This window comes from Manis javanica, chromosome 17, assembly GCF_040802235.1.
Source record: "Manis javanica isolate MJ-LG chromosome 17, MJ_LKY, whole genome shotgun sequence".
Taxonomy (NCBI): domain Eukaryota; kingdom Metazoa; phylum Chordata; class Mammalia; order Pholidota; family Manidae; genus Manis; species Manis javanica.
Window position 1 is genome coordinate 1,623,868 of NC_133172.1, and position 70,819 is coordinate 1,694,686.

Below are 70,819 nucleotides of genomic sequence, written 5' to 3' on the forward strand. Positions count from 1 at the left end.
AACTTTCCAGAATCCTTAATGTCTGCACTTTCTTGATCATAAGCATTTCCAGTGTAACATATCCAAAAGAGAGCTCTTGAGTCTATGCTCTTCACTGCCCAAACCTGTGACCCAAGGACTCACTTAAGATTTCCATTTACCCAGTTGCCCAAAGCAGAAGCATAGGAGTCATTTCTGATACCAGTTTTCTATGCCACACACACACAAACTTCAGCAAGATTTTTCTTTCTGTCTTTAAAACCCTTCTTGTATTGTTTGCTTCTCTCTGTCTCTGTGGCCACCATGCCAGATCAGAGCACTGTGGTCCTCTGTCTGGACAGCTGCCTCCTAACGGGACTTCCTGCCTCCTCTCTTACCCAGCTCTGTTCCCTGGTCCCCACACAGCAGCATGAGTCATCTTGCAGTGACTATGCCGTGCCAGACCTTATGTGACAGTCTTTCATGACCCCCCACCCCATTTGGGATTAGATTGAAGATCGTTACCTTGGCCCGTAGCTCCTACAGAGCTGGCTCTTGCATACTTGTAGAGCCTCATTTTATGCCCATTGATTCTGTTCTTGCTAACCTCCAGCCATTCTGGTGTCTTTTCTATTTTTTGTGTATTGATATTCTGTCTGTCTAGAATATTCTTCCCCTTGTTCTTCCGCTGGCTCCTCCTCACAGTTTAGTCTTAGCTTCTCTTTTTCAGAAGCCTTCCCTGGCTGCTGTAACCACCATACAAACACACCCCTTCTCATTTTGGCATCCTTGTTTTTTTTTTTTCTTCAAAACCCTCACTATAGTTTTTAAAGGTTTATTTTTTCAAAATATGTATTTTCCCAGGTAGACTGAAGCTCAAAGACATATTTATCAAATAAATGCATTAAGGCAGGGCTATTTTAATTTCTTTCACAACAAACCGTGAACCTGGCCTAGCATTGGGCCTTACATATAGTAGGCACTCAGATATTTGTTGGGTGAACAAGCATTTATTGAGAGACCTCCATGTGTAAAAGCTCTTTGCTAACGCATGTGGTCATAAGCCCCAGGTAGCCCAGTTTATTGCAGATCGATTGTTGGCCAGAGGTTCTCAGACTTTGCAGTCTCAGGACCCACGTACGTTCTTGAAAATGAGGGCTCCAAAGGACTTTTGTTTATGGGGTTATATCTATCAATATATATAGTTTTGGAAATTAAAATGAAATTTAAAAAATTTTTAATTTTAATTCACTTGAAAATAACAGTAGTAAATCCACAACATGTTAATATAAGCATTTTAATGAAAAATGACTTAATACCCAAAACAAAAGATTACTGAGAATCTTTGGCAATCTCTTTAACATCTGGCTAAAATGAAAACAGCTTCAGTGTTAAATCTGTCATAATTTCACATGTCACACAGCCTTGGGAAAACTCCATTGTACCCTTGGGAAATAAGTGAGAACTGCTGTAGGAAGTTTAGGAGATGACATTTTTAATTGAGATGGTGCTGTGAGTTTTTGTGTTCATACTTCAAACCAACCCCTTTTTAATATAAACTTGCAATGACATCTGTATGGATCAAAAACTGAACAGAAAAATACAAGGATATGTGGGGGTGAAGACATAAACCTGCTGAACTTCTGATTTTGAAATAGGCAGATGGTTAATAATTTGCTGTGGAGTAATAAGGCGCAGAACCACACCATGCATATTGAGGTCACAGGCCCTTAAACGGGCCGGGGTCAGATTCCCCTGACACGAATGAACCCATGGTGGTTACCCAGGGCTCCAGGCTCCAGGTTATATTATAAGCAGTGGCAGGAGGTAAAAACACAGCCATGCAGAGAGGACTCAGCCTAAACTTAAATCCTGCTGAGTGACTAATATATCCCTTTATAACATGGCTCAGAGCCTCCAGTTGATTTGACTCAGGACTAAGTTTCTCAGGGCCAAGATAGAGATAAAAAACAAACAAAAAACGTTAGATGTGGAGGAAGAGGCATTGGCAGGGGGAGATACTAACAGGACATTAATTTCCCTGCTGAAAAATGCAGTTCAGGTCAAACAGTTTTAGTGTGACTACGTTTCTTGAAAAATAAAGAATAGCGTTCATAAAATGCTCATCCATTTGACAAAGGTGGAGATAAGAAAGGATCGGCTCAGTATTTCAGACATGAAAAAAATACAGCCTTTGTGAAGCACATCAAGGGAAACACTATATTGGATGCAGTTAGAAAGAGTCATTACTCAGAAAGCAGCCCAGAAAAGAATGTGAAAAATAGAGAAGATAAATGGATGATGGATTACGAAGGGCCAGTGTACTGTAATTGGTTGAGAAAATAGAGTTGGAATAGCAGAAAAGCTATACTGGCCAAGACTTCTCCAAAATGGAAGAAAAACTTTAATCAGTCATAAGTCCTGAGCAGGATAAACAAAAATAGATCCTTACATAATACCTATTTTGAAAGCTACAGTGGGGAAAAAAACCAGAGTTACTGGGAACATTTGAACTGACAGCAGACCTTCCCATCAGCAACATTAGACATTAGAAGATGGAGGAGTAATATCTTCAGACTAAAGAGAGAAGAGTCACCTGAGAATTCCATCTCCAGATAAACTGTCATTCAAAATATCTTGTATAAAGCCATTTTTAGAAATACAAATAGACTTCTTTATATACTAAGAGACTTATTTAGAGATTTTACTACAATGAGAAAAAAATGAACCTAGAAGGAATGAGTGAAATTCAAAAAACAACAATGAATGAATAAATTCTCAAAATATCAATGAGTATAATTAATCATTGACTGTAAAAATGGTTTGTTTTTTGGGGGGTTTGTTTAAAAAGATACAGCTAAAATTCTAGGCCTTGGCCAGCTATGTGGGAATAAAACATTCAGTGAATTGCTTAGGTATGCCAGAATCCTTTTTTATTCTATACTCTGTTTAAAAAACATGTACATGTATATAAGTTAGTAATTTAAATATAGATAACAAAGAATCTGAAAAAGACCTGAAACGTAACTGAGATCTTCCAAATTAGGAAAATGAGGAGTAAAAAGAACTTGAGCAAGTGAGTAGAAGGCAAGAAAAGAGAAAAATAATTTAGAGCTGATAAACAGACGACTAGGAAGAATAATGAAAATGTAAACACAATAAGCTTGATTCTATAAACATAAATAGAAATTGGTACCTAACAGAGAATACTCATTTTTTCCCCTCACATTGAAAATTAAAAATTGATTGTATCTTAAGATCACAAAGAAAGTTTTAACTTACAAATAATAACATATAGGCCATATCATTTCATTATAATTGCATTTAAGTTAGAAACCTAAAATCAAAAGAATCTGGAAACTTAAACATGTTCTGTAATGTTGCTGAGAGAAAATATAGTGGAAACAATCTAATATAGTACTGAACAATAGTGAGCTATATGGAATGTGGTTCAAGTGATACTTGGAGGGAAAGTTATAGCATTAAGTGTATCTGTTAAAAATTAAGAAAGGTTGAAAATAAATGAGTTAAAAATGTAACTCAAGACACACTAGGAAAGGAAACCCAAGTAAATAAAAAGAAATAATAACAAATTAAATGGAAAAGAAGAATATGGTAAAAAACCCAAGTGACTTTAAAAGACATAAAATTGTTAACTCTTTAGCAAAACTGATGAGGTAAATAAGAGTAGATTAAATGATATTAGTAATAGAAAAGGGACAAGATTACCAATAAATTAAATATCAGAAGAATGTGAGTAATTCTATGCTAATAAATTTGAATGAAATAATTTTCTTGGAAAACATAAATGATCAAAGTGACTCATGACAAAGCAGAAATGTAAGTTCACAACTAAGGAAATGAAGTCTAATATATTCCATGCAAAAGGACCTCAGATTTAGATAATTTTACTAATAAACTTTAGAATAGAGAATCTCTAGTTTTAATTTACTGCTGTGGTGAATATAAGTAGCAAGATAACAATCCAAGTCATTTTATAAGGCTGGTATAACTTGACACTCAAACCAGGCAAGGGTGGTAAAACAAGTAAATAGATGCAAGAAACAAAAGTACAGTGGACCCAGGAGTATCCAGCCGCATGTGTGTATATTAACAGACCCTCTTAATCATGATCGAGTAGGGTTTCAGGAATGCAAACAGGTTTCAGCATCAGAAAATTTGCCTTAGACATCAACTGGAGCATATAAAATAATAGAGTGTAATCTTCCTAATAGAAGGATTATATCTAAAACTAAACTTATTCATGTTAAAATTTTTAGAAAACTAGAAATTAAGGGAATTTCCTTAACCTCCCAAAAAGAGGCTCTATAAAAAAACATGTGAACATTTTTACTTGATGGTGAAAGATAAGCAGCATCTCCTGTCTCCTCTGGAACATTACTTGTTCCTTATCACCCCACAGGTCCTAGCCAAGCACGATCACAGCGGGAGGCGTGATGGCCAGGGTAAATGACTGTCATTGATAAAGATGTTAACATTTTAGAGAAACCAGAAAAATCTATAGATAAACTATTAGAACCAGCAAGAGAGCTCAGCAGGTTCACTGGATACAAAATCAACAGATAGAAAGCAATAGCAGAAAATTCTTCTCAAAAACTCAAAACCCAAGACAAATCATGAGGAAACAGTAGGCAAACTCAAGTTGAGAGGCGTTCTACAAAATACCTGACTAGCTGACTAGTAATCCTCAAAGCTGCTAAAGATGTGAAAAACAAGGAAATACTGAGAAGTTGTCACAGCCCAGAGTTGTCCATGGAGATGTAACCTAATGTAATGTGGTGTCCTGAATGGGATCCTGGAACAGAAGGAAAACATATATAGAAAAATGTGTGAAATCCAAATAAAGTCTGTAGTTTAATAGTTTTGTACTAATGTTAATTTCTTCATTTTGACAATGTATCAAGATTATGTTAATTACCATCAGGGGAAACTAAGAGATTATTATGATATCTTTACAACTTGGTAAACTATTAATCTGCAGTTATTCCCCCCCCCAAAAAAGCTATGCCACTGTTATAACCCTAAAATAATCAATTAAATAATAGAAAAAAAGACCTCCTAAAGTCAAATAGGACCTTTATAGAAAAAAATTACAATATACTGTTAATGGCAGTAGAAGACATGAGTAAGTGGGTGACATAGACCATAGTCAAAGGTGGGAGGTCTTGACTAACATTTTCAGTTTTCTCTAAATTGCTCTATGGATTTAGTAAAATGTCAGTCATAATTGCAATAGGATATTTCATCAGACTTAACAAGTTAATTCTAAAAGTCATTTGAAGATAGAAGACTATGAAATAGCCAAAGACACTTTGAAAAACTAAGTGGAGCATTTGCCATTTCATAAATTAAGATATTATACAGCTATAATAATTAATGTAATGCTTGAACACACAGAGATAGACAAATGGGTTAATGGGAAAGATCAGAGAGTTTAGAAACAGACCCACTGATACACAGAAACATAATATATATCAGGAAAAAAATTAGATTCTTACTACAACATACAGAAAAGTAAACATTAAAAACCTAAAACTTAAGATTATATGAATATCTTGGTGACTTCAGTGTGGGGAGGGATTTCTTAAGGTATAAAAAGCAGAAATCTGAAGGAAAAGATTGTTAAATTTTACAGCACCAAGGCATCCTACAGTATGGGAGAATATATTTGTAAATGACATATCCAACAAGGGGTTAACATCCAAAATATATAAAGAACTCACATGCCTCAACACCCAAAAAGCAAATAACCCTATTAAAAAATGGGCAGAGGATATGAACAGACACTTCTCCAAAGAAGAAATTCAAATGGCCAACAGGCACATGAAAAGATGCTCCACATCGCTAATTATCAGGGAAATGCAATTAAAACCACAATGAGCTATCACCTCATACCAGTTAGGATGGCCAACACAGAAAAGACTAGAAACAACAAATTCTGGCAAGGATGTGGAGAAAGGGGAAAGGAACCCTCCAACACTGCTGGTGGGAATGTAAGCTAGTTCAGCCATTGTGGAAAGCAGTATGGAGGTTCCTCAAAATAAAAGTAGAAATTTCACTCCTAGGAATTTACCCAAAGAAAACAACTTCTCAGATTCAAAAAGACATATGCACCCCTATGTTTATTGCAGCACTATTTACAATAGCCAAGATATGGAAGCAACCTAAGTGTCCATCAGTAGATGAATGGATAAAGAAGAGGTGGTACATATACAAAACGGAATATTATTCAGCCATGAGAAGGAAACAAATCCTACCATTTGCAACAACATGGATGGAGCTGGAGGGTATTATGCTCAGTGAAATAAGTCAGGCAGAGAAAGACAAATACCAAATGATTTCACTCATATGTGGAGCATAACAACAAAGCAAAACTGAAGGAACAAAACAGCAGCAGACTCACAGACTCCAAGAAGGGACTAGCAGTTACCAAAGAGGAGGGGACGGAGAGGGCGGGTGGGGAGGGAGGGAGAAGGGGATTGCCGGGTATCATGATTGGTGCACATGGTGTGTGTGGGGTCATGGGGAAGACAGTGTAGCTCAAAGAAGAGAAATAGGGACTCTGGCATCTTACCTCACTGATGGACAGTGACTGCAATGGGGTATGTGGGGGACTCAGTAATAAGGGCGAATGTAATAACCACATTGTTTTTCTTGTGTAACCTTCATAAGAGTGTGTATCGGTTATACCATTAAAAAAAAATTTCACAGCACCAATATTTATCACTCTTCCTTGACAAAAGATACTGATGGCTTTTCTTTTACTCTTGTTTATGGTACAGTTTCATATTTATATTTACATGTTATTGGGGGTAGGGAGGAGGAGGTAATTCAAGCTGGAACATGACGTCTTACCCTTTAAAAGAGTACCTTGTATACTGTGTAGAGAATACTTTGGAGGGAAGGGTTTGGAGTGGAAGCAGGTGGTTATCCAAGGGGGCTAAGATGTAGGGAAATCATGGTGACTATCAGGCAGAGGGAAAACGGGACAAATTTGGCATGTGTCTTAAATATAGAGTCAGCAGACTTGCTTGGTGAATTGCATATTGGTGGTAAGGAAAAAGGGAATCACAATTGTGAGAGCTTTGGGTACCACAACTGGTACCATTTATAGAAAAGAGGGAAAAGGGAACTAAGTTTATTTTAAATGCTTTGAATTGCCTATTAGACATCTAGGTGGAGCAGTCAGCTATTAAGCAGACATATATGATGAGCCTGGGCTTCTGTGGAGAGTTCAGCAGAGGATTTAAATTTGGAAGCTGGTGGCATGTGGGTTGTATTTAAATCATGCCACTTCCTAAGAGTGGATGTTGATGGAGAAATCTAGTGACTGAGTTCTGAGGACTTAGAGGTTGAACAGACCAGAAGCCAGTTACAATGACCTTGAAGAGTCCATTGAGAACCAGGGAAAAACCAATGCAGTGTAGTGTCACCGAAAAGTAGGTAGTTTGGGTTTTTGTTTGTCATCACCATTTGTTTGTTTTAACGAGGATGTTGAATGTTAGTGAAAGCAAGTGAGATTCTGAACAAGTATCCTAGTGGCATGAAACTGCTGAGATTTCAAGGGTGTGGAACGGACAGGATGCCGAATGGCATAGTGGGAGAGAATGTGCGGTAAGGCTGTGGAGTCAGTGCTGGAAAGCCACTCTATCGGGAGTTTTTTTGGTGGGGAAGGAGATTGCTGAGAAAAGGGATGGTAGCTGGAGAGCCCTGAGAGCATGTGGTATCTGATGAGAATCAATGATCCAGGATCCAGAGAGAAACTTGTTTTGAAGATAGAGCCCTTTGAGGAGACAGGGATGACGGGATCCATAGTATGTGTTAAAGTCACCTCCCAAACCATAATCAGACATTAGGATCACTTGAGGAGTTCTAAAATGAACAACTCTGTGGGACCCTGGGCATCTGTGGCATTTAACACTCCCCAGGTGATCCTAACGTTTAGCCAGATTTGAAACCCTCTGACCTAGGTAGTACCACATTTACTTTTTGGTGGTGCCTCTAGAATGTTTGTAGAGGCTGCTGGGGGATATGTTTTGAAGGCACATACCAAACAATGTTTTCATTAGGTTTTATGTTTATGTGGCCGTGCTGGGTGAGAAGAGACAAAGACTTGGGAAGTTAACACATCCCCCACCCCAAGCCAGGAGCTTCTTAATGCAGCAAGCAACTCCTGATTTATATTTATACTAATTTACAGTTACATTCTTTGGGCTCTTAGGTTACCTGCTCTTTGTAATTAACTATCTAATGAATTTTTTCCTTTAAAATTAAAGTCATACATTTTAATTTGCCATATAAATTTGCACTCTATGGCTTTACTAGAATAGAATTTAATTCTGCAGGATACATTTTTCTGATAAAAATGATGTTCCACGAATATGCTCACATGTAGCCTTTGTACATCTCTGCTTATTTCGTTGAGAGTGGAATAGTTGGATCAAAGCGTATATTAATGAGCTTTTTACAACTCATGGATTTTACTACTAGAGAAGAAATGTGGTTCGAGCAGGGAGATTCAGACCGTATTTGCTGGAGAAGGAAAAATCCCTTCATCCTTCCCGTCGCTTTTCCCTAAAAGTAGCCAGCCAGCAGTCTCCTGCGTCCCTTCCCAGAAGCCTTCCCTGCAGATGTGTTCGTGCTTAGCCAGCAGTGAGAACACTCACCGGTCCGCCCCGTGGACGCGAGCCCCGCACGCCCCGCGCTGCGCGCTCCGGGTCCCCACGCCTCGTGGTGTCGCTCCACGCGGGCCCTCCGCCATTTGCGTTTCCTGTGAACTGCGGGTTCCTCCCCTGGCGCCGGATGTTCTGGCTTGGGCTGGTCTTCATTGGTCTCCGAGAGGTCTTCCTTTACTAAGCAGCCCTTCGTCCTTCTTGTCTCCCTCTTGTTGGTCTTTATACTTGGACGTACATGATTTTCATTTTTTTAGACAAATGTATACTTTTTTTCCTTTGGTTTTGCATTTGAGATTCGTTAGTGGCCCTTCTCCATGTCACCCCCTTCTTTGTTCGGGGGCCGCACCCACGCACCCCATTTTTTAGACCCCTTTGGGCCTCTCGTATTGTCTTCAATTGACGTCAACCTCCTACCTTCGTGGCAAGCGGTTGCCAAGACAACCGCGGCCTGATCGCCAGGGCTCAGGGGCGTGGCGAGGGCTCCCCGCCCCCCCCGAGAGGCAGCGTGGCTTCTGATTGGCCTGCGCCGGAGCCCCGCCTCTGCGGGGAGCCTGACAAGTAGTCGCGTAGCGAGGCTCGGTGCAGACGCCTGGGAGCCGCAGCGGACGGCGTCGTGAGCGGACAGCTGCAGAGCGGATATGTCCACCCTCGGCTGGTGGCGCCGCCGGTCCCCGTAGGTGGTGCACACGGGCTGTGCTTGGCCGAGCCGTCGGCCCGAGGCACGGTGGTGTGCTGTGGTGAGGTGAGGTGAGGAGTCCGCTCAGGGCTGGGCGGCCGTCATCCCGCAGCCCGGGACCCTGGTTGTCGGGGCGGACGGTGGGGCGGGTACACGCCACAGCCGGGACCCTGGTCAGCGGGGCGGACGGCGGGCACACACCGCGGCCGGGACCCTGGTCTTTGGGGTGGACGGCGGGCACATGCTGCAGCCGGGACCCTGGTCAATGGGGCGGACGGCAGGCACATGCCACGGCTGGGACCCTGGTCAGCGGGTTCGGGGCAGCAAGCGACCTCAGCGGCTCTGGGGTGGGGGCTGCCGCGCTTGCCGCAGCTGCTGGAGCCTTGGGCGGGCTGCCTCAGTGAGGTGGCCCTGGAGCCTGGGAGGGCTCCGTGCCGTCTTGCTTGACTGGTTCTTGTCACGCCAGCTTGCTAGGGTGGGCACCGGTGAAGTGGCGGGCTGTCCCTAAGGAGTGCAGGCGGGCGTAATCTCGGGGAGCCCCCCGCTTTTCTCGGCTGGGTCTGGAGGCTGTGGAGCACTGTCCCGATTCCTTGGTGGTCCCTGATGGTCTGGGTCCCCTTTGGCCACCCCTGTGTTCAAGCCAGAGTTTGGGGCGGGACTTGTTTTGCCGCAGTGGCTGCGGGAGGGGCTAAGGGCCGCAAGAGGTGGGGCCAAGGCCTTGTCGTGCCTATGGGGCACTTCTTCTGGGCGGTGGCAGGCAGGGGAGCCCCGCCCAGCCCCGCCCGCCCCACTCCATCTCGGCTGAGGTTTGCTGCGCAGGCACTGTCCTGATTGGTTGACTATGGAGTGGGGCGGTGCCGAGGGCTGTAGTGACTGCCCGTCTCCTGCTAGGAAGATCTCGTCGAGCCCCGCCCACCTCGGCACCATCTTGGATGGGGCGGCTGAGGTTTGCCGCGCAGGCGCGATCTAGACTAGCAGGCTGCAGCGCGGCAGGACCAAGTGATGCGGAGGCCGCAGTGGCTGAGTTGGTCCTGTGTTCTTTGCAGTGATTGAAGGCTGCAGGATCCTTTCTACCTCGCACCTTTGCTGGTTGACAGTCTGGCTGTAAGAGTCTTACCGTGTCAGTGCCACCCTGACTGGCATGGAATGGGGTCTGAAGTCTGACTTCTGAGACTGAGCCGCGGCTAGTGACTGGGGCGTTGTTTTAAGGGCTATGTCCGTGTACCTGAAGAATCCAGCTCTGTGTTCGAAGTTTGCCACAGCAACTGCCGCTGCCGCTGTGGAACTGTTAGTCTTGAGGCACAGGGCCTACCTGCTGTTTCTCCTTGGCTAGCTCTGGGGGCTGCAGAGGTTCACCCGTTCCCAGTTGTCCAGAGACATTTTTCACCCTGGGATGTGTCTGGCTCCATCTTTTGGTTTGTGGGGGGGTAGCAGCCCAAGTGTGTTGTGCAAGCACCCCATCAACTGGGCTGAGGGGGTGGGGCCATGGGCGGTCTTGGGAGACTGACTGCTCCACATAGCCCCGCCTACTCGCCCTATGCGTGTTGGCCAATAGGTGGCAGCCGATAATCAGTGTTCATGCGTCATCTTGAATGACGTAGGGTGGCTGCAGCGCGCGGCCCACCGATGGCCTTTGCGCCCTGATGGGTGCTCCAGACTCCAGCCCCACTCCAGCACTATATTGGTCGGTAGGTGGCTGCGGAAGCTTACTTCGCAGAAGCCCTCGTGAATGCTAATGAGTTGGAGGGGCGGGCTTGAGGGAGGGGCTGTCGCGTCCTGAGTGACTGATGGGGGCTGCAGAGCTCTGCGCACTCAAGCACTGTTGGCCTAGGGGTGGCAGTTTACTCTACAGGCACCACCACAAATGACAGCGGAATACCAGGGACTATGTCCTGAGTGACTGGTAGGATAGGAGGTGGGCTGCAGAGTCCCACCATCTCTGTCACTTAGTTGACCAGTGGTGGTACCTGAACCTTATTGCGCAGAAACCATCTGTAATAATCCGGAGCTGGCTGCCGAGGGCGGACCCACAGGAGGGGTTGCGAAGCCCTGCCCACTGGCGTTTTGCTGGCTGACCGGTGGCATCTGAGGCTTCCTACGCAGGTACCATCTCGAATGACGGTGGAGCTGTGTGTTCGGTGTGACTGGCGGGGGCTACGAGTCCTGCCCACTTTTGCTCGCCAAGGGGACTGAGGTTTGTTGCGCAGGTGCCATCTTGAGTGACAACGGGGCTGTGGTGGGCTGGCCAAGGGTCTTTGGCATCCTGGAAGGCTGTCTGCTGTCTCCACTGCCTACTGCGCAAGTGCCAATTCAGCCCGCCCCGTGGGCTTGCTCCCGAGCCGGAGGGGCACCACAGCCATCTCCAGGAATACGGGGGCAAGGTTCAACAGCCTGGTGTCAGTTAGAAAAATTGGGATTCATAATTCAGGAATTTTAATAGGGTTGGGTAAGGGCAGGATCTTAAGTGAAAAAATAGAGGTAGGCTGTGGGTATAAGATTCGGGGGTTTGGGAGCTCTGAGAGCAGTAGGGAGTTTAGGCAAAGAAAAAAGGCCTGAAGGTGTGAACTAGAGAATTCTGTTCTGCAGATGGTTAGAGGGGGTGTGGCGTGGGAAACGCCGGAGAGGGGAGGCTCTCTGGGCGGTAAGGGGCGTGGTCCGGCGTGGACCCAGGGGAGGGGCGGGGACAGCGGGCTCCTGCTCTGACGGGGAGCCGGTGCCTGCGCCCAGCTGCTTGTGGCGCTGTTGCAGCGTCCTCTAGAGGACGGCCATCGCTGACTTTTATTCTCTGCTGAATGCACTCTAGACTCCAGTAAGGGCCACTTCTAGTTAGTCCTAGCTCCACCCTAGGAGGTTTAAAACCCCTACCTCTTTTTTTTAAGTTAGAAAATCACACACTGGATTCTTCGTTTCCAACTAGGTGATGGAAGAGCCCTAATTAAATATGCCCTCGCCAGTGACTGGTACCTAACAGAAACCACAGCTGTGATCTTGAAGGTACCTCCTCTAGGGGAGTCTAATTGATGAAACACATGTTCTGACGCACAGTGGGACTTGAAATGATAGCGCTAATTCACTAGGAATATGTTGATGATCTCTAAAGTATCACATGAGACTAAATAATGATATCATTGCCTAATGATAATGGTGGTATTAGCATTAAGGTCTCTTCTTATTACTTAAGCTTTATAGCATTTAGATTTGTGACCCTGCGTCACTGGCTATTAAATGACAAAACTAGAGTTTTGACTCCGTTTTTTAAGGGGTCCATATATTGTTGCTCCTTAAGGTCTCCTTGGAAAATATCAGTGAAGTACTGTTTTTCAAAATGATATTATGTTGATTATAATAGTTTTCTGTGAGTTCTAAGGTTGAGTTTTCTCAATCTCTACTTCTTTTCTGTGAAATGAGAATTAGAAAATTAAATAGCGTTGTGGTGTGGATTGAGCTGGTAAGATGCCAGCAATTACGTATGGCATGTAATTAGCAGCAGTGAATAATAGTACTTTCTTGGCCATTATTTTCCTCCAGTTTTTACGTGCAACATGTGTCTCTTGCCTTTAGAAGGATGGCCAGTGCTACATAGCTAATAAGTGGCAAATTGGGTTCTTGAATTGATTTCTTAATCCAAAGCCTGCGGCTTTAGTATTTCGCTCTACTTGTTAAAGAAGGTTCTGAGACACCCAGAGGTTGACTTGCACACCCACTGACACAACCTCATGGGGAAAAGACTGTGATCACAGCCCAGGGCATCCCATGCACCTCAGGGAGCAGTGCCCACGGCCTGCTGTCCTCGGGGGGAAGGCTGTTCTTCCTGGTCTCATTTGACCTCTGCCACTGCAGGAGATGATGATGACCTGCTGTGAGGCCGTCTCATCCTGAGGATTCCAAAGTAAATTTGTGTCTCATGTTTTTCTCTCCTTCCCCAGCTCTTCCTTCTTGAGCTTCTACCCTTCTCAGAGACGACTGGCAAGAGGAAGAGGGACTAGATCTAGATGCTAGGTGGCTGGGTCCAGGTGAGCTGAATTCCCTTCTCACAGTGCCACCCGTGTTGGACTGAGCATGGTATTCCTCACCCTGACACTTTCCTGCTGCACGTGCTCCGTGTAGCCACACCAGGACCACCCGTGCTCTCTGAGAACAGGACTCTGGTGGGACATGGTCTATTTACCAAAAATTCTCCTTAGCCTTATGCTATCCTTTTAACTGTCCTACATCTTTTCTCAACACTCAGATACTCTTTCAGGCCTGCTCCTTCTCTCTTGTTGGATGATTAAGAAAGCATGAGAGATTTATGCATTTATCTCTCAGACGTGTCCCTAAGTGGAAAAGGAAGTGTTTCTCTGGAGCTCATAGTTTATTGGGTAATGAAAGACATTGAAAAAATAATTGTGTGATTCTGGCTTTGAAAGAGAACATTCACTATGGCCCATTTGGGGCCTCCCTGAGATGGGCAGGGACATTAAGGCTGATCCCTGCAAGACAGTGGACAGTAGTGTTTGTAGGAAAAGGAGTCTTAAACAGAGGGGAGGGATCCCAGGAGGAGCTAAAAGTCCAGGATGCCTCCAGCAAAGGAAAGCCTAGGGCGGTGCTGTACTGAGGTGAGGAAAATGTGACTGTGGGCTGGGTCACGTGAGGCCTTGCACTCAGTGGGAAGCACCTGGGAGTGATCACAGCGGGAAGCCATTGAAATATTTTAACACAGAAGTGATGTGATTATTAGATTTGTGTTTTAAAAATATCTGGTTGCAGAGTTCAGAAAGGGAGGGTGGAAGCATCGGGGGGAGAGACCACTAGGGGCCTGGGTGAGAGATGGTGGCTTGGATTAGGGTCATAGCAGGGGATAAGTGAGGCGGGATTATTTAAGAGAAGTACTTTGGAGAGAGACTCAGTAGGGCTTGTATGGTGCTTATGGCTTGCTAACTGACTCAGACCAGATGCAGTGATCATGTTCTGTGGGGAGCTGGGCAAGGGAGCCAGAGGTTGTTCATTCCGTCAGTAGGCACCAACACTGCCTAGTCTGGGGCAGTATCGTGCTGGACTTGCAGTTTCCCTGGGCGTGAGTGACATACCACCACCCTTTTCTGCCAAGTGAGAACTCCAGTTAAATGGCCAGTAGGAAAGCATGCTCCCCAAAAGAGGTGACTGTCCAGTGGTGTATCACCCCCGTGGAAAGTGGGCCCCTGGGCTGGCTTGGCCTCTCGCGGCCCCAGTGGGTGCACCAGGTGCCTGTGTCTGGAGACTCAGAGGCCTTACTGCACCTGACCTGGACTCACACTGGTAGGTCTGCATTAATGAAGCGCAGCAAACTTACGGAAGCCTTACAGACACTAGTTTATGTTGAAAGACAGTGTGACTGAAGTATGTTCCTGTTCTGTCATTTCTGATTTACTGGGTAGGAAAGCATCAGGGACCCAGATACTCAAAAGTGTGTATGATCAGCACATTTTCTCCCTGTAAGCAGACCTGCAAGGGGAACAAAACCAACAAAACCTTGGTTAGTATGGAATTGGAGCAGTGGCCGTGGCCCAGCTTTAACAGCCCTGGCCCGTGAGGTGGGCTGGTGCCTCCGGCTGGGCAGTGGGAAGCTCTCCGCTGGGGTCACCAGGATGCCAGAAGCCCCTCTTGGCGGCGCTGCCTTCCCCAGGCTGCATTCAGGTTAGTCTGCCTAGGGTAGTGTTGTCTCCTGGCCGAGAGATTTATGCATTTAAACGAGCCGTGCTCAGGGCCTGCCTTCCCGTGCCCTCCCCCTTTAAAAGAAACCTTACCAGCCTGTTACTGATTCCAAGTGGTGGCCAGATAAGTCATACTGGCGCAGAAGACGTTTTGTTTCTTTAAATTAGCCTCATTTATCTTGAACCATTAGGGGGCCAATCATAAAACTAAGCTCTTAGATACTGTTCCCTCTCTTTTGAAATTTTTTGGTGAAACCAGGAATGGACAACAATAAGGATATTTTGCTGCAATGTGATAAGTGCTAAGCTCATGTGATAGAGGTAAGCTTGGGGTGATACAGAGATTATCTGAGAGGATCCACTTAACAAACCAGAGGTGGAGGTTGTGGCCATTTACTCCTTGCTCACATTCCCATATTGACTGTTCCCCCAGCAGCCCCTGTTGTCTGTGTGCACCATTCACAGTTGGTTGGACCAGACTGGACCCCTAAGCATGGGGCAGTGGCTCTCAAAGTACAGTTCCTAGAATGCCTGTGGGAATGTCTGTTTCCTAGCGGACCTTAGGCCTCCCAAGTTGTCACTCCCAGAATGGCAGGTGTGTTTTTCACAAGTGCCTCAGGTGACTTGGCACCCCCAAGTTTGAAAACCACTGGCCTCAAAGGACTGGAGCTGCTGTGGTGTACACTTGGAGACAAAGAGAGCTTGGGTGACTAGAGGCCCAGAGCACTTAGTCTGTCGGCACTGGACCTGCCCCAGGGGCTGAGGTGGGACAAGGACTGGGATGCAGTTTCCCCGTGTGCATGCTGAGGTGGAGAATGTCGGTCTGCAGAAAGAGGCAGGAAAACAGAGCAGAGGAGGAGAGGGGAGATGCTGTCCCTGAGAAGGAACCCAAGTAACCTCCTCGGTTCCTGACTTAAAGTTCTCATTCCAGCCCCCTTTGCTAAGGTAGGTAGAACAAGTAAGGGTCTGAATTGAGGTGCATGTGAGGAGGGGCCAAAGTAAGTACGTGGAAATGGGGTTGAAGAGGGCATTGCGGAGCTTTTCTGCAACTGAGGGGGTGTGGGGAGCCGGAGGTCAAGCACCAGGTCATGGGCTTGCTTTCTGTCTCCTCACATGCTGTAGCCACATCACCACCCTCTGACACATGTTCTTTAGTTGAGTGCTTCCCTGTTCAGAGGCCCCCTGCCCTACTAAGCCCCTGATTGAGACCAGAAATCCCCCAGCTTGCAGCAGGGATGCCTGGTGAATTCCATCTTTGCTTCAGTTACATTAGTTGTGAGACCCATGCTTTTGTTTTCTACCCATTCTCATGAAGTAGAAGTGAAGTGCTATAAAATATTCAGAAGCTGATGTAATACTCCTGCAGAGACCACGAAGGCAGCGTCGTTGCCCAGCAGGCCCACCTCTTTTAAAGGGGGAGGGCATGGAAAGGCAGGCCCCAAAGCATGACTTGTTTAACCCTAACCTTTAACTCGCTTAACCTCCTCCAGTCCAGCTCACACAGGCAATGTACCTGCACACACACTTGTAACGTGTCCAGCATTGCATGCTTAGATGCTTTAGTGTATTTAAGAATAGATTTGGGGAGGTCAGAAAGTACCTAGAAACCCATAAGCCCCTATGTACAGTGCAGAGAGTGAGACTATTACTGGTTCCCATCGTTTGTCCCCTTTCCTTCCCTCCTCTTGGAATTGGTGGCCTTCCTTGGCCCCCAGGACCAGAGTCGGCTTGGTCCCCATGTGTTCCCCCTTCAGCCCTTTCTTCTGAATGTGGTCAGACCTTTTAAAATCCTGCCCTTGGCAGAGCAGAGAGAGATGAGGAGCTTCGGTAACCAGGGTGTGTGAGAGCCCACCTCCAAGCCAGGATCTGAGTTACCGTGAGACCAGAATTCTGGGCATTGTGAGACCAGACAGCTGTTGGTGAGGCCAGGGTTCGGGTGTGGCATGCCATCACTGGTGTACCAGCCTGAGAGGGCGTGCAGGTGGTGAGTGGAGGACTCCCAGAAGTGTCCCGGGCGGCGGCAGAGGAGGCTCAGTGGTCAGCAGTGAGTGGGGGCCCTGTCCTGGGGGCTGCTGGGAGGGGGTACCCATGAGCAGTAACAAGTAAAGGAGAAGCAGTTTTCCAGTCTATTTTTTTCAGTCTGTATATTCAATTTTTTTTTCTGATCATGAACTTAACATTCTAAATTGAAATGTAAAAATGGAAGTAACTTTTATTAATTATTTTTTTCTGATTTTCCCCATTTATCATAGTCTATACAAAATATAGATTCCCCCATTTTATGAATACTCTGTACAAGTTTATATGGAAGTTTTCTTCTAGTTTGTACATACTTCTATTTGTTTAAGTGCCTCTTGAGTTTTTTTTTTTAACATAAAGAAAATTATGCCTAATTCATTAACATTTCAAACTTAATCTACTAGATCGAAGTATATAGGGTGTGAGACAGTGGTTGAGGGGAGGGTGTGATGTGCCCTCTGGAAAGTTCATATGATGTGCCTGTCACACTCTCAGTCTCCATTTGTGGGCGTGGTGTGTACAGACTGCAGCTGGTTAACAATATCTACAAGAATTTCCACGTAAATACATCTCCACTGATGGCTTTGCTTTCTGAAAACTACATATTATTCCATCATGTAGACACTCTTGTGGTTTTCAGTGTACTTACAAATGGGTGTGTTTGCAGGTAAGAATGTCACATTTTACACCCAGTATTTTCATTTAATACTTTATAAACACTTTTTTACATTTGCATCAAGTTTTAAATAAACTGGTGTGCCTGCAGAAAGGAATGCTGTGTGGCTTCTAGAAAGAGGGATAGAGAACTGTGTGCACCGGTTTGGGACGGTGTCCATCGTGAATGACTGGGCCTAACAGTACACACATACCGTGAGTGCACAGCTCCCGGTGTGACTTCATCTTGGTAAGAACAAGATGGACAGATGGATGGATGGATTAGGTAGATAGATTGATTTTAAAAGTTTTATAGCAACAGATTGGATCAGTGGGTGTGGCTTTCAGTTTCTATATTAAGTATTATGTAATATTTGAATGTTGTACTATATTTTGTTTGCAATTAGAAAATAAAACTATAAAATTTCTTGAAAATGGCTACTTAACATTCTCTTACATGACTTAGTGCCTACCTAACATTCTATTAAAGATTTTATATTTCCATTCTTTCCTGTTTGATGAAAACTTCGGAGGAGTGCTTTGTTATTTGAGTTCAGTGATTTATTTTAATGAGAATAGAGAACATTTATCATTGGCCTTAGTGGCCTTTCTGGAGATGTGTAGTTGAAATAGAGAATTTGTTTTGGGGAGGCCAGATGCCAGCACTGGGTCTAGGGTCTTTCCTGCTGCACTTATAAGAGCCCTTGCTGAAAATGGTCAGAGATTGGTCATCCTCTCTTGTCACTTGCTCCTAATAAAGTTCGCAGTTTATATTAATTGACGTTCAAGGGAGGATTGACAACAGTTGCCACGTAGCTGTCTTCACTTACTTTAAGACTTGTTTTATGTCCTTCCGTACATTTTAGAAATTTTGTTTGCAGTTGCACGTACTCTGTTGATTTTATTTATGGGAATTTATTTATTTTGCTATCAAAGGGATTTTTTTTTCTTGTATTTACTCACAAGGTTTTCAGTTCAAAATAATGCTTATTCCACCTCTGGCCTTCATTTCTTTTTCTTCAGTTGTGTTAATCAGACTTGCAGAATGGTGCTGAGTGGTGGTCGGGTGGAGGGTGGGAGGGCCTCGATGCCTTGTCCCCACCTTTAGTTGGGGTGCCTTTAGTGTTTTGATGGGCTTGCTTGCGTTTGAGATAGATCTTCATTGTGTTTAGATGGTCTCCTAGTCTTACTCTTTGCTAAGAATGTATAAGGAGAGGCCATTGACGTTTGCAGATGTTTTTTTAACATGTCACAGAGCCTGTGGGGTCCCCTCCCCCCTGTAATCCTTTATATGTAAGTATGCCCTAATTTGGGTATCATCCTTGTGTTCCTGGAATAGCCTTCCATAGTCATAGGCTGTTATTCAGACTTTTCGAGACTGAATTTGTTAAATGTTTTTGTATCTAAGTGCAAAAAAAAATTGATGCCAATCCTGTGAAGATATAAACAGTGATGATAAGGACTTTGCGGTAGGGCCTGAGTACAGGCCCTCATTTTCTCCTGGGCTCGGGCTTCTTCAAGCACATCCCTAGTGCCGAGGGGCTTACTCCTCAGCCTCAGTGTCCCACTGACGTGTCAGGCACACCTTCGCAGGAGGGGACCTTCACAAGACTCCTATTTCTGCTTCCCTACTGGCAGCTGTCTCCAAACCCCTGTCTTGTTCTCTTCAGCTGTAGGCGTGGCTCTTGCCGTGCAGCCAGGGGCTGGCCTGGGGATGGGGGCGGAGTAGGCAGAGCAGTTACGCTTTTGATTGGCTAAAGGTGCTGTCACACTAGAAGCTCCCCATGGGTCTGCATCTTCCCAAGGGTGAGGTGAGTGTGGGGCCCTCGCAGGCCCTGGCTCAGCGTCTGACCCCACTCTTCGTTGCCTTTTGGGCCGCGTGAGTTGGGTGCGGGTTGGGGCCTTGGCTGGGAGGGCACCTCACCTCACAGAGCCCACCTGGTGGCAGGTAACCCCTCAGGAGAATGTTGGCCAGCACTCCCTTCTCCTGAGTTCGGTCCTTGGTTGCTCTGATAGGATGTGCACCCCATGTCCGGACTGTGGCTGTGTGACAACACGTGAGGGGAACGTGCTCCTCTCTGACAGGCTTGGCGCTCCCCGTGGCCCCACGTGTAAAGCGGTGTCACCTGCCCTGTTGACCAGCAGCTTTTCAGTGTTCGTGGTTTTACGTTTTACACATTGGAAATTAGGTGCCCACACAGGATGTTCTCATAGTGGAAACCTGACTTTTAGCTTTTCTCTTTTCTTACTGATATTTTTTCTACTTAACTGTCTTTGTCCTTAAATGGAGACTTGCTGTTCAAAAGGAACAGGTATTTTTAATGTTTTTAAAACCTATGCTGAATGGCCCAGAAATAGTTCCTGCCTATACCAGCCCCACCTCTCACCAACATTGATTTTTTTTTTTGAAGTATTTGCCCATTTGATAGGCCAAAGTGTTCACCATAATGTTTTACGTTTGATTTCTGATGTAAATATTAGCTCTTACCACTAACTTTATGAACTGTGTTCTTTATTTTCATGTTGGGCCATTTATCTTTCTGTTTTCTGAAAGCTTTTCACATTTCAGATGTTAACCATCATCTGTGTTGTAAAATACTCCTCCCGCACCTCCACCCAGCTTTTTTGGTTCGTTTTTGTTTTTCTTGGCTTTAGCAGTGAGGATGGTTTGTGCCTGTCTGCCGCCTGGAGACCTCTCGGTGGTCTCTGCTGGAGCGATCCCCCTCCTGTCCCTGTTCTGGCTGCTGTGAGCAGTGTCTCTGGGATCACTGGGGAACCGTATCTTTGTGCACACGGCAGATGCGTCTGTCACATTTCAGAAATGGAATCACTAGGATGAGGGAATGGTGTTGCATAAACGGACTCAGTTCCTAGAGATCCGAAGGGTATGTTCAACTTGAGTCTTCGATTTCTTAAGTATTTCTTGGGTCACAGAAGTCTCAAAGGCAATTCTTTGGGGTTTTCTGAATTGCCTGTCATGTTTCCTGCAAATGGCCAGTATAGGCTGTGCGCTTCCCGCAGGCGGAGGCAGCAGGGCAAAGGAAGGGAGGGCCCTCAGGGTGTCAGTGCTGCCTGCATCCGCGCAATGGGTGGCACAGTCAGTAAAGGCCTCTGCCAGAGCTTTTGTTTATTGTTTTAACTTTGAATTTATTTCTTTGACTGGGTAGCACATGCTTGTAGTAAAATCAAGTAAGTAAAAACAAAACCAAAAGGAGACTATACAGTGAAAAAGTGAGTCGCCCTTCTTGCCTGGGCCTCAGCTCCCGTCCCCAGCGGCAGCCCCCTTGATCACCATGGGCAGCCTCACACATCCTACCAGAAGTCGCTGAGTAAACATGCATCTGCTTTTATGGTTTCTCAGAAAACGGTACACGTTGTTGACCATTTTGCACTTAGCTTTCCTGGAGGTCATCTCATACCTCTCATTATTTCACAAGGCTTCACAGGCATTAAATGATACACCACATTTCGTGCATTATTAACAGTACTTGAGTGACCATATTCTTGCCTATATGCCGTTAATATCTCGGGTAAACTCACAGACCATAGACTGTAGGGCAGGATATGCATATTTTAAACTTTGGTCAGTGGCCAGATTGCCCTCCACAGAATTTCCATGGCCACAAGCAGTCCATGAACATGCCAGTTTCTTCTTCACATGGAAATGTATGTTGTCTGTCCGTATGGTTATTTTGTTCCCACGGTCCTTTTTCACTCTCAAATGAATTTCCTTTGCCATTATAGGAAGTAAGATCTGAATTTTTTATTTCAAAGTTTTCCTATTTTTTTTATTTTAAGGATTTTTTTCCTAAGGTTTTATTTAAAGATTTCTCAAAATTTTTTCATTTTTCAGTGCTCTTGCTGACATTGGCCTGATTAGAAAATCTTGGGCACATTTAATGAAGATCGTATTTGTTTCCTGTAGTCCTGAATTTCTTAAGAGAAGGAACGAGTGAGTTTTCAGCATAGAGGTTACATCTGCCTTGTGACAGGATATTCGTGGCATTCACATGGTCTCAATGAGGAGGAAGTCCTCCTCTTTTCTGTCCTCTAGAAAGGTTTTTAATAACATGGTAAATACTCTGCTCGTGGAAATTTCATAGGAAGTTGCTCCTTAAATCATTTCATCATTTTAAATTGTTCCTGGATTTTCCTGTTTCCTAAGTAAGGTTTGCCTGTTTCTATTTTCTTAGAAAAATCCTTGGTTTCCTATCAGACTTCGCAAGGCTACAGTTTTTATATATGGCTTTCATCTATGGGTACTTTAAACTTTAGGTGCATGCCTACTAGGAAGAAAAATTAACCTGAGGGAGAAGTTTGTATGAAGTCAAACTTGTCCTTAATATCTCCTGACTTTAGGTTACAAGGGCCCTTCTTTGCTCCAGGATTATAAAAATTAATGTTTTATCCTATTTATCTATTTTATTTTTACTTTAGTTTAACATTTTTATATATGGTGTGACCTTTCCCCCAAGTAAGTGATTGTCTAGTTTCCCTTTTACTGGTCATTGAAACAAGCCATACCCAGCCTGGCGACAGTCACGGTACAGCTCCTCTGCGAGTCAGTCTTTCTGTCTTAAGTCGCAAGTAGGTTGTTTTTGTTGTATTATTTCTTTGGCTTTCATGGTGTAAACAAGACCATCGATTGTCATTTTTTGTCCCCTTTCTGCTTTTAGGCATCATACTATAAAAGAACTTTCTCACCCTCTTATCATATTAAAATATTGCTTAGATTTTGTGAATGGTTTGTTGGCCTTTTGATATATGAGTATTCAGAATACTGCTCCAGATGGAATTCTTCCAGGCCATCTTTGGGACCATTGTCAAGTTCCCCGGCTGTAGCATTCTTTGGGATTCCACTTGCTGGTACAGATGAACACAGGGGAGAATTCAGAGCTTTATGGTGCCAGATCCATGCATCTCCCCTGATGATCCTGTGTCTGGTTACTCTTTTATATTGCAGTCTCATTTATAATTTTATATAGGTGGTATTTTCTTTCATTAAATCATTTATTGTTTTTGTAATGGAGCTCTTCCCATTTTTTGAAATTTGTTATGGTTGATTCATATTTAGGGTGTCTGTTATAAGTGATTTCCGTATTGTAAGGCCTGTTTCCTTATAGAATGTATCTGAGTGGGACAGTCTCATACAAGAGTGTGGTGGTGTTCTTGATGCCTCAGATTGTTCTCGTGTTGTGATTGGCTGGAGCGCTGTCGACTCCTGTTCAGTTGTAACAGCGTCAGCACCGCTGTGTCGGCTTCAGGATGAGTCTGGCCTGCGGTCTGTTAGTGCTGGCTTTCTCTTGGGTTTTTGAAGTACTCCAGTTTCATAAAGAAAATTGGAAAGCTTTCTTTTTCTCGTTTCTGATTTATATGACAGGGGAATTAGCCTTTTCTTGAAGATGAACATTTCCTAAGCCTCACCCCTAATGCTATCTAAGTACACAGCCATTTGGAGAGTTAATTCACTGACACTGTTTTTACATTTCTTCCTTGTTTACTATCTATGTATTTCTTTCTTTAAAATGTCTGCAGGTCCCTGGCATTTTGACTCTGTTCCTGTGGATAGCTGCTTTTTCTGAAGTCCCAGAAAGGATCCTATTCCAAAAAAGGTGATTTACGTACCTGAGGGTGTCCTGTTGCCTCTGAGAGGCTGAACTAGTGTCATCCATGGGACCAGAGTTCTCTCTTGAACCCGGATGTCACGAGGCGGCCTTGGGTGCTCTGCCGCTCCTCTCTCCCCTGCAGGCCCGCTGGCCCCCGACGACTCTGCTCTCATCGGAGGCAGTGCCTCCAAGTCAGGTGCTGGGAAAACCGTATCCACCCACCCAGAGTGTGGCCCCAGTTCTCCAAGGCCTGGGCACGTGCCTTGCTTTGGGATTATTCTGCCTGGCAGAGTAAATTCTAGTGCCCTCCTCTCCGTTGTCCCCCGCCCTTCCAAAGGAGGGCAGGGTGGGCCGGGAGGGATTGGTCACGTCGCCAGTCCTCAGTGACCCTGAGGCTCCAGAGGACGCAGTGGAGGAGGGCACAGGGGACAGTTTGCGCAGGCGCGGCGCAGAGCCCCACCCCTGGAGACAAAGCGCGGGGTTGAGTTTAGTACATTTGTTCCCAAATGATAAAGACTAGTTTGAGCCTCTGAATAATTAAAACACCTTCTGTTCTCTTTTTAGATGTTAAAAAAACACAAAAAATTAATTTTGAACTCATTGGTTTTCCTTTTAAAACAAAAGCAGGGAATTTTTGCTGCATGTGGTTTTGTTTTTTGGAAGTAGAGCCAGAAGTACAAACTGTCAGGTAAGTTGACCTACCGACCAAGCTGAGAGCCCTTCACCAGCTGTGCCGACCAGTGAGAAAAAGGCTGCAGGATCCAACCTACTGGCAACTGGCATAGTTGAGGTGACGGCAGGTGTACAGTCCTAATAGGTTCCATGAGGGGGAGAAAAAATGAAAATCAGCTTTTATAGTCATTCTGAAAACGTTTTATAAAAGGAGGGGGCAGATAATAAAATAAAGACAACTAATAAATAAATGGAAAAATAGAATTGTCAGATTTTTTTAGATAAATAAACTAGATCTTTGGCAAGGTAGATGAAGGCAAAAGATGGTGTAATAGCATGAAGAAGCCTGATGGTCACTTTATCAGATCCTCACTGTTTAGGTGGATAAATTAGGAAATCAGGTATGCGTATGGCCTGTGCAGGGTTTCTATGACCTGCCGGTTTTCATTTGACTCCCCCCAGGGTTCTAGGCGCTGGTGTAGGAAAGCTTCCCATACCCCAGCTGGTGCTTCCCGCACTCAGCTGTCTTGGGGTGCCTGGGAGAAGCCTGGCAGCAGAGCAGGCAGGCGAGGGGGAGCAGCGCCCATTCCTTTGGGAACAGTGGCATATTGATTAATTCAGGACACCCCCTCTCCCCAGAAGCTATGCTCTTTCTGCAGGAATATAGTAAGAACACATGCCTCTGTCTAAAACCAACTTTAAAAGGGTTTATGTCCATGATTTCTATCAGACCATACCAGTATTGATACCCGACTTTTGTGTTGGCAAGGGATACAGTGATGGAAGGGTGAATCTCTGATCCCTTTGTTACTGTGGGGAGGTAGGCAGGTTAACGTGAATATTTGAAAATAAACGTGATGAGTGGTTGGACTACCTGATAGATGGAGTGGGTCTCCGAAAACACACCTGAGGAGGCGGCGTTAGCAGGAGCCTGAGGCTGGGTTTGGGAACAAACAGTGCAGAAGAGCAGGCGCTGCGGAGGAGGGGCCTCAAGCACCCCGGCAAATTCGGCCGCCGCGGTCCCCCACCTGCCCCGGGACTTGGCACAAGGAGGAGGTGTTCTGTGCCGCCGGGCACCTGAAATGTGGCTAGTGTGCCTGAGGAACTGAATTTTAATTTGTAGCCACATGTTACACAGCAGCACAGGTGCAGAGAAATCAACCGGTAAAGAGCAAAAAGAGCGCTTGCCGTCACCCAGAGCTGAGCACTTCCGATGTGCGTGGTCTTCTATCACGTGCATATCGTTTATGGTTCTGACGGTTGTGTTGGGGAAGAAACGCTCAGCAGGGGCAGGGTTGCCCCCGTCCCCTGAGTCCCCTTCCCGTTTTTCCTGAGATGAAGTTGACATCCAGTCTTAATAATGGCTGTGCCTTGCGCCTTTCCTGTGCTCTGGGCATTGGGGAGGGAGGCCTTTGTCGTACATTAGCTTACTCAAAAAACTTGTTACATTAGTTCTAAAAGGGATGTGGGTCTGTTATTCCCATTTGGCAGAGAAGGGGACAGATTCCAGGACATTAAGTCAGTTGCCTGGAGTCCCGAGAACAGCCAGCAGCAGAGCCCACTCCTCAGACAGGTCCGTGGTGCTCAGAGCTCATGCCAGAGACTCCCACGCAGAGGCAGGCTTTGTGTCCCGTGTGCTTGTATGTGGTGAGCGTCTGTGCATCCGTTCCCTGCTTGGCCTGTTTGCAGAACGTTGTTGGTGCCCCTCTCGGGCAACTCCACACTGCACCTGATCCTCAACTTGTGGGACGTGTGTATCTCCCTACAATCTGCAGGTCCCTGAGTACTGACTGTCACAGGCTGCTGCGTCTTTCCCGCTGACTCATGTTTGGTTCCTGCAGTGAACACTGTACTTAACAGAAATGCTGCCTCCAAAGTGCTTGTCTGCCACCAAACCCAGGAAGTCCTGGGGCCCAGATCTGTGTAAGCTAGACAGTGACTTGACTAAGGAGCCGGATGCCATCCTAGGAGGAGCTGCAACTGACTCTGAATTCTTTCATCAGAGGTTTCGAAACTTCCTCTACGTGGAATTTGTTGGGCCTCGGAAGACCCTGATCAAACTCCGAAACCTGTGCCTCGATTGGTTGCAGCCAGATTCTCGCACCAAGGAGGAGATTGTCGAGCTCTTGGTCCTTGAGCAGTACCTGGCCATTCTTCCAGAAAAGATCAAGCCTTGGGTGCGAGCCAGAAAGCCAGAGAACTGTGAGAAGCTGGTCACCCTGCTGGAGAGCTGCAAGGGAACGCACGAGCCGGAAGGTGAGACTGTGCAGGGGCTGCGTGGCCAGGCACTGCTGCTTTTCGGGGCTGCATCGGCCCCCTCGTGAGGGCTGTCCTGGTGTAGGAGGCTCCAGGCACTCCTGCCTCTCCCCAGCTGTGCCATCCACAAGGGTGATACTGCCAAATGTCCCCCTGGGAGAGGACTTGCCTGGCTAAGAACCACCGCCCTGAGGTGTGAGAGGGAAAGATGACCCTGCAGTGCAAGGGGCTCCTGCAGAGCTGGAGACCCTGTGTGCCTTGCACCCTGGATCCAAGATGCCTTTTGTGAAACCTAAGGGTGTGGTGCCCACAAAGTCATGCTTGGCTGCTTCTGCTCCAGGATGGGTAGGGAGCTGAGGCATGAGAGGACCAGGCCTCTCCAGCTGCGGGAGGGGGGATTGAGCAAGGGGGGACGGGGGTGGACTCCCCTGGGGGAAACATGCGAGAATAGAGGTAGCGGTGCTGTGGCATTAAGTCAGTGTCTGGTGTCCTCTCAGACGACGGCAGCAGTGACGCCCCCAGTGAAGACAGCATGAGCCGGAAGGGGACAGAAACCCCACCGCCGCGCTCCGTCTACTCTTTCTGCAGTGAGTAACCTGGTCAGGCTTTGCCAGCCGTCAGGGCGCTTTCCCAAATGTCAGCCTCCTTTCCCCTGGAGGTTTGCCATGTTGCATAGAAACACCCGACGGGCATCAGGACTGCAGTGACGCCAGGTGCTGCCCTCCCCAGGGCGGATGCTGCTCAGCGATCTGAGGGGAAAGCAAGTCCCTGATGCCACAGACGTTCTTATAGCAAGGCACACACCATTATAGGGAGTGAAATGGGATGTCTTTTAAACAGTGTGACAGTATTTACAGTTGTTTGAGATTTGCTGCAAGTAGTTTCCAGACTGTGCCCACAAGCTCCCCAGGAGGGGCAACGCAGGTCGCCCTTTGGCTTCCAAGCTGCTTTACTTGTTTACTGTTCGTGAGTGAACTTTTTAAAGGAGCAGCCCTTAGGGGAGAACACGCGTCTTGTTTCTCTGGAGGAGCAGAGAAACAAGCACATTCAGATCGGCTGGAGCCAGCCAGGCAGTGGGGGGTGCCGCGGAGGGGGAGCGAGCTTCTAGCTCTGAGCCTGCCCTGGAGCTGGCTGCCTGGGCAAAGCCGCAGGAACAGGGCACCAGGTCCGGGGTGAAGGGGAGAGTCCAGGTCACGCCCGGGAGTCTGGGGGCTCGGTTCAGGGTCCAGCCCGTCAGGGGCAGGGCAGCAAGGATGCTGTTCCTCTCTGCAGGGAGGCGTGTGGCACGGGGTGGGTGTGCGCATGTGTACAGCACTGTGTCGACTCCTTGGGTGTCTGGCTTTCTCAGGTGACCAGGACTGGGACCGGGACTGGGACCATGACCAAGACCGGGACCGGGACTGGGAGCAGGACCGCAGGGGCCGAAGCAGAGAGCTGGCGTCCCGAGACTGCTGGCCATCCACCAGGAGCCCCCGAAGCAGTAAGTGGTGGCTCTTACTGCCCAGTGCTGCGTGTCTGTGGAAGTGTCTGGCCCCATTCCTTCACGATGCTGTTCTCTTCCCAGGGCTTCCGCAGAGGAGCCTTGCCCTTCCTCCGATGGAGAAAACAACTTTGGCCATGGAAAGAGAGCACCAACATAGGGCCTCCATGATGGACTATGAGTCGAGATGCCAGGTATGCTTAGGTTTCCTCTTTGTGGAAAGACCAGCTTCATTTCATGGCAGAGATGGCCTTCCTTTCCCAAGAGGTCGCGTTCCTCCACCCCCCGGATCCCACCTGGCTGCACTCCCTGCTAGGAGCCCACGCCTGTCTCCAGTGGTGACAGGTGGCCAGGGTAACTGCTGCCTGTTTTCTGATGCACCCACACAGAGGAACTCTCTCCTACTCAGCATTTGTGTCACCCGGTAGGTGGGTAGCGTTGGCTGTTCACGACTGAGCCGGGGAAGCAGACGGTCCTGGAGATCTTTCTGGTGCTTAGCAGGGATCCAAGAAAGTTGTAAATTGCCAGAGGGCAATGGCTCGAGCAGACAAGCCCCGCCTCCTGCGAGCTGTGCAGCCTCAGACCGTCTCCGTAACCAAACTGAACCTCAGTGTCCTCATCTGTAAAATGGGGGTGGTCATTAGCTCACCAGAGCCCCTGGGAGGAGTAAGATTCCAGCATGTACATGAAGTGTTCATCATGCTGTCTGGCACATAGTGGCACACCCTAAATGCCAGCAGTTCCGGCAGTCATTCTAAGAGGTTGTGTGCTAGGGAAATTGGTGAAGGGAAAACGGATGTGGAGTGTGAGCTGACCCTTGAGAAGGCCGTGTGGAGGAGGACTGCAGCATGGCAGGGCCTGGACAGACAGGAGGGGCCCAAGCACGGAGCCTTCCCTTCAGCCGCGCCTCGGGGAGCACAGAGGTGCATTCAGGGCTGGGATCCCTGCCCTGCAGACTCAGTCTTACGACAGGTGGGCACTCAATGACGGCACAAGTCAGTCTCCATAGACCTGTATACATGACTGCTCACTCTTCAGAGTGCTCTTAAGGAAGAACAGAGGGCTAACAGAGTGTCACAGGGTCCCAGTTTAGATTTGGAAGGAGGGGTCTTGAAGGCAGTAACACTGGATGTCCCAAGGGGAGGTGCAGCTGGCTGGTTGAGTGTCGGGGCTCAGGGATAGCCCAGGCAGAGGCCTGGAAGCAGGAACTGAGCCAAGGCCAGGTGGGCCCACACGGGGCAGGAGGTGGGCCTGGGCCTTAGTGCCTGGGTCCGTGCCCTGTGCCCCAAGACGTATCAGCAGTGGTTCCTGTGATGGGATTTAGAGGCTGGGGTCAGATGATGGAGGGAGTTGAATTCTATCCACAAAACTGCCTTTTGTTCTCTGTCCTGGAGGCAAGCAAGGACCCACCCACAGGTCAGGTGTGTGTGAGAAGGAGGAGAGGTGATACCCCGAGGCTGAAGCTGAAAGCAGAGCTTCTGCAGGGGTAGGGGCAGGTCAATGGCTGATAGGGGAGGGAATGTCGGAGAAGGTGAGCAGGGTCAGAGGTGCCTGAGGCCCTCTAGCCAGCGTGTCCAGGGTCTGTTCCATCCTGTTGTCTCAGGGAAATACCCTAAGTTTGTGACACTAGTTTTTCAGGAATTTTGATTTATTTGTAGAAACCAAATTGACCAAAATATTAGGAATCAAGATAAAAATACTAAATCATAGAAACTCTCTTAAACTTGATTTTGAAAATGAAGCCTCTGAAATGCATTTGCGACCCATGAAGGCAGTCAGTGATGAACATCACTGATTTCCCAGCACTGCTCTGTGAGCCAGAGACTTTTCACAGATCTTTGCGGAAAGTGTTAGTGTCCTTATTTCGGGAGTGTTTTATGAAATGAACATGATAGGAGGTTGGTAGTTGGATTTTGTCTTAGCTTGCTTTCTAGATGCCCTTCCTTGATGCTGTAGAGCTGGCCCCGTGTCTGTGTAGTCCAGAGCTGGGAGCCACTAACCCTCCTAACTTAGTGTGGTGGAAATTATAGCAGCAGACGATGCAGATTACACTTGGGGGTGTGCAAAGCAACATTCCTGATTCCTGTCATCTTTTGGCTTTATGTGTCAGTCTCAGTGACTGTCCACGTGCAGAGGCCATGCTGTGAGGAGGAAGTGCCCGGCTGTCCCCCCCCCCCCGTACCTTCTCAAGTAGAGCTTGGCTATGGTTTGTGCAAACCATTGCTGATTACATATACAAAGTGAAAACTAACTGCTTTAGGGCTACCCACTTGCATAGATTAACTTAATTTTACATCAAAGTATCATTTTTCTTTCATAGGAACAACATAGTTCAGAATTTAATGTACCTCAGATTAGGCAAATGGAAAGAAAGATAGGAGATACCCCTTCTCTTTTGCCGTTGCCCTTGGGGTCTGTCAGCACCAAGGATGGTGACCCTTGTGACGCCCTCCACCCCAAGTTCTTGACCTTCTTTGCCCTCTGCCGGCCCTGACAGCAGGAGCTCTGTCGCTTCCGCCTCACCACACACGCCTCTGTGCTGCCACGGTTCTTCCCTCTGTGTTAGAATAAACCTGTGCTCAGAACACTGGAGGTGCTGTCACAGCCCTGAGCACAGCTGGCCAGTGCTCCCGAGGGACTTGCTGTCTAACCAGAGGGGATCAGCCCCAGCAGAGAGGGTGTGACTGGCGTTCGCGGCAGTAGGTGCACTGGTTTTGTGGCGCCTCTTGAGCTTTTGTGGCTTGTTTGCTGTCCTAGATGTTCTCAGCCCCCCTCAAGGAGGGGTGTCATCTTTGGAGCTGGGCTTAGTTTTGGTCATTGTTTTAACCACTGGACGCCAGCAGGTGCATGAACGAGGCTTTCCTCCTCGGTCGCGGTGCCTGTGCCTGATCACCTAGGCTCAGCAGGGGGTGCGCCCAGTTGTGCCAGCACCGCTCTTTCGGCTGCCCTGCTGTGTGGCTACAATGTCCACGCCAGTTTCCAGCAGTGGCACTGTGGTAAACGTAACATCAAAATATCTTTACCTGATAGTTAAGCAATAGTTATTTACATTTCCTTTATCTAGTCTTCCTTTCTATTTTAACAACACATCACGTTGCAGACACAACATTCCACGTCAGGCCATGCTGCCGTTCCTCCATTTTACAGATGAAGGACCTGAGGTTCGGAAAGATTTCTGTAGCCAAGGTTGCATGGCTCATGAACGGTGTGGTCCTCCTCGGCCCCTGAAGTTTTCTCTGGCTCCGAAGCCTGTGGGTTTCCCAGGGTGCTGTCTGTCTCCTCAAGTCTGTCTCCAGGCCTTGGTGCTGTACCACTTAGGACTACAGTTCCCTGACACTAGTGACATTCTGCAGCAATAAGAAAAGGTCCCGTAAGATCCTGCGTAGAAGACTCTTCTAAGTAATGCTTGAAATTTTTAAATTCTTTTTAGGGAAGTATCCACTGAAATGGAAAAGACAGCTATAAAGCAAAGGTACTCGGTGCTTTAAGTTACTCCTGGGTTACCTGCAACTTGTACATATGCAGAAGAACCCACTTTATAGCCATGTTGTGCAGTGGAGGTGTGCACAGGACACAGTGGGACAGGGGAGGCTTGTCACACTCCCTGTCAAAATGTCTGCAGAAACATGTTTTCTTTCTCGTCCTTGCATGCGCCGTGCATAGTTGATGTTTTATGACCCGTTAAAGCTTTCCCAGCATCCCCCTCTCTGTGTCAAAATCTTACCCACCATATAAGGTCCCACCCAGGCCTTCTACAAAACCTTTGCTCAGTGTTCCAGCCCACCCCGACCGACCCCTCTACTAAACCCGTTTAGCACTAATCATCTGTACCCCACTTTACTGTTGATTGTTCTCTAATTGTTTCATGAGTCTTTTCTCTCCAACCAAATTATAAGCTGCATGAGGGCAAGGAATATGTGTCATGCGTCTTTGGGATCTTCCTCAGAGTAGAGCCCCAAGGTAGGTACTAAGTAGGCCCCTAGTAACTTGGCCTGGATCACTCAGAATCCCAAACGCTGTGAGCACCTCTGCACACCTTTGTATGTGCAGCACCCATGTTGCCAGCGTTCTTCCCTCTTTGGATTCCTGTGGGAACAGACTGCATTGGATGGCCTGTGTCTGCTATTTCAGGATGTGGTGTCGTACCAGGATGTCGTGGACCTTACTGAAGATAGGAAGCCACAGAACCCAATTCAGGACAACATGGAAAACTACAGGAAGCTACTTTCGCTGGGTAAGCTGCCGTTTCTCCTGCCACGCCGAGTCAGGCACCTAGCATTCGGCCACCTAACCCTTTTCAAGCTGCAGGATATTAAAAGCCATGTTAATATTTTGGGCTTTAAGGGTAATAAGCTTTTGAAAAATTTCAAGAAGAAGAGGTTTGTGTTTTTAAGAAATCACTCTGATTTTGGGAAAAGAATGTATTGTACAGGGCAGGAGGGAACAGGGAACCGGCTCTTGCCACAAGAGTCGATGCTTTTTCCAGAGTGGTGACTGGATATTTTTCAGTACACATTTAGAGGGGAATTCTGACTTCTGGTTCGGACTCCCCTGGAAGCCATCTAGCTGAAGTCCCAATAAGCAGTTGGTCCTGCACGTGTCGCACTGGGGGGAAGCGAGCCGAGGAGAGTGTTGGATAAGGCAGGAGATCCGGGGGAGCTCAGGATTGGAGAACAGGTGGAGAAAGAGCAGCCTAGAGAGGCAGGGTGGAGATTGGAGGCCAGTGAAAACAAGGGGATATAAATATTTGAGAGGCGGTTACAGAAGGTGGAGACTAAAAAGATACACAAAACTTAGAGACATATATGGAGGTTTTCCTACAAATTTCTAGGTGGAGTCAGGAGAATTAATAAGACTCAGACTAAAGTGGGCTCAGAAATGGATAGTAAGGAAGTGAGGCTGCAAACAGAAGCTACCCAAAGAATCGGGCATTGGGTGTGGGCTGTCTCGTGACTAGTGGCTCAGAGAAAGAGATGACAGTAGTGACATGTGTTGGTCCTCAACCTGAGCATGAACTCTCATATTATTACTGTGAACAGGGGTTCAGCTTGCTGAAGACGATGGCCACTCCCACATGACACAAGGCCATTCATCGAGGTCAAAGAGAAGTGCCTACCCAAGCACCGGCAGAGGTAAACACCAGGCAGACCGTGTGCAGTGGCCACTTTAATCAGTGACCTGGGAACCACATGTACACATTGATAAACCTACACTTTATGTCCACACCACCATCACAGAAGCCCCACTGTTATTTTGCCCAAGCATAGGGACCAGGCGGTATTTATAGTTGGGGTTTCTTTTCAGGTCTGAAAACTATGCCTGAAGCCAAAAAGTCAACCCATCGGCGGGGAATTTGTGAGGATGAATCTTCCCACGGGGTGATAATGGAAAAATTCATCAAGGATGTTTCACGCAACTCCAAATCAGGACGGGCGAGGGGACCTAATGGTCGGCCTCAAAGGTTCCCCACAAGGCCAGATGGTGATTGGAGAGAAGTGCCATGCAACAAGAGGGCGTCGGTGATTCAGGAGAGGGGCTATGAAGGGAACGCCTTTGGGGGAGGCTTTACTTTCAACTCTAACCTTGTTTCTAGAAAGAGAGTCTTGGAAAGAAAAAGACGCTATCACTTTGACACAGACGGGGATAGCCCAGTTCATGATCAGAGAGGCTGTGCCAAGAGAAAGCCCTTTGAGTGCAGTGACATGAGGAAAGCCATGGGCCTGAGCAGCCTTGGCGGCCCCGCCTGCACCGAGCCGCAGCCCTTTGCCCTTGGGTCACTGCCCTACACATGTGATGAGTGTGGGAGGCCCTTCGGTGTGGTTTCAGAATTTGTTGAGCACCAGATCATGCACACAAGAGAGAATCTCTACGAGTATGGTGAATCCTTCATCCACAGTGTGGCTGTCAGTGAGGTTCAGAAAAGACAGGCTGGAGGGAAACGCTTTGAATGTAAGGAGTGTGGGGAAACCTTCACCAAGAGCGCTGCCCTTGCTGAGCACCGGGAGGGTCACGCCAGAGAGCACCTCACGGAGCGCGAGGACGAGGAGCCCGAGGAGCCCGAGGAGCCCTTCCTGCCGAGCCCGACCTTCCGTGAGCTTCAGAAAATGTACGGGAAGGATAAATTCTATGAGTGCCAGGTGTGTGAGGAGACCTTCCTGCATAGTTCCGCCCTGGTCGAGCACCAGAAAATCCACGGCGGCAGCGATGAAGACGATGAACGTGGGGAAGCCTTTAAGCCCAGCCCATCCCTTAATGATCTCCAGAAAATGTATGGCAAAGAGAAAATGTACGAATGCGAGGTGTGTGGGGAGTCCTTCCATCACAGCTCGTCCCTGAGGGAACATCAGAAGCTCCACGCCAGAGGGAGTCAGTTCGGAAACAGAGGCAAAGTGTGTGAAGAGACCTTTATTCCTGGTCAGTCCTTCAAGAGGCTCCAGAAAACTTACTCCAGAGAGAAGCTCTACAACTTTAAAGACGGCAGGAGTCCCTTCAGGCACAGCTCAGACCCCAGCGAGCGTGAGAAACTTCACTGTCGGAAGAACGTCCGTGGAGGCAGGGGGCTCGAGAAGTCTGTCATCCTCAGTGTGTCCTCTGCAGAATCTCAGAAGAGCCATACCGTGACCAGACCGCCTGAAGACGAGGAGCAGAAGGCGTGCCCCGCTAGCTCTAACCCTGAAGGCGACCAGAAATTTTCCCCTCAAGAAAATGTCTGTGAGTGGAAACCAAATGAGAGGTCTGTTATTCACAGTCTAGGCTTTGCCAAAGCTCAGAAAAGTTGCAGTTCAGTGAAGCCCAATAAGCCAACAAACCTTACAGAGGCTGCCATCCAGACCTCAGGGGCTACTGATTACCAGGAAGTCCATGCTGGAGAGAAAACCTCTGAAGGAAAGAAACACGAGAGGTCCGTTATCCACAGCTTATCTGCTTTCAGGGCTCCCGAAAGTCACACTGAAAATGAACTTGCTGAGCATGAGGAGAAGGGAGAATCCTCTGCTTATGTCTCGGGCCTTCACAAGCAACAGAAATCTCCTGCCAGAGAGAACCCTTACGAAGTGAGTGAGGGTAACAACCCCAAGGGCTCTGTTACACACAGTGTGTCCCACACCCGACCTCAGAAACGCCTTACTGGGCAAGAGCCCAGTGATCTTAAGAAGGATGGCGAATCTTCTGTTCCCAGCTCAGATGTCCGTGAACATCAGAAGGCTCGTGCTAAGAAGAAAAACATTGAGTGTAAGAACCACGAGACCTCTGTAATTCACTCCCTGCGCTACGGCACACCTCACACATCGCGCCCTCGAGAGAAATTCTGTGAATGTCCGGAGTGTGGAGAATCCTTTGTTCTGAGCTCTGACCTCACCGAGCATCAGAAGATTCATGATAGAAAGAAGCGCTCTGGAAGGAAAAACTATGAGCCGTCTGTTATTCAGAGCTTAACCTCTACTGACCTTCAGACGGGTTACACTAAACAGCCGGGCCAGACGGGTCACACCGAAGAGCAAGTGAGCAACGAATGTGAGGAGTGTGGGGAAGGCTTGGCCACCAACAAAGACCTTGGTGTACATCAGAAAATGTGTGCCCGGGAGGAATTCCACGGTGGGAAGCTGTCCAGAGGCTCTGTTTTTCAGGCTGCCAGTATTGATGGGGCTCAGCAGGAAGAGCCTCAGGCCGAGCCAGATGGCGAGGACGACCCGGACGAGGACGAGGGCGAAGATGCGATCTACGGATGTAAGGACTGCGGGCTGGGATTTGCAGATCGCGCAGACCTTAGAGACCATCAGAAAGTTCACGGCAGAGAGCATGCCATCGACACTCGCGAGTACACGCATTCTGTAATTCACACCCATTCCGTTAGTGAGTACCAGAAAGAGTACAACGGAGAGCAGCTCTATGAGTGCCCAGCATGTGGGGAATCTTTTGTTCATAGCTCATTCCTTTTTGAGCACCAGAAAATCCATGAGCAAGGTCATTTTTTTGACCATAGGAGGTATGATGAGCCTTTCATGCCCCCTTTGGTCATTAATCCACGGAGGTCTCGTGGCCCACAGAAGAATGCCGCTACGGGGACATCCCTGCAGTGCCACGTTTGTGGACGAGACTTCATTCACGGGTCTGTCCTGAATGAGCACATGGTGATTCACACTGAAGAGAATTCACCAGAGCAGGGCCAGGGAAGTGAGGGTGCTGGCCGTGCGGGCGTGGCCCTCAGCGGGCGTCAGAGGGGTCAGACCGAAGAGAAGCACTATGAATGTCAAGTATGCGGTGAGTCCTTCTGCAGTCAGTCTGATCTCAGGGAGCACATGAGAGTCCATGAGAGAGATGAGCCCTATGATTATGGGGCTTCCTTTGTCCACACCTCCTTTCTTACTGATCCTCCCAGAAGAGGTTCCCCATTCTATGAATGCAAGGACTGCGGGAAGTCCTTTATTCATGACACAGTCCTCACTAAGCACCAGAAGCTCCACCTTGAAGAGGAAGAAACAGCAGAAGCAGCCCAGGAAGTTGAAGCCAATGTCCTTGTTCCCCGAGAAGTGCTGCGGATCCAGGGCTCAAACGTGGAGGCTGCTGAGCCCGAGGTGGAGGCCGCCGAGCCCGAGGTGGAGGCTGCCGAGCCCAATGTGGAGGCTGCCGAGCCCAACGGAGAGGCCGAAGGGCCGGATGGGGAAGCTGCAGAGCCAAATGGGGAGGCTGAACAGCCCAACGGAGAGGCCGAACAGCCCAATGGGGATGGTGATGAACCAGATGGTGCCGGGATCGAAGACCCAGAGGAAAGAGCTGAAGAGCCAGAGGGGGATGCCGATGAGCCAGATGGTGCTGGGGTTGAAGACCCAGAGGAAGAAGGTGAAGATCGACAGATTCAGGTTGGAGAAGCGTATTATGACTGCAGGGAATGTGGAGAAACATTCACTTCCCACTCAGCCTACGGTGAGCACCTGAAAACCCATGCCAGGGTGATAATATTAGAGCCTGGAAACGTCTATGGGGAAAGCTCACACTACACAGAACACGCCAGCACCAGCACTGGTGACAGTGACAGGGCCCGTGACAAGTACTTCAGGTGTGACGTCTGCGGGCAGCTCTTCAGTGATTGCCTGTCCCTTGCGAGGCACCAAAATACCCACACTGGCTAGAACACCAGTGGGAAGGTTGCAAGACCTCCACTCGGAACATGACTCTTACTCACCACAGACTTCACACCCCCCATGCGAGTATCAGAAGGACACTTAGCCTCGACCTGTGCACACCTGACTGAACCTCAGACAACTCAGACGGAAAAGACACCCAAAGAGGAGACACCCTTGGCCTCCGCTCAGCAGACCCGGGGGTGGGTGGGGGGGCATGCGGGAAGGCCGGGGCACACGCCCTCCCTTCCGTCCGGGGGCCACCCTGAGGGGAGCCACAGAAGCTTCCCCCGGTGACCGTGAATGACACTCTGGACCTGTGTGAATGTTCCCTGAGATGTACATAAAGTAGCAAATCCTAGCAGAACAGTGATCACATGTATTTGGATTCGATGTGATGAACAGCAGTTCGCTGTGCGGAGGTTCTGCACCCGGTCCTCTGTAATCTTTTCTTTTTTTTTGGAGGAGGAAGAGAGCAACAAATTAGAATATATTTGTAAGCATCTTAGATCCTGAGAAAGGTTTCTTGTGCATTATTTGAACCCCTTCACTATCTTTTTGAGTAATTGTGTGCTGTTCCTTAGTCTTAAGTGTCCCTGTAAAGGTGTAGGCATGAAAATGTCTTCTCCGTTTTGCTGTTTGAAAAGAGAAGTACGTGAGCTTTGTTCTCAGCCGTCGTGTTCACACCGACGCTGTGGAACCTGATGCTTGTGATGCTGTACGGTGTGTGGATTGGCCTTTGACCCGAATGGATCAGTTGCCACATTCTACCTTGTAGTGATTCTCATGTAAAAGTATTACAAGTGTTTTGTTTTAACCAACTTGATGTATGTTTGATAGTGAATTCACAAAAGCTGAGGCTTTTCCCTGTAAATCTTGTCTTTTGCCTTTAAAGAGTGGGTTGCAACCATCACTAGATCACGGAAGTGCCTATTGAAGGTTGAGAACTGTAGGAGAGGCTCTCGTGTTGTAAATACAGATGCAGACTATCAACTTTCATCATTTCCTTGCGCGCTTCCTGCCTTAAGTGACGAGTGGCAGCGTGGCTTTGTTAGTAGGTACTGCCCCGAGTCAGCTTGCACCCCGGGTGCCCAGGAGCTAGTGTCCTTCGAGCCTTCTGTCACTGAACGTAATCCTCGTCTTCACCTGTCTGACCCTCAATCCCATGCCTAACTTGCATTTTTTTAAAAAAAAGCTTTCTTTACAGTCAGCCCACGCTTAACATGGACTCAGGTTCCCCAGCAGCCTTAATCTGTTCTGTCACCGCGTGTTCCCTCCCTCTCTGTCCCCCCAGGCATTTCTGAGCTGCCCCCTGGAGCGCTGTGTCTGTCTGGTCTCCTCAGCCCCCACTTACCCACAGATGCCCCGCAAGCCCGCAGCTCCCGTGTCTTGTTCTGTGGGCCACCTGTGCTCCTTTTGTTTCCCTTCCCCTCACACATCACTATTAAGAAATTATTTGGCTTTGAGTTGGCTGGAAAAAAAATTAAAAATAATAAAATATTTTAAAAAAAAGCGGATCTGTAGATGAAGTGAGCAAAAGTTAAGAGCGGAGAATTTGAGCAAGCAAAACTACAACGCCTGCTGGGGGAATGAGTCTACATCTCACTCTTGTAGATGCGCGTGGTTAGGGCTCTCGGCAGGAGTGTCAGCTGCAGGGAGTGCCGCAGTGGAGGGAGGTCGCAGGGCTGAGGGGTGAAGCAGGGACGAGCAAGCCACAGCAGGGAGTCCCGGGAAGGCGAGCAGGCAGACAGGCGGCATCAGAAGCAGGAGCTGGAAGGCCAGGCCAGTGGGAATGCGCGGAACAGGCTGCCCTGGGCAGTGTAGAAGAGGGGGCCCTCTTGGATGGCATGGTGTAGGTGAGGGCCAGCTGCACCAAAAGACCTGAGGTTGGAATGGACCCCCGGGAAAACAGGACAGTGAGCCACCGCATTTGCGGAGGACCCTTGTCACAGGAGCCAGTGTTGATGTCATAGGGGTGAACTTGGGTTCATCACTGTTAGCAGGACTAATTGGTAGAGCCTTGTCAGAAAGCAACTTGCCAATTGTCAGGGTGTCCCTTCCAACCTTATATTAGTGAAAATTTAGGAACAACTTAAATGCCAAACAACGGGAGAGTGATTAAGTGAACGCATCCATGGACTCTTGTGCAGCTGTTTAAAAATGATAGCCATGGAGAGTTATGTAGCAAGGTGGAAATATATTTATGGAATATTAAGTGGAAAAAACAGGACACAATTATATTTATACTATAGTTATAACTGTTTAAAAATATGCTTATATAGTCAAAAGCTGTTGTGTAGTCATTGTAGGCCTATAGTTGAGCATTATTTTCCTAAATTCCTTGAGTGTTCTTTATGGTAGTGTTACTAAAAAGTTTTATAGTCATTTTTCCATTGTGAACATTATTTGAACTCATCATCAGACACTTGGAAAATACAGAAAAGTGGAGGAAAAAATAACTATATTCTCACCATGCAAAGATAGATATACTCTTAAATCACTTTATTCTCATTTCTGTGCACAAGTTTATGATTATAACTGTGGGTCAAACTGTGTATTCAAAATAGCTATTATGTCACCTTTGTGGAATTATGGTCACTTTCATCTTAATGTCTTCAAATATTCCTTATAAAAGTGTCCTGATAAGAAAGTTTATTATGTTTGTTTCCATTACAAGCATAATATGTACCCAGAGGAAAAATTGGAAAATACAGTAAATTTTTAAGGGAAAAAAAAAAAGTCACCCATATTCCAAATACCCAGCAACTATGGTTAACATCTTGATGTTTCCTCCATCTTGTTTCAGTGCACAAGTTTGTGATTATAACAGTGTTAAATATGTACTCATAGAGTCTAAAATGAAAAAAATGCAGAAAATAATTAGTGTTGTCATTGTAGGATTATGTTAAATATTTTGTCTCAGATTCCTTGAATGATCTTTGGTATTTTGGTATTAAATCTTATGTATGTATTTTTCCATTACAAATATAATACATACTCATACCAAACTTTGGGAAATTCAGTAAAGTAGAAGAAAAGAAAGTCACCCATATTCCCAACACCCAACAATGGCTGTTAATGTCTCACTCTGCGTGCCAGTCTGTGACTATACAAGTGTCAATGATAAGTATGCATAGCATTGAAGATGGGAAGAAACATGGAAACCAATTAAGAAATAGTTGTGTGGTGCTTGTGGGATTTTGGTTGAATATTTTGTCTGGTTTCCTCAAGTGGTCTTTATCATAGTGTTTTGCTGGTCTACCTTTATTACGTATATTTCTATTATAAACACAGTATGTGTTCATTATAGAAACTTTGAAGTTACAGAAGTGTAGAAGAGAAACTCACCCATATTTTCACCACCCAAAGACTGTGGTTAACATATCTTGACATGTTTTCTTCATTGTTTCTGTACACAGGTTTTTTGTTTGTTAATATGGTTGTGGCTGTTCTATCTGTAATAGTGTCAACAATAAAAATAAAGTTAAAAATAAGATATTTCTCAGTCTCTCTTGTTCATTTTAAGTGTTGGGGTTGTTAAATACAGTTTCTTATGATAACTGTAAATCCAGAAACTTAGTGCCTCCTTAAGCTCCTTTAAGTTTTACATACAGATCTTACTCCATTTTAAAGTATCGCATATTTCAACAGTTACTTCTAAGGGATCTTTTACTATGACATGATCCCACATTTGTAACTGCACTTACAGAATTAAAGCTATATTTTCTAATAGTGTTTTTAAATTTGATAACCAGAAGCATATTTCTGTTAACTTGAGTCAGCATTTTTAATTTTAATATCATTTAAGGTGATATTCTCTCAAAAATACAAGCAAGAATAATCCCTTAACATAAAAATGTTAATATTATGGTTTAGAATTTCTTTAAAAGTATCTAATCCTAACTCTTCTCTGAGGTTAAAAAGTGTTTATGCTTAGGGAAGTAATTTCCCTTCCTTTACCCTAACTTCAACACCAGAAACATCCCATGCAATTTGGCAGGTTATCATCCCAGATGAACTGGAAGGTCATTTTTAAACATGCTTTTAACTCCACCACAACCACAGTTTTTCAGCCAGATTGCTCACCGTTGGCTGCTGCTGAGGGTTGCGCCGTACTCAGCTTGGGATTGCTTCATGACCCAAAGGAGATGGTCACTACTTCCCCCTTTGCAGTGCCCTGCATGTCACACAATTGAATTCAACTCTGAAGATACAGAAGCGTACTTCTTATTTAATTCTAACTCCTGTGAAATTTGGCAGGGTGGCAAGAGTCCTTAGTTCTTCCATATTATTAGAACTTTTAATAGTTCTATATGAGTGTCGGTGATAAGTATGCATAGCATCGAAGATGGGAAGAAACACGGAAACCAATTCAAGAAATAGTTGTGTGAAACCCCATTGAATCATGGTTATCTCTGGTAGCACTGACTCTTCGGTCACAGCTTTGATAATCCTTCAATGAGCGTAGGTCCGTGAGAGGGTCTTTAAAGACTGTTTTCCTGGAGAGTGTATGACAAAAGACAGTAGAAGAAGTGGGGGTCATTTTGGGTTGCCCAGCCAGCACTTACACTCTCAGGGAGTTCCCTCTACGCACACCTCGGTTGTTGGGGTGATCACAGCCCTGCCGCCATGTCTATTCATGAGATTTGACCTTTCCCTGGCCTCGGCTGGCTGATGCTCACGTCCAGTCACACTCAGACTAAGGCTGGTTATGTCGGCTAGGGCTGGGCGTGCTACGGACTGAGCCACGTGGCCAGACGGGAGCGTGGTTCCTGGAGCCTCGCCCACCCCAGCTGCTGCGGATCCTGGCTGAACTTCCTCCCCGTGGCTTCCTTAAGAACTGTATCTTAAAATGACCCCCCTTTCGTGTGAGCTGGCTTTTTGATACTGGTGTGGTTTTTACTGTTTCACCAGCCCCGCCCCTGCCCAAACTGAAGGCTGAGCCTGGTGCCAGCCTGGCTGCCCAAGCGGAACACCAAAGGGAAGCCGTTCCGCTGGCAGGTGCTCTCTGTTCCTGCCGCAAAGGGAGCCAGAGCGTCCTTGAGGCCTGAGTGTTCAGCTCTCCCTTTATTCCCTGAGCTACCCAGTAGGCTTCCAGTCTACTCCTTACTTGTTTTACTAGGCCAGAGTGAGTTAGTTGCAACCCCAAAGAGCCCTAAGTGATACAGAACTCACCACCGGAAAGGGTTGGAGCTAATAAACCCGAGGAAAAGGTGGGTACTTTGAATTCAGTCTTGGGCCTCGGTGTGGGAAACTGGTGTACAAGGCGTATGACTGGAAAGCTTCAGTATCGCCTCTGGTCAGCCGTCCGGAGTCATCTACTTCCCGGGGTGAAGGGCTTGATAGCTGCTGTCACAGACAAATCCAAGATGGTGAGCAATGTCAAGATCAGAGGGACAGGATTTCAACAAACACCTTGATCCCCTGACTTCTATCAGCTAAATCCATAGTCTCACCTATTCCTAATATGAAAAATATGGGCGACCCGAGGGAAACAGGGTCCTGGCAATGGGATGGTGGCATGTAGGAGGCTTGGAAAGACTGAGACAGCTCTGAAGCTCCAGTCCCTTTGAAATAGACATGTCACCAGGTCCTCCAGCACAAGACAAAGTTGAGAGGGGTGCCTGTGGGAGGGGCAGCAATTGAAATGCTCTCTATTCTCCATGGTGATGGGAGGAACCCCAGTATTGAAAAAGGGACCACTTTTCCTAGGAAACATGGCTGTGTGACAAGATCCTGGGTCAGGGGGAGTTCTGACAGATTCTTGGGTGTGATTCCCCCAAAATGGTTTATATAATGAAACCAGTCTAGGTCTAAAAGACGCGGACTAGGGCCAACATAATAGAGTGACCACATCCTTGAGTCAGTTTATAGACAGAGCTACAGAAGGACACTTTAGGGACCCTTGAGGAAAGACTTTGAGATATATACTATCTATTATCTAGGTATCTATTACATCCATATATCTATATCCATATTATCTATATATCTCACTCTGCCTTCCACATAGGAGGCTGCAGCCTTTTACATAGATGATTCTTGTGTTGACAAACCTTCCAGGGACCAGTGGATGTTGCTTCTCAACAAACATGAATTCTTGGGGATTGAAACATTGCAATGTGAAAAGCAATTAAGATACAGCATGCTGTGTACAGGCAAGCCAGGCTATACAACTCCTAGTTACACCTGTTAAATTCTTGACTTAGTTTACCAAGTCCCTCCTCTCCTGGGAAAGCACTATATCCAACCCCCACCCTATATGGCAGCAGGTTAAACGCACTGCATCCCTTTCATCAGAGAGAGGGCAATGTTTGATCTCAATGGAACAGAGAGTTGTTCTGGATTTAGATTTTTCTTTGTTCACCAGTCTCTTATCAACATCTGTGGGCTTACTACATGCCTCATATACCACATATATACCATATGTAGCAGTTATCAATCATAGTAATGCTGTATAACAAGCAACCACAAAACCTCCATGACATACAACCCATGTTTATTTCTCAAACACCTAGGATCAGCTCAGGATTGCCTAGGTGGCTTTGCTGATCTTGGCTGGGCTTGTTCACAGCTGGGGGTTGGCTGGCAATCAGCTAGTGTAGCTAGTTATAGCTGGAGGTGGGAGGCTCTTATTTGTATGTCTCTTCCTCCTGAGAGCAGTAAACCCTCTCCTTATGGTGATGGTAGAAGTACAAAAGAACAGGTGAAAATACACAAGGCCTCTTGAGGCTTAGGCTTAGAACTGGTATACTGACACTCACCTCATCCTGTTGGCCCAAGCAAGTCACCTTGGGTGGGGAATATAATACTCCTTTAGGAGAGGAATTCTAAAGCCACGTGACAAAAGATACAGATGCAGGGAGGAGTGAAGAACTGGAGGCAATGCAATCACTATACCATAGTGTACCTCAGTACATTGCTAGTAACCAAGGAATGTCTTCCCATTGATGTATACCCCACAGACCCCCATAAATCATTATTTTTAAAAAGTGGCATATCCAGGTGGAGAAAGACAAGTGCCAAATGATTTCACCCATCTGTGGAGTATAACAACAAAGCAAAAACCGAAGGAACAGAACAGCAGCAGACTCACAGAACTCAAGAAGGGACTAGTGGTTACCAAAGGGAAGGGGGTTGGGGAGAGTGGGTTGGAAGGGAGAGGTAATGGGATTAAGGGGTTTTATGATTAGCACACATAATATGGGGGGGCACAGGGAAGGAAGTATAGCACAGAGAAGACAAGCAGTGACTCTATAGCATCTTACTATGCTGATGGACAGTGACTGCAATGGGGTATGTGTTGGGGATGTGATAATAGAGGGGAATGTAGTAACCACAATGTTGCTCATGTGAAACCTTAGCATAAGATTGTATATCAATGATAGTTTAATTTTAAAAAAATTTGTTTAAGTGTCATATGCTAAGGAAAACAAACCTATGGGTTTTTGATGAGAGAAGCTACCTTCTGACCTTGGAAGTTGCTTAGCCATATGTGATATATGTCCCAAACGTACAATGTGTCCATGGTTGGAACAAAAAACTCCAGGAAAAAGAATTGAAAACAGAGGTGTACTTCTTTCCATTATGTCTAATTACCCACTCTAAAAATTTTAGCTTTCTGCTCCAGCCATCAGGAATTCTGTTAATTTAGTTTTATTGCCCGAGGGAGTATTTCCAGCAGGAGACACCATAGTTCCATAGAACTTGAGGCTGAGACTATCCCCTAGCCCCAGGTCTAGCACCCCTAGTGTTCCTATTACCACTAGACAAATAGACAAAAAAAGGATTACAGCGATAACTGAGATTGGCTCTAACCATCAAGTAGACATGTAGTTGGTTACTGCTTTCTTTTTTGTTGTTATCTCTTATCATGTAATAATTCTAAAACTTAAGGACTTAAAATAACAATCAACAGTCATATATTTGCTCACAGCTCAGCAGCCTGTGTTGGGTGGGGCCCACTTGATGGCCTGCTGTCTTACCTAAAGTCATTCATGAAGTTGCAGTTATGTATCAGGAAACTCAGCTGGGGGTTCCTGAATGGTTAGTCTCTAGCTTGCCTCAAATCAACAATTTTTGGCTGACTGGTGCAAAGCTCTCCCAGTCAGACCCAAATTTGAAGCTGCTGTTTCAAGTGCATAGACAACAAAGCAAACCTATGGGAAACATGAATAATCAAGAAAATACAGCACAAAGGAAGAAAACAAATCAGTAACCAACCTGAAAGAAATGGAAATCGGCAAATTGCCTGAAACAGCATTGAAAATAATCATCTTTTGAAAGTCAGTGAAGTTATAAAAGAACATGGATAGATAACTAAATTAAATCAAGAAAATGATAACATGAACAAAATGAGAATTTCAACAAAGAAAGAGAAACAATTTTTTAAAAAACCAAACAAAAATACTGGAGCTGAAGAATACAATAACTAAACTGACAAATTCATGAATGGAGTTTAAAAGCAGCCTTGATCAAGCAGAAGAAAGAATCAGGAACTTGAAGACTAATCATTTGAAATTATCCAGTCAGAGGAGCAAAACGAATGAAAAAGAGTGAAGAAAACCTAAGAGACTTACAGAACTCCATAAAGTGAACAAATGTGTGCATTATGGGAGTTCCAGATGGAGAAATGTGGGCAGAGGAAGGAGGGAGGCAGGAAGAAAGGAGCAGAAAGATTATTTTAAGAAATAATGACTAAGAATTTCCAAGTTCTGGGGAAGCAAAAGAACGTCAGATTAATGAAGTCCAAAGAATCCCAAGAAGGTTGAACCTGAAAAGATCTATACCCAGACACAGAATAATGAAATTCTCAAACATCAAAGAAAGAGAATTTTGAAAGCAAGACCCATCATAAACTACATGGCAGGTAGCCCCAATAAGACAGTAAGCAGATTTCTCTGCAGAAACCTTGCACTCCAGGAAAGAATGGGATGATTTACTCAAACTGTTGAAAGAAAAACCATCAACCAAGAATATTACACCTCGCAAAGCTATCCTTCAGAAGTGAAAGGAAGATAAAGGATTTCCCAGACAAATAAAAGTTGAGGGAGTTCACGATAGACCTGCCTTACAAGAGATGTCAATGAGTTCTTCAAGCTGAACTCATTGTGAAAAGATGCTAACTAGCAGCATGAAAACATATGAATATAAAATTCACTGGTAAAGGTAAGAATATAGTTAAATACAAAATACCCTAATTCTGTTATGGTAGTGCATAATCACTTTAAATTCTTCTATAAAGTTAAAAGACAAAAGCATTTAAAATAACTGTAATTATGATAACTTACGGATACACAATAGGAAAAGGTGTAAATGGTGACATCAATAACAAAGTATGTGGGGTGGGTGTAGAATTTTTGTGTGCAATTGAAGTTATCAACTTAAAATAGATTGTTAAAACCATAAGATGTTTTATGTAAGTATTATGGTAAACAGATTTTTAAAAACTGAAGTAGATACACCAAATATAAGGAAAAAAGGAATGAAAGTATACTACTACATAAAACCATTAAATCACAAAGGAAAACAGCAAGACAAAGAAAGGAACAAATAAAATCAAAAAACAACAAAATGGTGACAATATGTCCTGACCTATCAATAATTCCTTTAAATGTAAATGGATTAAATTTCCTGATTAAAAGACATAGAGTGGCTTAAAGAATCATAAGACACCACTATGAATGATTATATGCTAACAAACTGGACAGCATAGAAGAAATGGATACATTCTTAGACACACACACACTGTGATCCAAATATTTGCTGCCTACAAGAGACTCAGTTTAGCTGTAAGGACATATGTAGGTTGAAAGTGAAGCGTTGAAAAAAGACATTTCACATAAATGAAACGGTAACCAAAAAAGAAGAAAAGTGGATATTCCTCCATCAAACAAAATAGACTTGATGTCAAAAATTGTCACAAGAAACAAAGAATGATTGTATAATGATAAAGGGGTTCATTCATCAAGAGGATTTAACAATCACCTATGCACTCAACATCAGAGCCCCAAAACAGTAACAGAACTGAAGGGAGAAAAAGCAATACAATAATAGTAGGAGGCTTCAGTGCTCCACCTTCAACAATGGATAGATCATCGAGGCAGAAAACAAAGAAACAGTGGATTGGATTGACACTATCCAAGTGGACCGACAGACATGTACAGTGCCTTCCTTCCAACAGTAACAGAATATACATTCTCAAGCACACAAAAAATTCTCCAGGTTAGGCCCCAAAACAAAGCTTAACAAACTTTGGCAGATGGAAACTATTTCTAGTATCTTTTCCAAACACAATACAAAACAATAGAAAAGATCAACAAAACTAAGAACTGGTTTTTTAAAGATAAAATTGACAAACGTTTGGCTAGATTAAGAAAAAAATAACTCAATGAAATTATTAATGGAAGAGGAACTGTTACAACTGATACCACTGAAATTTTTTTAAATCATAAGATGCACTATGGATTATTATATGCTAACAGATTGGACAATTTATAAGAAACGGATACATTCTTGGAAATGTACAACCTACCAAAACTGAATCATGAAGAAATAAAAACTTTGAACAGGCCAATAATGAATAAGGAGATTGAATCAGCAATCAAAACCTTCCAACATGGAAAAGTCCAGTACCAGGTGGCTTTACTGGTGAATTCTACCACACATTAAAAGAAGAATTAACAGCTGTCCTCCTCAAACCTTCCCCAAAAGTGGAACCAGAAGGAACATTTCCAAATTCATTTTATAATGTCAGCATTATACCAAATGTCACCCAATACCAAAGCTAGACAAGGACACTACGAGAAAAGAAAACAATGGGCCAATATTATTGAAGAACATAGAGGCAAAAATCCTCAACAAAATGCCAGCAAACTGTATTCAATAGCACATTAAAAGGATAACAAACCCCATTATCAAGTGGGGTTTATCGCTGAGTTGCAAGGATAGTTTAACCTCAACATAATAACGACTGTATATGACAAGGCTGCTTGTCATCATACTCAACAGTGAAATACTGAAATAATTCCCTCTAAGATCAGGAACAAGACATGAATGCCCACTCTCATCTTTTTATTCAATGTACTACTGTAAGTTCCAGGTAGAGCAATCAGGCAAGAAGAAGAAATAAAAGGCATGTGAATGGGAAAGAAAGAAGTAAAAGTACCTTCCTTTCTGTCATGGAAGGTAACATTTATAGGTTCTGGAGATTAAGATGTGGACATCTTTGGGGAGCCCTCCCTTAATTTGGAAAAGAGGGAAGAGACAGGATGTTGTCTGCTTTGTTTCCTGGAGTGAGACGAGGAGGAGCTGTCCCTCCAGATGGGTCCCCTAAGGGCAAGTGTTGCCTATGCCAGTGGTTAAGAGCGCCCACCCTTGAGCCAGGTTGAGTCTTAGCTCAAATCCCAGCTTCCCATTTCCTAGCTGCTCCTTTCAACAGCTCTGCGCTTTCATTCCCTGAAAAACAGAAGCAATAATATCTATCCAGGACTAGCTACATAATTTTCATGATCTAGTACAAAATTAAAATGTAGGATCCCATGTTCAGAAATTTTTAAGAATTTCAGACATGCACAGTAGAGCATTAAACATACCTAGGGATGTATCTCCAACTGCACATCCAGGAAGGGAGTGTTCTAGGTCCTGACCCTTGCAAGGGTGAGGCTGGTGACACCGTGAGCCCAAGCTCATTTCTCCTCTCTCCCACCAGGGACAGGGCCTCACAATGGCCTGCAATAATCCTTTAATTCCCCTGTGAGAGAGGGAACAGGTGTCCCTTCTCACCCCTGCTCTGGGCAGAGTCCTCCTGGGTGAGAGGCACAAACCTCTCTAGTCAGTGACTCTGGCCTGGACCTAAAGGAATGCGCCCCTCTAACCAGTACTCCAGATCCAGGATAGGTGGTTGAGGGGCTGTCACAGACTGAACTCCCCCAAATCCTAGGGTAAATGGTTTTCTGCCCTGGGCTCCTTCCACTATCCTTGCTGTTCTTCAAACGCATCGCGCAAGGCCCCATCTCTGGGCCTTTGCACTAGCTATTCCCTCTGCCCACAACACATCTTCTCCAGACATCAGTATGTCCTGTCTTGAGCTTTGTTCAAATGTCATATTTTTAGGAATACTTTCATTGGCCACCCTGAAATTGCAGCACTTCCCAAGCACCACATACTCCCCATTTAATTTTTCTCTATGCTACTACTTTCCACCATCTGATTCACTAGATACCTTACTTATTTTTTATTGTCTTTCTTTTGCATTGATAGGAATTTATGTCTATTTGCTTCCCTACTGTATCTTCAGCACCTAGGTCAGCACCTGGCATACCAGTAGGTACTCGATACACAGTTCAGTGAGCAGTCAGGGGCTTCGGCTCTGGATCCAGACTTCCTGGGACCCCAGCTTTGCCACTGGTCAACTATGTTGCCTTGGGCATGTATTTTAAAGCTCCTGACCTCAGTTTCCTTATTTGTAAAATGGGGTTCTTTTCATAGTTCAAAGGAGAAATACATGTAGCCTGGCTGCTCTTCCATAAATGGCAGTTATTTTTCCTATGATTAGGACAGCTACACCCCCAGACACCCACTGTGTTAGTCTCCTTTTTGTTTGTTTCCAATTTTATAGAGAAATGATTGACAAGTCTGTGTATATTTAAGATGTATTACATGATGTTTGATAAACATACACATTGTGAAATGATTACTACAATCAAGATAACATGTCCATCACCTTACATGTTTACCATTTTATTTTGTAATGAGAACACTTAAGATCCATTCTCAGCACATTTCAAGTGTACAATATGGTATTGTTAACTATAGTAACCATACTGTACATTAGAACTCAAATTTATTCATCCTGCATAACCAACTTCATGCACCTTGGCCAACACCTCATTTCCGCCACCCACAGCCACGGACAACCACCACTCTATTCTCTGCTTCTGAGTTTGAGTTTCCTAGATTCCACATGTAACTGGGCGTTCAGGCTCTAGGAGGTGACCTCTGAAGGCCTAGGGAGGTGGAAGACTAAAGAATGAGGCAGAAGAGTTTTAAGCAAATTTAGTAAAGGGGTTACTTATGGAGGAATGTCTTGGGCGGCAGCAGTTATCAAGTAGGGCTTCTCTCTTCCTGTACCCTCTGGGTGTCCTTGGGCCCCTTTTGTAGCCCAACTTGAAGGGGTCTACGTGCAGAAACTTCACCTACTAACTACTGCTGAGGGGTCTGGTGTCCTGCAGCTTATCACTATGTTCCATCAGGGACCATGTGGGGAACAGATGCACAAAGCAAGGCATCTGGTTAGGCTCACAACGTTCACAGGAGGGAGAGTGACATGAAGGCCACTGGGAAGGTAAGCAAGTGGCGGGCTGCACAAGCTGGGGGCACTCTGGCTGCCCAGTGCGATCATGCAGTATTTATCTCCATGCTATTTTCCGTAGTGACTGTATCAATTTGTATTCCCATCAACAGTGCACAAGGATTCCCTTCTCTCTGTGTCTTGACAACACTTTTTATCTTTTTTCTTTTTTCTAATAGCCCTCCTAACAGATGTGATGCGATACCTCACTGTGGTTTTGATTTGCATTTCCCTTATATTTAATGAGTGCCTTTTCATACACCTGTTGACCTTTTTGTATGTCTTCTTTAGAGAAATGCTTATTCAGATCCTCCACCCACTTTTGAATTGGGTTATTTAATTTTTGTTGCCATCAAGTTGTATGCATTCCTTATATCTATTTTGGATATTAGCCCTTTATCAGATGCATGGTTCACAAATGTTTTCTTCCATTCCACAGGTTCTCTTCACTCTGCTGCTTATTTCATTTCTGTGTAATTTGGTGTAGTCCCTCTTGTCTATTTTTGCTTTTGTTGCCTGTGCTTTTGGTGTCATATCCAAAAAAAATATTGCCAAGATGCATGTCAAGGAGATTTTACCTTCTATTTTCTTCTGATAGATTTTATGGTTTCAGTTTTAAGTCTTTAATCCATTTTGAGTTGGTTTTTGTACATGGTGTGAGATAAGGGTCCAATTTCATTCCTTTACATTTGGATATCCAGTTATTCCAGCACGATTTATTGAAGAGGGTACACCCCATGGTGTGTTCTTGGTACCTTTGTCAAAGATCGGTTGATTGAAGATGCATGGATTTATTTCTGTCACTCTATTCTATTCCATTGGTCTATATATCTGTTCTTAATCCAGTATCATACTGTTTTATTACTGTAGATTTGTAATGCATTTTTAAATCAGGAAATGTCAAACTTCCAGCATTTTCTTGGTCAAGATTGCATTGGTTATTTGGATCTTTTGTGGTTCCATATATATTTTGGGATTTTTTTTTTCTATTTCTGTGAAAATGCTGTTAGAATTTTGATAGGGGTTGTGTTGAATATGAAAATTGCTTTGTCTGGAAGGAACATTAACAATATTAATTCTTCCATCCATGAACATGGGATGTCTTTCCCTTTATTTGTGTCTTTAATTCCTTTCATCAGACTTTTACAGTTCTCAGTATACATTTTTCACCTGTTTGGTTAAATTTATTTCTAAGTACTTTAATATTTTTTGGTACTTATAAATGGAATTGTTTCTTAATTTCTTTGGATATGGAAACATTACTGATTTTGGGGTGTTGATTTTATATCCTGAAACTTTATTGAATTCATGTACTAGTTCTAACAGTTTTTTGGTGGAGTCTTTAGGAATTTCCATATAAGATCTACCATCTGCATACAGTTTTACCTCTTTCTTTCTGATCTGGATGTCTTTTATTTCTTTTTCTTGCCTAATTGCTCTGATAGTGCTTCCAGTGCTGGTGTGGTGAGATCGGGCATCCGCATCTTATTTCTGATCTTAGGGGTAAAGCGTTCAGTGGTTGCACCGCTGGGTATGATGTTAGCTGTGGGCTCATCGTGCGTGGCCTTTGTTATGTTGAGGGAGGTTCCTTTTATACCCAGTGTGCTGAGAGTCTTTATCATGGAAGATATTATCAAAGGCTTTTTCTGTATCTATTGTGAAAACTTCAAGTAAATAATGAATTTCAAATAAACAATTACATTTTGTTATATGTCCTAAATATTGAATGGGACTTGCCTATTAAAAAAAATTCAGTAAAATAAGTGAAAAATGATTTTTTTTTTATATACGCAGATGCCCTGAAGTGTTTGGGACATACTTATACTAAAAAAATATGTGTTTATCTCAAATTCAATTTTCAGTTTGCTGTGTATTCCCTGTTGCTGTGGTATCTGGCCAACGTGACCCTTGGCCTCCCAGCTAGTGGCCAGCAGGCTGGGGTGCCCCCATGCGTGTCCAGACAGACTGGCCGGGGCCCCGCCTACCCCGCGCCTTCCTGCCCACTGGACGCGGGGGCGCGGGTGGCAGTCCCAGGGTCTCCTGCTGGGTGGTCCTATAAGTGCCCCTGCCGCTCAGTGGGGAGGGTTCCCCCGGCCTCCGCCTCTGCCCCACAGCAGCCCCCAGAAGCAGGTGTACCGCACTCCGGCTGCAGAACAGTGGGCACCGGGGCCGGGCCAGGCGGGGTGGGGGTCGGAACCGCTTCGCCAGGCTGCCTTGGAGCTTCAGAACAGGGCGCGAAGGGCAGCGATGCCCACACTCGCCGAGAGCTGCATTGAGCACCTGCTGTATGCCAGGCACCCGGGGCCCATCTGACGCCGGGTTAACAGCTTCACCTGCGGAGCCTCAGCACTTTACATCGCATGTTTTTCTATTATTTTCTTGGAGGGACGCCCCTCTAAGCCCCAGGCCCCTTGCCCATGCCAGGCAACATGCCAGACGCCCACCACACATCGTCCAACTGGCCTTGGAAGCTGGTCTAGGACGCGGGCTAACCCCTCTCCGTGATGGAGGACGCGGCGACCTGGGGAGGTGACATCAGCTGCCCAAGGCCACCCCGCGTCTGAGGGCTGAGCTGGGACCACCGGTCTGTGCAGCGCCCGCATAAGCCGCCGGTCTCCCGCCCGCAGGGGCGCCGCGGGGCCCCCGGGGCTGCACCTCAGGCGGAAGCCCACGGGGTGCAAAGCTGGGGCAGGCGCCGGTGGGGGGGGGCCTCCAGGGCACGGTCGAGGGCCGGATAGTGTGCACCGGAGACCTGCCCCCCGCCCCGCCCCGCCCAAGTATCTCCCACTGGCTGGTCCTGGGCTGGAGGGCGCGGCGGAGCGCCCAGCGTGGAGGCTCCCTCATGGCCCCGCCGGGTGAACGGGCCCTGGCACAGCCCTGCGCAGAGCCTGCAGGGACGTTTTCTGGGAAGCCATCTGGGTCCACGTGGCGGCCCTGCATCCCGTGGCCAGGCCAGGGTGCCCTGGGGCCATCCAGGTGGGAGACCCGGAGGCCCGGCCTCGGGAGGTGGGCAGGGGATGGACGGGAACGGGCGCGGCCTCCGGTGCGCTGGCGGCTTGGCCGCATGAGGGAGGGCTGCAGGGTTCGCTGGCATGCTTCCTTTTAAAACATTTATCTGTAAATAACTTATATTCACAGGAAGTTGCCATAATAGTGCGGACAGGCCCCGTGCACCTCAAACTGGGAAACATGGGCCGCAGGCGCGCATCTTTCTGTGCCGTTTCATCGCCGTCGTAGCCGTGCGGAACCATCAGCCAGTCAAGAAATAGAACCGCTCCGGGTGCCGGGTTCTGCCGCCAGCCCTTCCCAGGCAGGCCCCGCCCCCGCCGGTACCGCCCCACGTCTGATTTTGTCCTTTCCGGGTTGAGCAGTGGAATCACGCGGCAGGTGAGCTTTTGAGACTCACTCTTGCGTCCAGCGCGGCCCGGAGAGTGCAGGGCGCCGGCACCGGCCGTCTTCCTCTTCACTGCGCGGCAGGTTTCCGTGACCCTCTGAAAGGGCATTTCAGTTGCTTCCAGTTGTTGGCTATTGCAAAAAAGCCCCTCTAAGTGTGAGTCACGTCCGGGGTTTTGTGTGAACGCACACTTTCACTTTGCTGGGCTAAGTGCCCAGGTGTGCCGTTGTGCGTGGGCAGACTGGCCAGGCCAGGAAGGGCTGTCCGACGTGTTGTGATGCTGTCTTCTAAAGATCTAAGAAACCACCTTCCTTCACACCCTCGGGAAATCACCCACTTCATGTGATCTGAGAAGAAAAATGGCCCGACCTGCTTGTCCCTCCCTGCCTGGTGGCTGCCAAGCACTCAGGTGGTCTCCTGGCTTCCACTCCTGCCCCTCCAAACTGTATCCCACATGGCAGGCTGACAGGGTCTTATAAAAATGAGGGTCACATCCGGTCAGGCCTCCAAAGCTGGAGAATGATGCAAAAACTCTGCCCCCCAAGGGACTTACCCCTGCAAGCCTCTCTGACGCCTTTCCACACAGCCTTCCTTCCGTTCACTGGCGTCCACCTCAGGTCCTTCGCACATGCTGTTCCCTGCCCCAGAATGCTCTTCCCGCATATCCTCACTTGGTGGGCTCCTTCTCAAAATGAAGGTTGAGACAAAGTAGTCATGGGCCTCTCAGAGAAGCTTCGCCCTCATTCAGCCTAAGTTCTTTCCGTCACGGGCAGGTGGTGTCTCTCCCTGGTATTTTCCGGTGCACTGATTTGGTATCTGTCTCTCCTCCTCCCTAAGTTGTAAGCCTTGTGAGGGCAGGGGTATCCACGCATGCGTGTCCGTGAGTGTGCGGGAGGCGGCAGCCCAGCTGAAAGGCTGGCTCCTTCCTGAGGGCCACGGTGCTTTGAGCCCCAGGCCTCGGTTTCCTCCCCCCCGTTCGGACTCTGGCAGCCAGAGAGGAGCAGCCCCTCACCCCAGTCAGCGGGGGACCGAGCTTCTCCCATGGTGTCCTCAGAGCCAAGATCAAGGCCATTAACAGTCCGGTAGGACTTTCCTGCCTTGGACCACACAGTGCTATGAATAAGTGTATGAATTTAATCCAGTAACTAAATAATCTCTTAACTGTTTCAATGTAATTTAACTTTGCAATTGGAAAATGCCTGCCTATGGCCAAAATGTAAGCAGGTGCAAAGATAACGGTCTGCATCTGGACAGGTATTTTGCTGCACAGGCACGTGTGCATTGAAATCCTTGAAATGATGCTCTTGAGATCCATCCATTTCACTGAAGGTACATTTGTCCTGAAAAGCCTTGCACGGGTGTCAGACTCTACTTGACGACATGCATGTGAGGTTGCTCGGCAGGGAAATAAATTGATGTCTGCAAACGAACTGCTTACTCTGAACTGCACCCAAAAATAAGATGGATTGACAGACAGACAGATGGATAGACACATGACAGAGCAGGCACAGCCAGTCATGCACGGGAGAAGCCAGGGGGAGGGGTGCTCACTGCACAGCTCTTTCACTTAATCTGCGTGCTGGAGCATTTTCATATAAAATGTTGGTGTTGAGGAAGCAAACATTGCAGAGAAGCAGGAGCCTTAGCTGGCAAGCATGGCCCCTCCCTTCCTCGGCTGCCTCTGCCTTCCCCAGAGGCAGCTGCTCTCCAGCTCCTTGCGTGGTCTGCCCAGTGCTCTGGGCCGGCTCGTTCAAACTCCCGTGAATGTCGGATACTGTGTATCCGTGTGTGATACTGCCCCGCACAAATAGTGACATACCACATATACTACTTTGGGCCCGTTTTGCCTTGTTTCATTTAATTCTGATAAGCACTCACTACGTTCCCCTCACTGTTCTGGGTGCTGTCCATGTACCCACTCATTCCCGAGGGGCATCCCTCAGCCCTGAGGGGGCGCGGTGGTCACCAGTTCCACAGATGGAATGGCGGAGGGATGCAAAGTCGGAGTGATCAGCTCTCACCGGGACTCGAACCCCGGCAGTCTGGCTTGAGTCTTCCATCCCAAGCGCCCAGACCCTGTGAGCCTTCCCCACAAGATGCCAGGTTTGCTTTCCCGCCGCATGGTATTCCATCTGCTGCCTGTATTGTGCTCTGAATTATTTAGCCATGTTCCTGCCAGCGGGCACTTGGGTTATTTCCAGTTTTTGGGGAAGACAATTGGTGCGACTACAAATAGGTGCATAGTCGGGTCATTCTGCACATGGGGGAGGAGGTCTGTGGGATAATGTTCAGAAGAGGAGCGGCTGCACCCAAGGGTGTGTGTGCACATCACCAGAACAGGGGGGCTGAGTGGTCCTCCACTTCCCAGGCCCCCAGGCTGAGTGGAGGTTTGTAAGGCAGTATTTGGATTCGTTGCCAGCTTTCAAGTATCAGGAGATTTCACTCCAAATCTAGACAGCTGGCCCCCCGTTTGCCAGAGGCCAGAGTCCCCTGTCGTTTTCCCCAGTACAGGACACTCGGCAGGTACTGGGAACCTGTTAGCTCTTGCTAAGGGCTTCATCCTGAGCACATTATTATCCTCGAGATTCCCAACCCTCAGAGGGCAGGGTGGCCTCATTACCCCTTCCTCCACCCCTCGCCCTGCCACCTCAGCACCCTGCCCACAAGCCAGGCAAGCCCCCCAGAAAGAAGGGAAGAGTGCCGGTCAGACTCCTGCCGGCCTGGAGCCTGGGAAGCCTGCTTGTCTTCTCCCGGTTCTGAGAGGTCGGGCACATCTGCCCCTCGTTCTGCCCAGCAGAGACCTGTGGGTGGCCGGGCGCCCCTGTACTCCTCCGCCAAGGATGTGGCCCCATCCTGGGCTGGGTGGCTGTCCCTGGGCGTGCTGCCTTCTGTCCTACCTCTTTCTCTTTCCCAGGCCTGCCTCTGCTTGGGTGTCACCTCCCCCAGGAAGCCTATCTGCTCACTCTCTGACCCCTTGCCTTGCTTAATCTTCTCCATGGTGATTATGGCTGCCTGACAGCATACTGTTTCCCGGTGTGTTTGGTCTTCCCCTCCTCCTTGTCCAGTTCTGGGAGCGCGGGGACCTCGTCTGTGGCTGGCCGACCTGCCCCTGTGCCTGGGACAGATGTACCGAGTGGCAGGCCATGTGCACCCCAGGGCTGAACGAGTGAGGGAACTGGTGAGTGGCCCCGCCGAGGCGGGCCGCTGTGCTTGGTCCGCCTGCACTCGGGCCCCCTTCTGATAACACCCTCGATTTCCCTGGGGGGCCCGTGTCTTTCATGTGCTCTGGGTGACTCTGATCCCATCCTCAAGGCCCTTGACAAAATAAGTTAACTGCCCTGCTCTGAACAGGCGACAATCTGAGATAAGGGTGGAAGTCTATAAGTGGTTATGAAAGGAAGAGATAAATTCCCCAACTTTTGAGACTACAATTCACAGTGTACAACATATTTTGTACCTCTACCCAGAACACACATTTCATATGTGTACATGAGCATGTGTATGTACACACGGGAAGGAGTTTAATGAAACACTACTTACCCTTATGATGTGCACGCACTGATTCTCTTTCACTTGAAAACTGCTGGTCCGCACCTCCTAAATCGATTTCCCTAGGCAACACAGGGACCCGCATGTTGAAATGTCCTGTCCTGGTGGCTGGGCAACATAAGATACAGCCTCCTTGCTGAGATGCTAGGGGTTCGAAACCTCAGCTGGGGCTGGGTGTGGCACCAGTACTGGAGAGTCTATCAGAAGACAGAGATGGAAGCCCCACACGCGGAGCCTGTGAATGTGCACTCGCTCCATGAGCAGCTGGGGTCCTTGACATTTCCCTAGCAGTAGGAGGGCTGAAGGGTCCCCAGACAGACTGAGGGTGAGGATGGAGAGAGCACGGAAGGGGGTACCCACAGACGGGTGGGGCTTTAAGGAAGAGCCGTCTGGCCATGCGGCTGCATGGTGCTGGAAGTCGTCTCAGGAGCAGGGCTGGGTGGTCGGGGAGGGGCACGTGCGGCAGGCCCTGTTCCCGTTGTTGTCTGGGAGACATCTGTGTGTGAGGAAGAGCAGGCGGGTGGAAGGCGTCCCTCTAGAATAAGGGAAGAATGTGTCTGTATATATTCACCAGACTTCTTTTGGTTACAAATAACAGGAACCCAACTCAAAGTAGCTCAAGTGAAACCAACAGCAGCAAAAGGTGTCTGTCGGCTCCTGCACCAGGGAAACGTCCTTGCTTGAAGGCCTCTTTGACTTTAGAGATTGAAATGAAGAACTGGAAGTGGCCAGACTCCTTGTGCATCCCTTATCTCCAGCCCCCTCTGCAAGTCTTTGTCCCCCTTTCAGCAGATGGGAGTGCTGTCCACCGCGGGAGAAACACAGCCGCCGGGAGCACCAGGTCACCACCTGGAGGAAAGAGAGTCTCTTTCTCCCCCGGATTCTGAATCAATCCCAAGGAAGGATCCCAGTGTGGCTGCTGTATGCTGGGTGTGGGATTGGGAGACATGTTTGTCTTTTTTCCTTTGCATACTTGCAGCAAAGCCATTTCACTTCTGTAATTTTTGCAGAGGACTTCAGCAATAAAGAATAAACAATCACTCTGGCTAGACAAGGGGGTGTACAAGCATGAAGACCCTTTACAAGGTCAACGCGGCCACCAGAGCAGGATGAACTGGTGGCCTGGCCTGGGCCAATGCTAGTGGGATGGGCAGAGTGGGTGGATCAGCGATGGATATTCAAAAGGTCGAACCAACCAGCGTGCTAGGGATTGGGTGTGGAAAACTATGGGGTGTCTTGGAAGACTCCCTGGATTCCAGCTTGAGCCAGCAGAGGTGCTAGGTTACAGGACGGGGGTGGGGTGGGGGGTGAACTGGGAGGGACAGATTCGAACAATAGTCCAGCAGAAGTTCACTTAGTCTTAGATATGCTAATTGGGTTACAGTCAAGTAAGTGCTGACAAGAGCTGAGAATGTGTATTGAATTGACAAATGTTTAACTGATCTTTGTGTCTGTGTGTTTGTATAAAATTGCCTCACCATTCATTCACTCCTTGCTCATGTCCAAGGATGTGGCACTGCCCAGGAAAGTCAAAGTTGGAACTTGAGAGTCAGTGAAGTCATTCACTTATTTATTCCAAAATCTTTTACTTATACCACAACCAAAATAAAATATGATGAAAAACTGATAAAAACTATTTTCAGTATACATTTCAGATAGAAAGATCATGTCCTTATTATGTAAAGAGTGCTTACGAATAAATAAGAAAGACCAATGACATAATCAAAAATTGGCAAGAAACATGAATAGATAATTCATAGTAAAGAAGTGAAGCTGTTTTTAACCATATTTTCACCTAGCAGTTGGAAAGATTTAAAAACTTTCAGTATATTGACTTGGCCTTCCAAATGCACTGTCATACGTTACTAGTTGGAGCTCAGTTTGGTACTCTTTGTGGAGGGCAGTTTGGCAACAGCAATCCAAAATGTGAAATGCACATGCAACTTGAGCAACGATTCCGGTTCTAAAAATTGTGCTGGTAAGCTTCCACTTGTGTGCAGTGACACATGTTCAAGGATGGTCATTCCACTATTGTTGGTAGTGAGAAAAGACCAGAGGCAACCCACATGCCCATCCATGGGAGACTGGTTAAACAAATTATGGTAAAGTCATTCAGGAATAGTTTACCACTATTAAAAAGAATGAGGCAAATCTATACGTACTAATACAGCAAGATATTAGGGTTGGAAAAACGTGTGTGTATGTAGACACACATGCATAAAGCATATAGAAGTATATCAATTAAAATATAATTAAGCAAATAAATGAATAGATGTTACCTCTGGAAGCACACACAGGAAACTGGCGGCACTAGAGGGACTGAGCCTAAGGAGGGGAACACTGGCAGGACACTTGAAGTGGAGGGAAACATACTTTTCTCCATGGAACATTTTACCTTGTTAGAAGTTTTCACATTCCATGGTCACCGTCCCTGTCGCTGGGTTTTCTTCTGGGATCAAGTGCGGGTGCCCCCCCCATGAGTCCCACTTGGGTTCGGGCCCGTCGTCCAGGGACAGGCGCAGCATGGTTGGCAGGGAGGGTCAGCAGGTCCCGCAGCTTTGTGCTGCAGCACAGCAGCTGCACAGGGGTCCGGATGCCCACTCAGGGGTGTCTGGGGCATGGGAACGAGGCCGGAGGATCGTGGGACACACAGTGACTGTCAGCACCACCGTCACACGTGCGCACACAGCATGATCAACTGTGCTGGACCCTCACCCTATGACGACAGTAACACTGTAGCCAGCACGAGAACTGCCTATAGTGGGGCTTAGGCAGTGTTCTAAGGGCTCCAGTGCATGTGTGTATGAGTGTGTGTGTGTGTGTGTGTGTATGACTGTGTATGTATGTGATTGTGTGATTGTGTATGTGTGTGATTGTGTGGTTGTGTGTGACTGTATACGTGTGTGATTGTGTATGTGTGTGTGGACTGATTGTGTATGTGTGAATGTGTGTGTAATTGTGTGTGGTTGTGTATTTGTGTGTGTGATTACATTTGTATGTGTGTGACTGTGTGGTTGTATGTGTCATTGTGTATGTGTGTGATTGTGTTGTGTGTGCATGTGTGTGTGTGTGTGTGGTTGTGTGATTGTGTCATTCTGTGTGTGTGTGATTGTGTTGTGTGTGCTTGTGTGTGTGTGTGTGTGTGTGTGTGTGCGTGTGTGTGTGTGCGTGTGTGTGTGCATGCGGGAGGAGGGCAGGGGCTGGGGCACGCACCTGAGCTCTCCGAGGCGTCTGCAAGGCTGTCCCGGGCACGTGGTGAGAGTGCCCCACGCGGGCGTCCAGGATGCGCACCAAGCGAGGCTTCGGGCCCCTGCCGTGGGCAAGCCCAGTGGGGGCGGGCGCCTCCCGGCGGCTGCAGGGGCCCCTGTGTTTGTGGGTGTGTGTCCGGTGTTTTCTGTGTTTATCTCAAAATCTGTTATTTGTACAAGTTTGTTAGTGTGACTGGCTGCGTGATCCCGGTGATGGAAGCTTTTTGTATGCACGCTCTTGTGTCGGTGTGATGGAGTCTCAGTGTGTCAAATAAGGCTTGCAAGTCGGAGGGTGCATCTGCATTACAGGCACGAGAGCATCTCAGCTGCTGTGCCTGTGTTCGAGTGTGTGCGCGTCTGTGTGTGAGAGAGATTTGGTTGATGAGTGTCACTGCATGTCTAGGACACATAGTGTGTCTTTTTTTTTCCAGAATGAGCAAGAATTATTTATTTACTTTTCCAGCTTTGGAGATGTAACTGTCCAATAAAAATTGAACACATCAAACGGCGTAAAACATGCACGTCTCACATGAAACGCTCAGTCCTGCAGCTTCCACTCCCTCACGAAGGCTCTCATGTCACGTACAACTTAGACCAAATAAACTTGTAAGCTTTTCTTCTGTTATTCTGTCTTTGTCAGCTTAATTTTCAGATCGGCCAGGGACCCTTAAGAGGTTTCAAAGAACACTTTCTCCTGCCCTACACAGTATTTAATCCTAATATTTAATAACCTACTATCCGGTTTTTCTTAAGGGGCAAGCCAAGGCTCAAAGTTTAAATGACCCCTGAATTGCAGTTTTCCAGACAAGGGGGCATTTTGGGGGACCCCCCACACCCGGAGTTTGCATGTTCCAAGTTCGTGAGGCTGGCCTGACTCTGCTAAGTTGTGGTGTGTGTATCTCTAAAGTTATTGCCAAGTCCTAGGTCATCTGGATTTTTGTTTATGTCTTCTTCCAGTTTTATAGTTTTGGTTTTACATCTAGATCCGTGATCCATTTTGCGTTGATTTTTGTAAAGGGTGGAAGGCGCCTAGATTCACTCTTTTGCATGCGGGTGTCCGGTCATTCCAGTACCATTTGTTGAAGAGACTATCTTTGCTCCGCTGAATTACTTTTGTTCCCTTGGCAAAAATCAGTTGACTTTTTATGTGGGTCTCTTTCTAGCTGTTTTGTTCCACTGGTCTTTTGTTCTGTTTTTTCCACACCACACTCTTTTGATTATGGCATATATACAGTATGTAGTATTGAACTTAAAAAATAAAAGTCAGTTATTTTACCAGCAAAAATGGCTTTATTTGGAGTAGAAGAGAATTGCAAATTAAGACAAGCAGCTACAGCAGAACACAGGCCAGTCCAGCAAAGGAGAGGGATCTTATTTTTATGGGGAGTAAGTGGGGATGGGTTGTCTGTCCACTGGAGAAATGCCGGAGTTGAGGGCAGTGAGGGTTTTCCACTGGCTGAGCAGGTAACCAATTTCTGGCAGGAGATGCTGGCACATCCTGCCCTGCTGGGGCCTGTGGTTGACGATTCCTCCCCCCTGAGGATTCTTCCCTTGGGGTCTGAGATGGACAGGACAGTTCTTGCCAAGCAGTGGTGGCGTGCGAGCTCCCCCTTCTGGCCTCCAGACTCCAGTTCAGTGAGGTTTCCCTTTATTAATTTTCGTATTAGTAAAGTCTTGAAGTCAGGGAGCGTCAAGTCCGCCAACTTTGCTCTCCATCAGCATTGTGCTGGCTGTTCTGGGTCTTTTACTTCTCCATATAAATCCCAGAATCAGTTCGTCGATACCTGCAAAATCATCGATGCTTTCAAAATAACCCCAGGCTCATTTGTTCAGGGGTCCTTGTCTAGTCTGGGGTGTATCCCTTACCTGTGAAGTGCAGCCTGGCTACAACTGATTCAGGGCCTTCCTGGGACAGATAGGGCTCCATGGCAGCCCCAGTTTAGCCAGGACTCCCCTTTCTCTCTCGGGCTGAGCCGCTGCATGATCAGGTCAGGGACAGAGTTCGTCTTCTCCCAGCCTGGTCTGCTTGAGCCTCTGGGACGGTTCTCCGAACCTGAGTTACCTCCTTCAGGAAATGGGGTGATTGTGAGGAAAGAATCCACCCAAGAACCCTGGATTCCCCGTCCCCACCAGCCTCTGCCACTCAGTAGCAGCTCGGAGCTTCGCGGGGCCAGTCCTCACCTCTCAGACCTCATTTCCTTGGTTCCTTAGCCCTTCCATGCCTCGGTTTTGTCACCTGGAAAATGGTTATCATATTGTCAACCTCACAGAACTTTGGAGAGGGGTACTTACATTCGTGTTAAGGCTTAGAACAGGAACTGGCAAGAAAGATTAACCATTACATCGTCAACATCATTATCATCATGCATAAAATAATTATTGCATGTTTCAGTACACTGTCCCCATGTATCTGGAGCCCTGACAAGCTCTGATTTATTACAAATGGCTCCTAAACAAAGGAAAACACGTTTTCTACCTTGTTCACGAAAAGAGAAATGTAAACTAAAATTACCCAAAGGTGCTATACCTCAACTCTCATCTTGGAAAATTTGACGGAGCAGATTTAACAGTGGGAGTGCAGGCATGCCCACAGAGCTGGTGGGGGGCTGGGGTGCAGCAGCTTTGGAAGGCAGTTCGGAAATCTCTACGGAAACGACACACGCATGTGCCCTTTGCCTTAGCAATTCAGCTTCAGGGGATTTATGCCAGTACATTTACACAGCAGCAGAACTGCCGAAGGGCAAGGCTTTGCACCCAACACTGGTTGCAGTAGTGAAGGACTCAACTATCCTGCAGTCAGGTTAAATAAATTAGGTCATAACTGTACAACAGAATCCAAACAGCTGTTCAAAAAGTGGCAAGCTCTCTTTGTAACAATAGGAAAAACTGAGATACACTGGTGAAAGTAAAAAGAAATCAAGGCATAGAACAGCGTAGAGTGCCACCCTTTGTATAAAAACGGGAAGAAAGGAAAATATGAGTATGCAAACAGAAAAATATCTCATATTTACACATAGAATTATGTATAATTGTGAATCTATGTATTACATATTACATAATTACATATTTTGTTATATATATTGTAACATAGATGTTGTTATAGGTTATATTGCAGATATAAAATTTTTATAAATTTGTAAAATATCTTTCATGTTTTCAGTAAAGTCTTGTATATTAGATATATTCGTGTGGAAATATATGTTGTAATGGAGATATGTGCATGAACGTACACCAGTGATAATCACGACCAGAGGTATGCAAATGCATATCAGATGCATATGTTCACATATACTTAAACAGTCACCTTCACACGCGCGTATATGCATAAAGGAGCTGCGGAAGGGCACTAAGAACGATTGGGGCGGTCACCTGCGTGCAGGTGGCCCAGGGCCGGCCCCCACACTGCGGGAGGAAGGCTTTTCGCTGCATACTGCTTGCGTACTTAAGAGTGTTTAAACAGTGTATTACTACTCAACAGCCAAGGAGAACCTCGGAGGACGCAGGGCCCCTGCGCACCCGCCCCGGCCCTCAGGCGCGTCCTCGCGCGCCCCCCAGTGGAGACCGCAGGGGCCGCCTGTTTCTCGATGCTGGCAATGCGCACGCGCCGCTTCTGGGCGCGAAGTCTGAGTCCGAGTGGTTCGGTCAGCGAGGCCCCGACGCTGAGGTGAGCGCGTGGGCTCCGGGCGCGTGCGGGGAGCGCGGGCAAGCAGGGGCGGGGCGGGGCGGCGCGCGGGCGCTTCAGGGCGCGAGGAGCCACGGCTGTGGCCTCGAGTGGCCGACACGAGGGCGGCGTCGGAGGGCCGGAAGGGGAGGGCAGGCAACGCGGCGGGAGTCGTCTGGGGAGAACAGGGAACGGGGGAGGACCGGGCGCGGAGTAGCCACCTGCTCGCAGCCAGCTTCTACTTCTCAGAGTCCGGCCCCGCCCGCCTTGACCCCGCCCGCCTTGACCCCGCCCCTCCGAACCGGGCTCCGCCCACATTGACCCCGCCCCTCCGAGCTGGGCCCGCCCAGCAGCCCCCCTCTGGCCCAGGCCCCGCCCTACCTGCCCCTCAGACCCGGCCCCCGCCCCTCAGGCCCCACGCCCTCTGTTCCTCAGACCAGGGCCCGCCCCCTCAGACCCGCCCCCACACCCCGCCCTTCTGCCCTCAGACTCGGCCCCGCCCCCCCAGGCCCCGCCCCCTCGGGCGGGCCCTACCGCCCCCGCAGCCCCGCCCCCAGGCCCTGGCTCTGCCCCTCAGGCCCCGCCCCTCCTCGTGTTCTCCCGCTTCCCTCGCTGCCTTACTTCCCAGCCGCGCGCTCCTGGCCGCGTGCTGCCCGCCGCTCTTCCTGCCCTGCGCTCGGCGCCCTGGCACCTCTCTGTTCGCTCCCTTCGGCCCCCGCTGCCCCCCCACCGCTCCCGCTGGCACCCCGGCGCGGTTGGCCTGCATTCCCTTCTCAGGACGCCGCCCTGCTGCCCCGTGAGTTTTTTCCCTGCTCTGAAATCAAGAACCCGCCACCTTCGTTAGGGTCCAGTTCGACGCGCTGGCTGCTGTGGGCAGTACTTCTAGCGCGACGTCTCCCTGCTCTCAGGAGAGCCGCTGCGGGGAGGCAGAAGGAGCTGTTGGGGTGGGAAGTAAATACTGTCCTTCTCCGTTTAGGAACTTTGCTCGCTGCTCTATTTGTTTCAAAATTAGTTAAGATTTTTATATGCAATTGCAAAGTACATGCTTTTGCTTTACTCATTAGTAGATAAAAAAGTTAGTTTTTAGGATAGGATGCATCATAAAGTGTCGAAGGCCAATGTTCCAGAATACAGAAAGTGTTTACTTGCCATATGTCAAATAAATATTTAATAGTGAATATTTAGGGATGAAATTATATTAATTCTAAGGAATTTTTTGGTAAGTGGAGAAATCAAGTGCAATTACGAATTAAGAAAATAGTGAAAGTAAGATTGGTGACAGCCCTTAAGTTCTGACATAAATCCAGAAGAAATAGCTTTCAGTAGTCAAGAAAGAATGGAGATAAATTGTGTAATTGTTCACAAAGTTCCCCAAACAAATGAACAAAAGAAAACTGATAAAACTAATGAAACCAGGAGTAAGAAGATAATAAAGATAAATTAATACATGAGAAAGCTAAAATAATAGTTGGAACTAGAAGCTGGTACTTGGGATGAGAGAAAGTGGCAGTAAAGAAAAAAAAAATAAAAAAGACAAATTAGGAATAAAACAACATTATTGATTGGAAAGGATAAACTTACATACTGAGGAGATTTAATTGTTATAAGAATAGTCTGCTCAATCGTGTTATATTACAGTTTCAAACAAATGGATGATTTTTCTGGGAAAGTATTTTTTAAAAATTGGGTTAAAAAAATAGGAAACCCACATGGGTTCAGTGACCATTAAAAAGAACTGAAGTCATTCAACAGGTCGTTATTAGAGAGCCTTCTGCCCAGTTGGTTTTAGTGGTATTGAGAGTTAAAAAATGAAGGTTTAGTTTAAATGTTAGGAAGAAAAAAAATGGTGCCAAGAGCTACCGAGATAAGTGGTTAAAACTTGCAGTATAAGGGATGTAGGCCGAGATCCAAAAGCTAAAACTTAAAGTAAGTCGAGTTAAGAATTTATGAAAGAGAAACAGGGAAGGAAGCCGAGAGTGCCTTCTGAGGAGGCAAGGCCATGGACCGCCCGTCCACAACTTGTGGCCTGCAGGGCCTTGGTTCAAGGTCATACTTCCCGTCCTGGGCCAGGAGGAAGGGCTGGGCTCCGGACTCTCGCCTTGGAGCTGGCTAGTCTGGGGAGGCAGGCTGGCAGGATTTCACAGTCATTTCCATTATTCCTTTCCCAGCATCCTTTCCTGGATGCTACACACCTAGAAATTCAATTCAAGGGCCATCACACATCCCAAGAAGGAAGGGATAGCAAATTAATGATTGGTAGTGGTGAGAACATTTTTATAAGAAATTATATTCTTACACCCCGCCCCAGACTAGATTCCAGCTAAACAATTAAAATCAAATGTTTAAATAAAGCAACAAGAGAATATAATTGAGTATTTAATTGTTTTGGTATGGTAGTGATAAATTGGACTTAAAAATGTTAAAATTCTGCAAAGACTAAGGAGGAGGTATGGCACAGCTGGAATTTTTTTTTTTAAAGCAAATAGGACAAGGACTGTCCTTCATTTATACAGATCCTTCACTAATCAACAGAAATACCCTACTGGAAAAAGGGCAAAGGAAAAAAGCAATATAATTGGCCAATAAATCTGAAATAAACATGAAGCTTTATTATTAATTGAAGGAATTGCAGAATTAATGAATAAAAAGATCCGTTTCAACTGTCTAACTGGCAACAACAGATTTTGAGGAATGATAACATTCTTCGCTGGCAGGACCAGTTGTAATTTGCAGGGCCCAGTACAAAATGAAAATACGGGGCCCTTGGTGTCCCCCAAATGGCAGTTTTGTTTGTGGTTTCATAGAGTGAATGTAGCTTTTATAGAAGAAAAACATGTTTAATTTTTCTGATTATAGGAGAAATGAAGGTTCACTGTAGAACATTTTGAAATTAAAAAGTAGTTGTGAGGGAGAAAGTAGAAAATCACCTGTAAAAATCACTTAAAAATCTCACGCTTCATAGATAACCCCCTGGTCCAGTATTTGTATTTGGTTTACTTCCCAGTGATTTTCCTCGGCTTTGTGTGGTTAAGCATATATTCTGTGTATGGGTTTGTTTCCTGCTTTTTTCACTTGTTATAACCTAGATGCTTCTCCACAACTATAACACAGCTACAGGTGTTTTTTCAGTGAAATATGTATTCAGAGAAGGTCCCAAACCGTAAGCGTAGAGCTCAGTTTTCACAGTGAACATACTGTCTATGTCATGAGCTCCTAGATTAAGAATCAGAACATTCTAGAAGCCCCTCATACTGTCACCTCCCAGGAGTTAACATTGCCCCACTCTAGTCCCAATCGTAATCACTCATCTGACTTCTGATGCCTTAGATTCATTTTGCCTATTTTGACCTTTATATAAATGGAAATCATAGAATGTTGACTTCTTTTTTTGAGCCTAGTTTCTTTCATTCAACAGCAAGATACATCCATATTCTCAATTCTCTCTTCATAGAGTTCCAGGGTATCAGCATCCCGTCCTGTGACTCTGTCTCCTCTCTAAAACTATTGCGTGATTTCTTTTTCATCTTCAACATTCTGTAGGGTATAGAGCGAAATACCATTATGGCTTTCATTCATATTCCTTCAATAACTAATGAAGTTAAGCCCCATTTCGTACTTTTATTGGACATTTTGTGTAATACCTGCTTGAATCTTTAACCTTTTTGCTCTCGTCTGTTTTTTTCTTATGATTGTTATAAGTTCTTTATATATTTTGCTTATGAGTCCAGTCCTTTGTAGAATGTACGTATTGTAAGGATTTTCCCTCATTCTGTATAATACATAGTTGTTTTAGCTCATTTATTTTTTGAAATGAAATTCTTCTGTGGTTCATCAAATCAGTTCAGTTCATTGTGATTTGGGGCTCAAGTCTCTTTTCCCTTCAGTCCCATTTCTGAAATATTTCTAGCCCCTGTGCTTGTGTTTTTTCCAGCCCTGGGAATTCTGAGGCAGCATCATATCTGTAGATGTGCAAATTTTTGTTAATGTCTCTTTAGGCATTTGTGTGGAATGAGCTAAGTCCCTTTGCTTCAGATCACCTCCACCCCATCGTCCAGCCCTAGCTGTGCAGGCCACTGGTAAATTTATGTAATTTCTGCAGATCCTTAGGTTTCTGTATCCTTTCTTTGTCTCACACACTCTGCCCACCCCCTTCCACACCAGTGTGCCCCGGAGCAGTCTGCCTTTAAAGTATCTCCATCCTGTGAAGGGCCAAGCTCTAAAGATCCTTCACATGACAGAGGTTTTGCCCATCTTGGGGAATCCCAGCCCTTTTGTCTACATAACAAGAAGAGAATCTAGAAACCATCCCCATAGGAAACCCAGGGGCTCTCAGACTTCCTCATCGAAAGTTTTGGTATTTCCAGTATCTGTCAGTGCCTGGGCCTCAGCGACCTGCAAGCCAAATCCGGGAGCTCTGCCGGCAATGGCTGCAGCCGGAGACCCACCCGAGGAGCAGGTGACGGAGCACCCGGTGCTGGAGCAGTTTCCGAACGCCCTGCCAGAGAGGGCTCGGATATGGGCGAGGTCAGAGGAGCCCAGCAACAGCAAGGAAGCGGGAACCCGGGTGGCGAACTTGCCCCAGACGTGGGGAGAGAAAGGTGAGAGCAAAGAGGCGACCGCTGTTTCTACTGATTGGGTATTCGCCATGTGCCTGGATGTAACAGGAGCTGAAGAAAAATGTGTCGGGAGGATGAATGGAAGAGTGAATTCTGTAATCCAGTTGAATCTGCGTCTTGCGAGCTGGAAGAAATGTTGGGCTGGGTTTGCCTTTACTATTCGTGTTCCTCTGAGAGTACCCCTTCTCTCCGGCTTTGTTCCCATCCCCCCCACATTTCTTATCCAGCCTAAACTTAAGCATCAACACAGATTAAAACAACACACTGACGAAAAAAAGAGGGCATAAAGCATGGGAGCTGTGAGGCCTGGAAGTTTAACCTCTGCCAAACATTGACAGGTCCCTGGGAAACTCAAGTTCTAGATCGGAATTAAGGGCATTTCAATGAGAAAAGAAAGCCATTCACTCCTCACAGCCTTCAAGTGAAAATGGCACTAACTAAAAAAAATTGTTTAGTTATATAGAGGGAAAGAGACAGAGAGAATGTCAGGGGAACAAAAACTATGAATCCAGGTTGTAGTTACCTCTGGAGAGAAGGCTGAGTGCTCGTAGGAAAAAGCACATGGCTAGATGGAAGTTTTGGGGAATGTTCTAGTTTTGGGGTTAGGTCATGAGTTCCAGGCCTTAATTATATTTACAATATATATGTGGATAAATGTAGAATAAACATGAGGGGTATGCATGGCTCAAGGCTGATATCATCATGAATTAAGGATTACGGTTAATCCAGTCTGTGCACCTGCTTTCCTTAAAGGAATTTTGAGGACACTAATGGCAAACATGTTGAACACTCACAATGTACTATATTCTAAGTGTTTTGTGCACATTAACATATTTACCTCTCTTAATAGCTCTTGAAGTCAGTATTACCCTTTTGTAGATGAGAACACAGAGGCACAAAGAGGTAGGGTCACCTCCCCGTGGCCCCACAGTTATAGTGATGGCAGTCCGGATCGGGCCAGGCCCGGGCAGCCCGCGGGCTCCGGGGTCTGTTGTCTGAATCCTCGTGTGATGCTGCCTCGGGTGTCATGGGGGATATTGTCACAGGTTGGAGAACTGGACAAAGGCACAGAGCTATTGGTGGGGCTGTAATTAGGGGGAAAGGAAAGGCTCCCCTGGGGTGTGAGAAACAAAACAGTTAATGACGGGCATTTTGAAAGCTGCTGCAGGCTAGGAAGGCCTCCCAGGTCCGGGTTTCTGTAGGGAAGGTGGTGGCTGTCTTCTAGATCAATGAGTGAAAAAGATGTAGGAAAAGCTTAATAAGAGCTGCCATTTTTTTTAATGCCTGCTGTTTGCTTTACATCTGTAATGTTGAATCCTTACGAGAGCCCTTAGAATGGAGGTGTGAGGTTCCCTGGGGACACAGTGGACAGGAAGGCTGGGGACCCCTGACGCAGAGGGACCTTCTGTTGTGTTGGGAAGGCAGTGGGGAGCCACGGAAGGGTTTAGAGCCGGGAAAGGGCCAGAGCTTATTCTTGGGCCTTGCTGTACTGCACTGAGAAAAGATATCTGTGGTCTTGCTCTTATCTCAGGAAGCCCAGAACCACTGCCCCTCCCGTGGCGGGTGGGCGGTACGGGGTGGCGGGCTGCTGTGCCTGCAGGTGCTGTGAGCAAGACTGGACCCAGCCCCGTGTCGCCCCTTTCTCCCCTTGAGGTCTCCCTGCTCCGGACTGTGTCCTCGGAGGAGCGAGGACCGCCAGAGAGCACCAGAAGGACACCAGGGCATCTGACGACCTGCCGCCTGCGGGATTCCAGGTGACTTAGCTCCCCAGATGGAATCTCACCTTCCTGATGTCCGGACCTCCCCCAGGACTCAAGCCACGTCCTCACTCTAAGTCTCTGTGTCGGTGTCACTAGCTGAGCCCTTCCCTGGCTGCCCTGCCTAACATTTCTTTCTCTTTGTCCCGCCTTCCCTGTTATGTTTCTCTGTGGTCTTTCTCACCACCCCACATACTAAATCTAACATTTTCCCTCTTTTCCTATCTATTGAATTAATTGGTTTTTGTTTGTTTAGTATTCCATTTTTTTTGTCCACTGTCAGCTTATTCAAAACCACTTTGATGTGGCTTGCACTGTTATCATTTTTACGTATGAAACAAATGGTAGCTTTTATAGGGATATAGTACTGTTGTGAGGTGGGTTTTCTTGTTTTTTTTTCAAAAATGTGCTTCTTAGTGTTCCTCTTAAATCACCTTT

General features: G+C 46.8%; 2 protein-coding genes and 1 long non-coding RNA gene across 18 annotated transcripts in view; 2 read left to right on the forward strand and 1 right to left on the reverse strand.

Moving 5' to 3' along the window:
* Positions 1–9,223: 9,223 nt before the first annotated feature.
* Positions 9,224–40,304, forward strand: PEG3 (paternally expressed 3). Of its 16 annotated transcripts, none has more exons than XM_073226669.1 (11): positions 9,224–9,396; positions 13,257–13,343; positions 23,211–23,287; positions 25,729–25,876; positions 25,957–26,209; positions 26,707–26,796; positions 27,558–27,689; positions 27,774–27,883; positions 31,821–31,923; positions 32,729–32,821; positions 32,994–40,304. In XM_073226669.1, the coding sequence occupies exons 6-11, from the start codon at positions 26,742–26,744 to the stop codon at positions 36,815–36,817; spliced, it is 4,317 nt and encodes a 1,438-aa protein (XP_073082770.1). In that variant the 5' UTR covers positions 9,224–9,396; positions 13,257–13,343; positions 23,211–23,287; positions 25,729–25,876; positions 25,957–26,209; positions 26,707–26,741; the 3' UTR covers positions 36,818–40,304. The 16 variants fall into 16 exon arrangements, with proteins under 16 accessions (XP_073082770.1, XP_073082765.1, XP_073082763.1 ...); XM_073226666.1 differs by lacking the exon at positions 9,224–9,396 and adding exons at positions 10,809–11,018; positions 11,316–11,433 and having other exon boundaries at positions 25,729–26,209; XM_073226665.1 differs by lacking the exon at positions 9,224–9,396 and adding exons at positions 11,316–11,433; positions 12,248–12,324 and having other exon boundaries at positions 25,729–26,209.
* Positions 40,305–61,678: 21,374 nt separating this feature from the next.
* Positions 61,679–62,585, reverse strand: LOC140847211 (uncharacterized). Its single transcript, XR_012126960.1, has 3 exons — positions 62,529–62,585; positions 62,214–62,412; positions 61,679–62,131 (listed from the first exon to the last, which is right to left on the reverse strand). It is a non-coding gene; the product is annotated as an uncharacterized lncRNA (long non-coding RNA).
* A 1,355-nt stretch (positions 62,586–63,940) lies between these two features.
* The window catches only part of ZIM2 (zinc finger imprinted 2), a 15,438-nt gene continuing 8,559 nt past the window's right edge, over positions 63,941–70,819 (forward strand). Inside the window, 5 exon segments of the mRNA XM_073226332.1 lie at positions 63,941–64,011; positions 64,444–64,804; positions 68,373–68,451; positions 68,454–68,606; positions 70,225–70,378. Of these exon segments, the coding sequence (XP_073082433.1) occupies positions 63,941–64,011; positions 64,444–64,804; positions 68,373–68,451; positions 68,454–68,606; positions 70,225–70,378 (818 nt within the window).

Excerpts from the sequence above, each read along its gene's own strand:
- PEG3 (XM_073226664.1), top strand. The coding sequence starts at position 25,816 with ATGCTGCCTCCAAAGTGCTTGTCTGCCACCAAACCCAGGAAGTCCTGG. Across the intron at positions 27,690-27,773 it reads CACCAGGAGCCCCCGAAGCA|GGCTTCCGCAGAGGAGCCTT; the intron begins GTAAGTGGTGGC and ends TTCTCTTCCCAG. Across the intron at positions 27,884-31,820 it reads ACTATGAGTCGAGATGCCAG|GATGTGGTGTCGTACCAGGA; the intron begins GTATGCTTAGGT and ends CTGCTATTTCAG.